We start from the raw sequence: 72089 nt of genomic DNA on the forward strand, positions 1-72089 counted from the left end.
AGTCCAGAGTGTTTCTTAAACTGAAGCATTGGGTGAGCACGCGGTCTGCAAAGTGCTGAGCAGTTGATTCGTGACAATATTTATCACCTTTATTCATTATTATTCATCTTTAGGTTTTGTTTCATATTTTGCTGGTTTTGTAGTTGTCTACTGTTGTAGTCAGAACTTTATCAGCCTCCCTGGTGGTCTAGTGGTTAGGATTCGGCGCTCTCACCGCCGCGGCCCGGGTTCGATTCCCGGTCAGGGAATTAAGATATTGCCTGTTTATTTAAAGTGTTTACTTTAAATTATTTTGTGTATTAACTTGCTTCCACAAGAACCCGATTCCTGTCTATGCTTAACCTGCATCCGCCTGATTCAGCACCATAAAACCACAAAATATAAGAGCAGAACATGGCATTGAGAAAAATATCGCAGGTGAAGTCTCAATAAAGCTGGAAATAACTGTGCGAGGTCTCACAGACAATACCCTGCAATCGATACAATGTAGAATTGATCTTCTTCACTCCTCACTGCAACTCAATCCACTCAGAGATGCTGTCTCTCTGTAGAAGAGGGTGACCATACATTTCCCATATTGGACTCTGGTCCTACTCACTCAGTTTGCCGACATCACCTTGACTCATCTGCCCGGGGTCATCACTGCTCAAATCTCAGTGAGTATTGTCAGGTCCAGTCGGGTTTATTGCCGTGTGCACAGGGACGGTGAGGGACAGGTACAATGAAACACTTGCAGCATCATTGCAGGCTCGAAAAGACAGACAGTACGCAAAACATATATTGCGTCATTAACAAAAGATGGATATCAATCTTGTGCCAGTTTCAGGCTTGGAAATGATTCCTCAGGCAAACTGATGCCATAGATTGCGAACTATTATATCCACGGGAGAGAATCCAGGCCCAAGAAAGGCTGTTTATTCCTTTTCTTTAAACAGACAGACAACAGAAAGAAGGGAAGTGTCTAGTCCTTTTCAGCCAGCCTTGGCATTCAATAAGATCTGGCTGGCCCAGACTTTTTTCTCAATCCTCCCTCCCCCCCATACAGCAGTTGCCGGTCAAAAGTCGGCCGGTCACCTCCACCAAATCTTCGACCGTCTCCCCAGGAGAGAGGAGATAAACTTCTGTCGCCGGCCTTTATTTCGACGCCCCGACAGCGCCCCCAGCTTCGATCAGAAGCCTATTGATATTAATGTTATATAATGGGACATTGTATTGAGCTTTGCTCGGTATTGACGGGGCTTTAGGGAGGCAGAAGCAGTCAGAGTCTGTGGGAGGGAACAGCTCTTGGGTGAAACCCTTTCCGCAACTGGATAACACGTTGGATTGACATCTGCATACACGAATGGGAGCTAGGTAGGTTGCACGTCATTTGACGAGATTTGTTGATGTCGGACAATTACACCGCTCACTGACGATTGGCGCGGGTGATTTTGACGGAAGGTCAGCGAACCGATTTGTCTATGGCAATAGGCGGGGTCGCTCGCTGGACAAAAGAGCAATGGGGACTCTGTACAATGAGGGATATGCAACCGGCGAAAGCTTTTCACGTTCAGAGACCGTGCTGCCCACTTCAGTGAAAGAATGAAGTCCACTTCTTTACACTGACGCTGAAATATCCGTTCTCTGCATTTGATTCTTTTAGTTTTACAAGTCGGTAAAGCAGCAAACTACAAAGCGTTTAAGCTGCCCAGAGGGGGATTGATCAGAGTCGTAAGAGAAATGAAATTTGCACAATGAGTGTAAAAATCTATAAATCTGCCTGCTGGTACGTAGTCAGGGTGTTAGACTTTCACTGGCATTGAGGTTTTTATTCCCTTGCGCTGATGTTTGAGCGCTGCAAACAGGATTCGAACCTGCGTGGTGAATCCCCTTTGGATTTCAAGTCCAACGCCTTAACCACTCGGCCATCGCAACTCCATCAATGTTTATTGATGAACATTGTAGCACTACAACTGAAGTGATGGTTGTACTTGATTTATTTTCGGTAACGGAAAAGGTGATTCATCATTCTAATACAAATAGTATAATTCGACAGCTTTGGAATTTGTTTCAACACAGTTACGTCAGAACGTGAGTGTGGAAGGATCACACTGCTGTTAGCATCGTAAATGAAGCAGATTTCCATTGTTGGGGATAAAGGTCAGGATCAGAATCAGGTTTATAACGACGGACATATGTCAACATTACATTGTTGTTATATATTCTACCCCTCCTGAACCGAATGTTAAAATTGCATTTGCCTTCCGTTACCGCTGACTAAGCCTGGAAGTAAACATTCAGGGAATATTGCACAAGTTCACTCTGCACCTCTGATTTCAGAAAACCTTCCCCGTTTAGAGAATTTTTTATCCTTTCTTCCAAGGTGCACGATGATTTATTTGACAAATCTCCGCCCTTTCTCCTCAACTGTCTTTGATCTTCAATGTGCTTCGAATCTTTGGAGTTATTTAACACATTGAAGTCAGGCTGCCTTTCTTTTATTCTCCTAACTTCCTTCTTTCAGAGTGGAGTGACAGTCATAATTTTCCAGTCATCGGGATCTATTCTCGAATATCAAGTCGTCACTTTTATTGTCATTTCGACCATAACTGCTGGTACAGTACATAGTAAAAATGAGACAACTTTTTCTGGACCATGGTGGTACATAGCACAGTACAAAAAACTAGAGTGAACGACATAAAAAGCAACACAGAATTAAACTACACTAGACTACAGACCTACCCAGGCCTGCATGAAGTACACAAAACAGTACAGGCATTACAATAAATAATAAACAAGACAGTAAGGTCTCTGTCCAGGCTCTGTGTATTGGGGACTCTGATAGCTTGGGGGGAAGAAACTGTTACATCGTCTGGTCGTGAGAGCCCGATTGCTCCGGTATCTTTTTCCCAGACGGCAGGAGGGAGAAAAGTTTGTAGGAGCGGTGCTTGTGGTCCTTCATCATGCTGTTTCCTTTGCGGATGCAGCGTGTCGTGTAAATGTCCGTGATGGCGGGAAGAGAGACCCCGATAATCTTCTCAGCTGACCTCACTATCCGCTGCAGGGTCTTGCGATCATGAATGGTGCAGGTTCCGAACCAGGCAGTGATGCAGCTGCTCAGGATACTCTCAATACAACCCCTGTAGAATGCGATTAGATGCGGGTGTGGGAGATGGACTTTCCTCAGCCTTCGCAGAAAGTAGACACGTTGCTGGGCTTTCTTCGCTATGGAGCTGTTGTGTGCATATAATGATACGTGAAGGAGGGCCTACAGAATCTCGTCAGTTATCACTTCCAGAACCCTTGTGTGTAGTCCAACTGGTCCCGATGACATCTAACTTCAGTCCTTTCAGCTCCATAGGCACCTTCTCCAGGTGATAACATCCACTCTCACTGATACCCTCTGACACATGTTCCTCGGTGCCATTATGCTGGTGTCTTCCACAGAGCAGCCTGGCGCAAAATATTCATTCAGTTTGTCCCTTTACTTTTTCCCCCATTACTGCTTCTTCCGCGTCATTTTCCAGCTTTCGGATACTCACTCTCGCATCCCTTTTATTCTTCATGGTGTTTTCTCTATTATTAGCCATTTAGTTTATTCCTCTCATCAAATTTTATTTGCGTTCTTCTGTATTTTGAAAGCATCCCAAACCTCCGGCTTCCCACTAATGCTTGCTATATTATAAACCCACATTTTTGTCTTTATTCTGTCATTACTTTCCAGTATTAGCCATTGTTGCCTCATCCTCCCCATCGATTATTCATTATTGTTTGTGATGCATCTATTCTGCGCATTTCCAATTGCCCCTAGAACACCAGCCCTGCTGGATCTGCCGTTAACCCTGCTGGTTCCCCTTTCTAATCGACTTGACCAGCCCTAGACGGGACGCGAAGCCTAGCGGGACGACCCCGACCCTGGGAATGCACCCGGCGATGGCCTGTCCTTGCCGGTCTCCATCGCGTCTCAGGTTCTCCAATGGGGTCACACATCCCGGTTCACCTGCCACCCCGGGAGTGATCGGATCCTGGTAACAGACCCGGCGATCGCCTGTCCTTGCCGGTCTCCATCGGGACTCAGGTTCCCTAATGGGGTCACACATCCCGGTTCGCCTGTTACCCCGGGAGTGATCGGACCCTGGTAACGGACCCGGCGATCGCCTGTACGTGCCGGTCTCCGTCAGGCCTCAGGTTCTCCACTGGGGGCACACATCCCGGTTCACCTGCCACCCCGGGAGTGATCGGATCCTGGTAACGGACCCGGCGATCGCCTGTACGTGCCGGTCTCCGTCAGGCCTCAGGTTCTCCAAAGGGGGCACACATCCCGGTTCACCTGCCACCCCGGGAGTGATTGGACCCTGGTAACGGACCCGGCGATCGCCCGTACGTGCCCGTCTCTGTCAGGTCTCAGGTTCTCCAATGGGGTCACACATCCCGGTTCACCTGCCACCCCGGGAGTGATCGGATCCTGGTAACGGACCCGGCGATCGCCTGTACGTGCCGGTCTCCGTCAGGCCTCAGGTTCTCCAATGCGGGCACCCATCCCGGTTCGCCTGGCACCCCGGGAATGATCGGATCCTGGTAACGGACCCGGCGATCGCCTGTACGTGCCCGTCTCCGTCAGGCCTCAGGTTCTGCAATGGGGTCACACATCCCGGTTCACCTGCCACCCCGGGAGTGATCGGATCCTGGTAACGGACCCGGCGATCGCCTGTACGTGCCGGTCTCCGTCAGGCCTCAGGTTCTCCAATGGGGTCACACACCCGGTTCACCTGCCACCCCGGGAGTGATCTGACCCTGGTAACGGACCCGGCGATCGCCTGTACGTGCCCGTCTCCATCGGGTCTCAGGTTCTCCAATGGGGGCACACATCCCGGTGCACCTGCCACCCCGGGAGTGATCGGATCCTGGTAACGGACCCGGCGATCGCCTGTACGTGCCGGTCTCCGTCAGGTCTCAGGTTCTCCAATGGGGGCACACATCCCGGTTCACCTGCCACACCGGGAGTGATCGGGCCCTGGTAACAGACCAGGCGATCGCCTGTCCTTGCCGGTCTCCGTCAGGCCTCAGGTTCTGCAATGGGGTCACACATCCCGGTTCACCTGCCACCCCGGGAGTGATCGGACCCTGGTAACGGACCCGGCGATGGCTTGTCCTTGCCGGTCTCCATCAGGCCTCAGGTTCTCCACTGGGGGCACACATCCCGGTTCACCTGCTACCCCGGGAGTGATCGGACCCTGGTAACGGACCCGGCGATCGCCTGTCCTTGCCGGTCTCCGTCATTTCTCAGGTTCTCCAAAGGGGGCACACATCCCGGTTCACCTGCCACCCCGGGAGTGATCGGACCCTGGTAACGGATCCGGCGATCGCATGTACTTGCCGGTCTCCGTCAGGCCTCAGGTTCTCCACTGGGGGCACACACCCGGTTCACCTGCCACCCCGGGAGTGATCGGACCCTGGTTACGGACCCGGCGATCGCCTGTCCTTGCCGGTCTCCGTCAGGTCTCAGGTTCTCCAATGGGGGCACACATCCAGGTTCACCTACCACCCCGGGAGTGATCGGACCCTGGTAACGGACCCGTCGATCGCCTGTACGTGCCCGTCTCCGTCAGGTCTCAGGTTCTCCAATGGGGTCACACATCCCGGTTCACCTGCCACCCCGGGAGTGATCGGACCCTGGCAACGGACCCGGCGATCGCCTGTACGTGCCTGTCTCCGTCAGGCCTCAGGTTCTCCAATGGGGGCACACATCCCGGTTCACCTGCCACCCCGGGAGTGATCGGACCCTGGCTCTCCTGAGGAAGCACTTTTGGTGGCCGTCCACGGAGGCGGCACCCGTTCCTATGTCTCGGCTTGTTCCGTCTGTGCCCGAGGAAAGGACTCTCATCGACGACCTTCTTCTTCTTCGTCCTCTACCTGTTCCTGGTCGTCCCTGGTCACACATCGCCCTAGACCTCTTCACCGGTCGACCCCCCTCCCACGGAAACACAGCTGTCTTCATTGTGGTAGACCGATTCTCCAAGGCGGTGCGCTTTGTGGCCCTCCCTGAACTCCCTTCCCCTAAAGAAACCGTAGATCTTCTCGTCCGCCAAGTCTTCCGCCTCCACGAATCCCCGCGGACATCGTCTCCGATCGAGGTCCCCAGTTCATCTCGCAGCTATGGAAGGCCTTCTGTCAGGCCTTAGGTGCATTGGCCAGCCTGTCATCCGGCTTCCACCCCCAGACGAACGGGCAGACGGAAAGGATCAACCAAGATCTGGAGCGATCACCTCCCGTGGGTTGAGTACGCCCACAACTCTATGGTGAGCTCTGCCATTGGGAGGTTTTCGTTCCAGTGATCCCTTGGGTACCAACACCCGCTGTTCTCCGCGCAAGAAGAACAGATTGCGGTACCGTCGATTCGGGACCATATTGATCGGTGCCGTACGATTAGGGAGAAAACACGCGCGGCCCTACTCAGATCAACAAATCAAAATAAGAAAACAGCCAACCGACACCGGACTCCGGCACCGGAAGTACCAACCTGGGCAGAGGGTGTGGCTTTCCTGCAAGGGCATCCCGCTCAAAAGAGAACAGAGGAAATTCGCCCCCCGCTTCCTGGGACCATTCAAGGCTGAAAAGGTTATCAATCCCACAGCGGTCCGCCTGAAATTGCCAAGGTCCATGCGCATTCACCCAACTTTTCATGTGTCTCAGTGAAAGCCAGTCTCCGTCAGCCCCATGTGTCCCCCGGCTGAGACTCCTCCACCTGTCCGTCTCATCGACAACAATCCGGCATACACTGAACGACGACTACTGATGTGCGCCGTCGGGGCAGGTGTCTCCAATACCTGGTGGACTTGGAAAGGTACGGTCCTGAAGAGAGCTCCTGGTTCCCCCGCTCCTTTCCCCGAGACACTTCCCTCATCCAGGACTCTAATCGGAACCATCCAGACAGGCCTGGAGGATCGCCGGGAGGCTCCTGTTGGCGGGGGGTGGGGGGGTTCTGTCTAGATCTCTTCTGGCAATCGCCTACCTGGCTATGTTCCTCAGGAATTGTGGCTCAATCACCTCGTTTAGTTCCCAATCATTCCCAGGTTCCAATAACTACCAACACCGGCTTTCCATGATTTCCTTCTGGCAATCGCCTACCTGGCTATGTTCCTCAGGAATTGTGGCTCAATCACCTCGTTTCGTTCCCAATCATTCCCAGGTTCCAATAACTACTAACACCGGCTTTCCATGATTTCCTTCTGGCAATCGCCTATCTGGCTATTGTCCTCAGGAATTGCGGCTCAATCACCTAGTTTCGTTCCCAATCATTCCCAGGTTCCAATAACTACCAACACCTGCTTTCCATCAGCTAATGCAGTGTAAAAATCCTGTGACCACAACAAGGAGCTGCCAGATCGTTGGTTGACTCGTGTTTGAGTAATCTCACCCCATGGTTCTTAGGACGATCAGTTCTAAGTCGAGCATCGTTTCTGAATTCTGTACTGAAACCAAGACCCCGGGTAAACACTGCCTTGTCACCCATTCCACGCCCGTGTTCAGCACTTGGGTTCGTTCCACAGCCACGTCTTTGTAACACTCTACCTATACCCATATTCTAGGGAATAAAGTCCTAAACTATTTAATACGTGTTACTGAGAACGGAAAGTAACAGTGGGCAATGTTTTGTTCTTATTGCTGTACTTCAGAGCAGGGCGGGGAGGGGGTGCCTCGGGTCATTGCTCAAGAGCGCAAAGCACTGAGCGCTTTGCACGGTTTCTGTGGTGTAGTGGTTATCACGTTCGCTTCACACGCGAAAGGTCCCCAGTTCAATCCTGGGCAGAAACATTGTTTGGGTTTCAGTGCTTCAAATGAACTTGAGATCAACTTTTCAGTTTGTGTTCAAGTTTACTGTCATGGGCATGGAGGTGTAAATATAATGAACTTTCGCTTTTCTAGCAGTAGCTCATTGTATTTCAAACCTGGCAAAGGTAACTTAAAGAAAGAAGAATTAATAGAAATTATATATAATTTCCAGGAGAACATAAACGGATTTAAACCTAAGGAGGTTCGTGAATAACGTACACTGCATAATGGGAGAATTAGCCTTCAAACCTATTGTCATGTATTGTCGCATGAGGATGCATTGAGGTTTCAACGGAGCTCACATCTCAAATGTTGTCATTGAGACTAACATCAGGAAGAATAACCGTGTGCTGCTAAATTTTAAACCTACTTTAACATGTTCAATTGCTTTCTTTTTCCAACCCCCTGTATTCCACCCCTTCCAAGTCCCACCATACAGACTCTCTGTTCAAATTCTCTGCCACAAGTCTTCTAGGTTCCACCTTTTCCGTCTGCATCACCTCTCTCTCTCTCTCTCTCTCTCTCTCTCTCTCTCTCTCTCTCTCTCTCTCTCTCTCTCTCTCTCTCTCTCTCTATCTCTCACTCACCCACACACACACACACACACACACACACACACACACACACACACGCATTCAATCTCTCTGTTTTTCTTTGTTTTCTCTGTCGCGAGCAGCACCACAACCACCCCACGTCAGCCGCGCAAATATTTGTGCTTCTTACAGTTTAAGCCGCGGTGAAAACAGTTGGTAACATCAACACCCAAATTATTCAGGACTCGAATCTGCGAGCGCCCGGTATTTACGGCATTATATTAATCTTCGGTTACCTTCTCGCCTTTATCAATACCGCAGAGATTTGGATTCTAATATAAACTTCGCGATGATTTTCCTGTTACTCCTCTAATTTTACCCCACTTTCTTGTGCCGATAACATCAGTCATGGAGAAGTAACAATGTAAAAACAAGGCCGTGCCGGAAGTATTCAGACTGCCTACTCTGATTAACATGCACCGGGAACAACTCTACTATCCATGTACCTATCCGAAATTTTCAAACGTTGAGATCGAGCACGTATACACCACTTGTGCCGGCAGCTCATTCCACACCCTCGCGATCCTCTGAGTGAAGAACATCCCCCACTTCTTCCCACTTGAACTTCTTATCTTTCAAATTTACCCCATCACATCTGTTTGTAGTTCCCACGAACCACAGTGGAGAAAACTTATTTTTGTATTTGCCGCATCTGTGCCCTCATGATTTTCAATACCTCTGCCAAATCTCCTCTCTAACTTCTACTTTGCAAAGAATGCAGTCCTAACCGATTGAAACTTTCCCTATAATCAATAATTCCATGCGAGTCAATATCTTTGTGAAATGTTGTTGTACTTATTGAACCTCGTGTATACCTTTCCTGTAGAAAAATAACCGAATCTGCGCACGATACTCAAATTAGGCCTCACCAAATCTTATATAACGTCAGCCCTGAGACCGTTTTGCCCAGCAACCAACCTATTAACCAACCTATTAACCCTGGCCTAACCACTGGGACATTTAGAATTATCAATGAACCTAATAAGAGGAAAGTCTTTTTATTGTGAGAGAAAATCAGAGACTCCCGAGGATCCCGTGCCGAATAGGAAGGAACATATAATCTTTCTCACGGAGGAAGCCGGAATTAAACTCCGACGTCCCGAATTTTACTATCGTTATGCGAAGCGAACTGCCTCTGTACCCTTGCCTCGATATATCATGAGTCCACGTCGCCCATCTCTAGTCACTAGTCATAAGATTGTCTCTCATTCGCCGGTTTGGTCTCTTTTTTCCGATTAGGACTGCACCAGCCCTGATGAATCACACTGTTCTCCAGCCTTGTTTTGCATTGGCTTCCCTTTTCCATTCCCTTCAGCATGTCTGGTGCGGTGTTTTGTATCAATAGTTTCATGCGCGCTGATCTCGGAACTGGGTCAAGGGAAACGAGAATCCCAAACGGGGAAGGATAAATAAGTAAATGCAGAACACAATCCAGAATATTTAACAAAATGGTTCAAGGGATTCCGGTTAAATATCAGAGAATGTCTACAGTATACAATCGGAAAATCTTACTGTCCGTTGACATCCACGAAAAACAGACGAGGGCACCGAGGAATGAGAGACATAAATTACCTGTGAAATTTCCTCCTACAAACCTCAATGCATGCACACTGGTAATAGTCATTTCAAACCTGTCGGACTGATACTGACTCTCTGGTCTAATCATGACTCTGAATCTCATAAATCTATAAATCCACTCGGGTATACAAAAAAACGAAACCTAATTTTGTCCAAAATCGCCGAAAGCGCATGTTTTTAATGCAGGCATCATCTGGAAAACATCACCGGCGCCGTTATCAGACTCTCCATATCCTGACTGAAATACAGAGGCCAGACCTCAATGCAATATTTCACATGTAGCCTAATGATAATTTTATAATGAATCGTCAGAAATTTGTCGATTCCCTAATAGTCAATTCATCGACTGATAAATGCAATCATCCCACAGCGCCTTCTCTACCACCCTACCAACATGTGTAGCCGTTTTCAATGCGGTGTGAACTTGGATCCCGAGAACCGTCTCCTCATGAATATTGTTGTAAATCTCAATACTACGAGCAAACTGTTTATTTAGATGTAATGGCCTAAGATACAAAAAAACACAACAGGACACCCAATCATTAGCAGGATGTAGAGATAGATGTATATATGGAGGTAAGGGGAGGATACATTAAAAATAATAGGGTGTAATACTTGATGAATTTAATCTCCGAAATACTGCGCGGGACTGCCCAAGCGTCAACAACTTCGATTGGCTGAAGTGCGTTCATTGCTCCCAGGAATGCTTTGTGAGTTTAAATAAAAATGATACTAAAAGTCAAATGGATGAATTCGATCACCGTTGAAGGAATGAGTTTGTTCGATTGGCTGATGTGTTAGCGTGGAAGTTGCTTGGGACCGATGGCCATCACTCTGCTGGTTTACAGTTGTTTAGACAGAACAGATAGAACTGACTGCAGACATTGAAGTCTAAGACCTTAAATGCGCGGACCATAGTTTAGGTGGCATGGGGTAGGAAATCGCAAATGACGCCGGAAAAGTGTGCAGCCTTTAGGAAAACAGTGGAAGTATGTTCGTGTTCGAGTCAAGGGCAGTGACGACAAAATTAGGGCAGTTCATTTGGCAATGGTCATGGAAGAAATAAAGATATGTCCAGAAGTCCAGATGGATCAAAATAGGTCCTTGTGACGTAAAAGGGTCATGGCAGCACTTTAGCAGATCCATGAATATTCCTTTTTTTAAAATTATAAAAGAGAACCGTGAAATACTGCCTTTAAAATACTGTACAAAATTCTTGAGCATATGCACATAGGGTGCCACCGACTTTTGCACCGTACTGTAGTAATTTTATATTCGCACTGTACTGCTGCCGAAAATAAATCATGGCATATGTGTGTGATGATAAACCTGTTTCATACGTTGATTTCAATTGTAGTCTGAGAGTGGGGAGGGGGGCAGGGTGAGAGGGGATTCCAGGGAAAAGCGGATGGGCGTGGGGAAGGAGCGGAAGCACCGGACTGATATTCTGTAATAAACAATAAAGAAATTGTTTGGAATCAATTCTCCTTGCCGGGTATTTCAGGGATTTGTGTGCCCTGGTATAACATTCCTGCCATCTATCCCACAAACCTCCCGTGGAGGTCCATCCTTGTCCAATCCTTATCAGAACCTAATGTATTGAAAGTGCGGGAGACAGCTAATGTTGTGTCCTTATATAAGGGAAGCAAGATACAAGCCAGGGAACGACTGGTTGGACAGCTTTACAGCAGTAGAGAGTCGGCGAATGGATGGGGTTCAGACTGGCAGGATTTACCTGCAGAGAGAAGTAGTATCGCTGACATGCAGTGAGCTTGACAGAGTGAGCAAAGTGCAGGTGGAATTCAGTGTATGGAGGTGTGAGGGATACACTTCGGAACGAAAGGTTAATGTGTCGAAACGTTTCTAACTGAAGAAAATTCAGAAGTGATAAATACATAAGGAATTTTGGATCTTTGTTCTAGATTCGCTGAAGGCTAATTTACAGGGTATTTCGGAGTTATGAAGGCAAATGCAATGCGGGAACTCATTTCCAGAGGACTCGAATTTGCTGCCTCGGAAGGTGTGGAGAACAGGTCACTGAGTCTAGTGAAGAAAAGGGTTTAAATATTTTGATTGGAGAGGGTGCTAATGGCTTATGGGAGGAAGGAGATCGAGGTTGAGGAACAGATCACCCACTAAAGGATAGGTGAAATAATTCGATGGAACGAATGGCCTACTTCTATTCCGATATCCTGTGGATTAATTGTTTTATCCCATGTCAATAGATTGTCTGAATCAACCATCGGGCCTTCACACACAGCCTTACCAAATTGCCTATCGGTGGCTTCTGCTACATTGCGGTCATTACACCTCTTTGTTATTGATTAAAATACACCCAGGGAAACAAAGAAGACAGGTTCCTTCCTCATAAATTCAGGCAATAACCTTTAGAAATTGACTCGCTTCAGATGATAATTCGACTTTGAGCAGAATATTGTCTGTAGAACACATCTAAAATTTCATACCATCGCACTGAACACAGGTAAACTCGACAGTTGAAGTTAGGATATCGGTAGACGTGGATATTGCCAGCGGACTGAGAACTGAGAGACGTGCGGATGTTGGATACCATCAGCTAACTCTCTCTGCGGTGCTGCCTGAGCAATCTGAGCAATCCGAGGCGGTCCCGATCTGATCTCCGGTCGCTCAGTGAATCCCGCCCTATCTCCGGATGACGGCAGTATTTCCGCTCGGAGACTCGTTTCCTTTCCGTCGCCGAGATGCAACGGTTTTGTACGTCAGATGAGCGTTGCGTATTTACGTTGTGATGAGGGATACATTATTAAAAGAAGGATGGCTGTAAGGAGAGCGGGAACATGGGGAAAAATAAAGGTAAGAAATTTAATGAGATTAATAACTGGTAGGGGGTCGGCGTCGCCGGCTGCGGGTCTTTTCCCGTGCTGTGTCTCTCGGGCACGAAACCAGTTTTATGCTCCCTGCAACCCCACTCTCCTGTGACAGCCCGTTCTACAGTGTGCAGATGGACAGCACTGCGATTGCCTCTAAGAAGAACTTAAATAGCTTGTTTATTAATTAGTTGAATAATTGACATGAGCGGATGCTTCGCAGCGCTGATGAACTGCTCTCTAAACTTGTTCTGAGTTATTCCATAAATAAAAGTGTTTGTGCAGCAACTGAACACCAGCAGTATGTGTCCAGAGTGTTCAAATATGTATTCCGAATCATTGTAATTATTCTGATCCAATCCGGCGATGGTGTAATAAAGGAATTCGGCAACATTCACCGACCACAGGATGATGAAGCTCCCGGAGATGGTGAGAAGTAAGATCACAGACCTCCTCCTGCTCTCCATCTCCGGGTCACTGCGGTTCTCTGTCTTGTTCTGACCCCTCAGCTGCTTACGGACGCGACTCGTTACTAAAATGTGTCTGACTGTCAGCGCGTTGAACAATAGTATTAACACGAATGGGAGTAACGGCGTCAGAACGATAGAAAAGCATCTAAATCCCACCCACCCGGGGTCCGTATAGTAGCCCGGCTTTGTAATACAGTCCCAGGGTATATTGTCGATCACTTTCAAAGGACGATATCGAAAGAAGTAGGGCACATCCTTTAAACAGAGCAGAACGCCGGTTGTTGTCAGAACCACAGCGGCAGTTTTCCCGGTGCAATATTTTGCTTTCTGATTCTGACAACAGATGGCGACAAACCGATCAAACGTGAAGCTGACGGTGAACCAGACAGAACAGTCGGTGGCTGCCTCTCCCAAGGCGGAGATCACACTGCACACGGGGGTGATGTCCAGGAAAGTCCCGGGGAAGTAATAATAACTGACTCGCCAAAATATGACCTCAAAGATTATGGTTAGTAGATCCGCCGTCGCCATGGCTACCAGGTAGCGCGTGGTGCAGGTAGAGATGCCACACTTTCCCCGGGACAGGATCACAATCGCCACTAAATTCACTGAGGGAACAGCAAAAAGAAAGAGTGAATTACTGTGTGTCCGTTCCGTAGGTCTCAGGGCAGAGACAAGCTGGAACTTTGGACTCTATTCTTTTCTGGAGGTTTAAAGGTTGCAAAGCGGGAGACGCAGATGCCACACACGCGTGCCTGCTGGGTGAAAGGTAACAGTTTTCTGTACTGGATAAAGAGCTAAGTTTGGGAAGGATGCATTGTCAACTGATCGCTGAGTGTGCGTTGGAGAAATAAATATAAATCTCCTGCCATCAGTTTTTCGACTGATGTGTAAAGGCTGGATACCTCGGCAACTTTCTCAGGGGTTGTGTTCAGATCTCCCTTTCCTGACACATTCTCCATACGGCGGAGTCCCTCTCCCTCCGCCTCGGACGATTTACAAAATTCAAAGCGTTGATTTCACCTGTTCGCATGTCTTCGTCTCCTCCTCGACTCTCCTTTCTCCCCCACCCACAGGCTCGCTTCTTTTAAATTCTACAACTGCTCTTATCCGCGGTTCCTTCTCATTGTATCAGAAAATTCCCAGTTTCGTTTTTTAAATATTCTGGACTTTTTAGATATCTTTCATTTGGTGGTTAAAGCATCTAATTTCTGAAGCAACGCCAATGTAGATGCTTCGCAGCAGTTTCTCCTTTGGAATTTGCCTCAAAACACTGCAGATTATTCTAAATTATTTTAGTTTCTGAGCCGAGTATCACATGTAACACAGGCCGTCTGACCTTTAACAAACACCGCTGGTTTGGCTCTTAACTCCCACCCCACTACACGAAAAATAGAATATGCAAACTAACCCTGTTACAGTAAAACACCCACAGACCCTGATTTGAATTTTCTATGCTCCCGATAGTTCGGAGTTTGAATCACAAACGATGTTTATCCGTTTGCTCTGAATCTCGCTGGGGATTTGCTCTACCCGTTCCATTCAAACTTGCAGCAATTCCTTTAAAACAGCGCAATACATTTAAAATTGAATTTGAAGCACATTGCTTGATCAATATGAAATAACACCAAGGAGGCCGTAAAGGTACAGGTCACGATGGACTATCGGAGTTTACTTTGCCAGCGAATTTCCATTGATAAATCAAAACTGTCTTGCATGAATCCACTTCCCAAATCTACCGCTCTACATCTCTTTAAGCTACCGGTTTATTTTCAGCCGAGAGCACTGCAAGGGGACTGCTGAACGAACACGCAGTTTGGCCGCAGTGTCTGCACCGCACTCACTGATACACCGGCATCACAACGCTTTCGGTAATTGACCGAGTCCAAGTACTGTGCACACAAATCTGCAAATGTTAGTTCGCCTCTGTCCTTACCAGGAACACCGATAACGGAAACGATCAAGTAATATATCTTTCTCACACGGTAAAATGTTTCAAGCATGTTGTGTGAGATTCAGCCTGTCTTCCAGCAGCCCGCGATCTCGCTGAAGAAACTCCGAGCTGATGAATCTCAACGGTCATTCATTTATACTCGCTCCAGCACCCTGAATATTCAATACTGCACAAGGCTGACGTTTTATTTCCCAACCGATAGGGTAAAAATAAACATGAAGTCATTCAAGTGAAATCCCAATTGTGATGAGGTGTGGGTAGCTTGACACAAAATTGCAAAATCTCAAAGACGAATCGAGAAGTCAGTGAACGTTGTTGGGAAAAGCTCTCCGGCTCATCTCTCAGTTTTATTAACGTTGCTCATCTGGTCCATTCCAAGGCTTTGCCGTCCATCGATTTCGTCATCATAGGTGTAACGTCATGGTCTGCTCTGTTTCACTCCAGCAATTGCCTCGGTTACAGGCGACAACAATAGAAATATGGCGTTTGTTTGTTGCTGTTAATGCAATAACCAACATAATCTCTCTTTCCTCTGTATGAGCAAACAAAGAAATAGCGGACGAATTTAATAACTCCTGTCATTTCCCACCGTGACAGACGCCAGCCGTATGCCAGTCGAACGAGACTATCAAGCCATAGAAGTTGCTATTACTGAGGCGAAGGTGCCTCGGAGGCTGACAGGTGTGGAGTTAAATTTGTCATCTAGACCAGACGGAAGAGGCTTTAGTATACTGAAACAGGGATCTGACAGACTGTGGAAGCATTAGCGGCGAACTTTCAATACCAATTGGATTTTGAAATAGTCCACATCACTAGAATATAGGAAATGTCATTCCACATAACTTGTTACGAAGAGAGATAGTCAATAGACAGAACATTATACGGCAGGTAGCCTGACCTCAGAAGTTGAAAAGACGAACCTTTATGAAGGATGAGGTCTCGGTTACATGGAGACACGTAATAAAATCGGCCGAATTACGGGAAGTCCGGCCTGAAAGCTGTTGGAATTCTTTGTCAACAATAAAAGGCAGATGAGATAAACGGAGATCAATGGATGTTGTTTCATTGGATTTTCAGAAAGCCTTTTACAAGATGCCACACACGAGAGTGCTAAAGAAGGTAGAACGCCATAGGTATTACTGAAAGATGCTATGGTGCATAGAAGTTTGGCTGAATGACAGGAAGCAAGGATAAGAAATAAACAGGACTAATTCCCGTCGGCGTCAGACCTGAAACCCCAAGAACGGGTCCCATTCCTCGAAGAACCGAAGTCAGCGTGTAACTCCAGGATAGGGTCTTCAAAAATCTTGAAAGGGAAAGAAAAAAGATATTAAAAATGGAAATAGAACTGTTTCCGATGATGCAAGCAAATGATTCGCCGTTTAGAGCGACCTTAACTTCGCTACGTACTCTCGATTTACTCTAGAGCACAGCATACTCTAGATGTTCTGCGACTCCGGCTCTCGTAACCTTGCATGATCGCAGATGTATGTCAGTTTATCGATGCCTGACTTCAGTGCGTCCAAACAGCGGCTTTCTTACCTCCTGCGGTGTCCAGCAGTACCTCGACGCTTAAATTCACATATCGCCATGGATTTCCTAATGGGTTTACCGCCTTCCGATCGGACCACGTGATCATGAGAGTGGTCGATCAGTTGTCCTAAGCGGCCATTTAATTTCCCTACCAAGGCGTCCTACACCGCAATGGGTATGTCACCCTTTGATGTCTTCATGGTTACCAACCTCCGCTGTTCCCTGCGGAGGAGCCAGCGGTGAGCGTTCTGTTGGCCAGAGCACTGGTTCTCCGCTACCTCAGTACTTCGATGAGGAAATGGAGGACCATCCTAACTGTCAACTACGCCAACTGCCTCCATGCTAATTGCCCTGCAGCTCAACCAGACTTAACAGGCTTGAGGAATTAATTGGCTGCTGTCCACTAGATATCCACCCCTGCACAACTACTTTCTCTCTCTGGTTTGAAGGTAATGCAACGCATCATCCCAGTCACTTACCATCTCCAGCTGGCACCGTCCCTCAAGATCACACCTAACAACCACAAGGTCTACCCCAAGCCGGCTGATTGTTGATCACTCAACCTACCCGATTCTGCACCTCCGGAACCTCGGACGGTTAAATGTGCTCCAGTGTACACGACTCACAGGTTGTTGGATGATCGAATAGAAGGGATGCTGTTTATCGGGTGCCATTGTTGCATCTTGGATCCTTCGCTCAACGGTGAGTTCCATCGAATCGATCCGATCTATAGGGACCGGCCGTCGTTGCGGGGATCCTATCAGGTCTGCTCCCGCTGACAACTCCTAGCCTGAACATGCAGGCATATCCGTGTATCTACCCGGCTAGTAGGGTTACCCTGTCACTCCCGAATACTGATCATTCGCCGCCTATTTAACACCAGTTCTCAACCACCGTCACTGTTCTATCATCGAAACAGCCGTCCGCAACCGGTCGTCCCTTACTTTCACCCTGCCTACATAAAGTATACCTGGCTGCCCGTTGTGTTATTTGCATTTCACTCTTGTTTCGAGGCCCCTCGTAGTTTTTTTTTTATTTTGCCGACAATTATTAACATGTCTTATCCATTTCGAAGCGAGATCAGTTTCATTCTAACAAATTGGAATCTACTTGCATTGGGATCGCGACTTGGTTACACATGGAATGTGAAAGCCGATGTAGGGGAAAGACAGTGATCCTCCATTAGTAGCTGGCGGTGCAACTGCAGGACATCTGGTCTAACCTTTACTCAAGCTGTTATTTGCGCTATCGCTTGGGGCAGTAGTGCCAATGCGAATGCCGCGATGTAATGCCGTCGAAGACAACAACTAAAAACAGAATTGCACAAAATACAGGATTGCAGTTACTTGATCTCTTTGATCTCGCTCTTGGGCGATCAGCTGACTGACTGCAACGATCGTTCAATTATTTGTATAAGTCACCAGCTGAATGTTCTACAGAGAGGATAAACTTAAAATATGGATTCTTAGGAGTGCATTTCAGTGAATGACCAGCGAACGCTGTGACGTCATCACTGGTCAGGACTGAGCAGGAGGAAACAACATTATCACAATGGTCATCAATGAGCCTGGATTGGTAACGACGCTGTCAGCGTTGCCAGAAATGATATCATCATCTCTGGTTAGTGGCGGCTGAAAAGCAGAGATAACATCATAGTGGCACGTGTTAATGAAAGCGCGCTGCAGACCATTCAACATATGTAACGGAAGTATCTATATTACCAATAAACCAGACCCGTCATCATTCAAACAGTTCAATATTACAGTCAGGGTGTCCGCTTTATGTCAGCTGTCGTGCAATCCCAGTCCAGGTTGAGACACTCCAGAAGACCAGACAGATGAGGGTGAGGGAAAGCGGACAGAAAAAAACGGACAAAAAAGATCAGTCAGTAAACGCCCAGTGAAGGAGTTGAGATTTGAGGCTTTGACTCCAGAGGCTTCGACGAGAAGAGATGGAGGACGAGCTTATTCCCAGTTAGTCTTTACAATGCCCCCTGAGACGGTGATGTGCCTCTCCTCTGAGATGTGGCAGTCTTGGGGGATCTCCCCTCTCCCGCAGAGTCAAATCTGCCAGAAATGCATGCGGCTGGGTAATATGGAAGACCGTGTGATGAATCTGGAGGAACAGATGGATAACCTTCGACTCATAAGGGAGAATGTGGCTGTCATAGATGAGAGCTACAGGGAGGTAGTCAGACCTAGGCTGCCGGAAGCAGGTCGTTGGGTGACAGTCAGAGGAGGGAAAGCGAAGGAGAGTAGACAGGTAGCGCAGAGCATCCCTGTATCCACTCCACTGAATAATAAACTTACCGTCCTGGATACTGTTGGCGAGGACGACCGACCAGGTGTGAGCCACGGTGGCATGGCCTCTGGCAGTGAGTCTGACCCTGTGGTGCAGAAGGGTGGGATGGAGAAGAGGAGAGCTGTCGTTATTGGAGACTATATAGTCAGGGGAGCAGACAGGAGATTTTGTGGACGTGTTAAGGACACCCGCGTGGTTTTTTGCCTCCCGGGTGCCAGGGTCCGGGATGTCTCTGAAGAGGTGCATGACATCCTGGTACGAGAGGGAAAGCAACCAGAAGTGGTGATACATGTTGGTACCAACGACATAAGCAAGAAGAGGGATGAGGTCCTGAAGTGTGAGTTTCGGGAACTTGGCAGAAGGCTAAAGAGCAGGACCTCAAGGGTGGCGTTCACAGGATTGCTGCCAGTACTACGTGACAGTGATGGTAAGAATTGGAGGAGATGGCAATTGAATGAGTGGCTGAGGAGTTGGTGCAGGGGGTAGGGTTTTAGATTTTTGGACAATTGGGATAACTTCTGGGGAAGGTGGGACATGTACAGATTGGACGGGTTGCAGCTGAGCTCGATGGGGAGCAATATCCTTGCTGGTAGGTTTGCTAACATGGTTTGGAAGGGTTTAAAATAATGTGTAAGGGGGGTGAGACACGGAGCTCTAGAGCAGTGACAGATTTACATGGAGTAAAGCCAGATCTAACATATAGAGAGGCTTTGAGGAAAGAGAAGCAGAATAAAGGGTGTAATGGTAGTAAGGTAGAAGGGCTAGAAGCATCAGGAACAATGGTGATGAACTGAGAGCTTGGATACATACATGGAATTATGATATACTGGCCATTACGAAGACTTGGCTGGCACCAGGGCAGTAATGGATTCTCAATATTCCTGGATTTCAGTGCTTTAAAAGGGATAGAAATGGGTAGAAAGGGGAGGAGGGGTGGCATTACTGGTCAGGGATGCCATTGCAGCTACAGAAGGGGTGGGTAATGTAGCAGGATCCTCTTTTGAGTCAGTATGGGTGGAAATCAGGAACAGGAAGGGAGCAGTTACTCTGCTGCGGGTATTCTATAGGCCCCTTGGTAGATTTTGGAAAGGTGAAAAATAACAGGGTTGTTATCATGGGTGACTTTAACTTCCATAATATTGCTTGGCACTTGAATAGTTCCAAGGGTTTAGATGGGGCACAGTTTGTTAATTGTGTCCTGGGCGGATTCCTGTCACAGTATGTTGACAGGCCGACTAGAGGGAATACCATACTAGATCTAGTATTGTGTAACGAACCGGGTCAGGTCACAGATCTCTCAGTGGGTGAGAATCTAGGGGACAGTGATAAACGCTTCCTGGCCTTTAGCATTATCATGGAAAAGGGTAGAATCAGAGAGGACATGACATTTTTTAATTGGGGAAGGACAACTTATGACGCTATTAGGGTAGAACTTGCGGGTGTGAATTGGGAAGATGTTTTTGCAGGGAAATGTACTATGGACATGTGGTCGATGTTCAAAGATCTCTTGCACGATGTTAGGGATAAATTTGTCCCCGTGAGGAAGATAAAGAAAGGTAAGTTGAAGGAACTTTGGGTGACATGTGTGGTGGAAAATCTTGTCAGGTGGAAGAAGGCAGCATGCATGAGGTTTAGAAAGCAAGGATCAGATGGGTCTATTGAGGAATATAGGGTAGCATGAAAGGAGCTTAAGAAGGGGCTGAGAATAGCAAGAACGGGGCATAAGAAAGCCTTGGTGAGCAGGGTAAAGGAAAACCCCAAGGCATTCTTCAATTATGTAAAGAACAAAATGATGACAGGAGTCTTAGGTAGGGCCGATTATAGATAAATGTGGGAAGATGTGCCTGGAGGCTGTGGAAGTGTGCGAGGTCCTCAATGAATACTTCTCTTTGGTATTCACCAATAAGATGGAACTTGATGACGGTGAGGAAAATATGAGTGAGGCTGATGTTCTGGAGCAGATTGATATTAAGAGAAAGGAGTGTTGGAGTTGTTAAAATACATTAGGACAGATAAATTCCCGGGGCCTGACGGAATATTCCCCAGGCTGCTCCATGCGACGAGGGAAGGGATTGCTGAGCCTCTGGTTAGGATTTTTATGTCCTTGTTGTCCACGGGAATGGTAGCGGAGGATTGGAGGGAGGCAAATGTCCCCTTATTCAAATTAGGGATACTCCGGATACTTATAGACCTGTGACTCTTACGTCTGGGGTGGGAAAGCTGCTGGAAGAGACTCTTAGAGATAGGAGCTATGGACATTTAGAGAATCATAGCCTGCTCAGGGACAGCCAACATAGCTTTGTGAAGGGTAGGTCGTGTCTAACAAGCTTGATAGACTTATTTGAGAAACTGACCAGGCATATGGATGAGGGTAGTGCAGTGGATGTAACCTACATGGATTTTAGTAAGGCATTTGAGAAGGTTCCACATGGTAGACTTATTCAGAAAGTCAGAAGGCATGGTGCCCAGGGAAGTTTAGCCAGGTGGATTCAGATTTGGATTGCCTGCAGAAGGCAGAGGGTCATGGTGGAGGGAGTACATTCGGATTGGGGGGTTGTGACTAGCGGTGTCCCACAAGGGTTTGTTCTGGGACCTCTATTTTTCGTGATTTTTATCAAAGACCTGGATGTGGGAGTAGAAGAGTGGTTTGGCAGGCCTGAAGACGACACAAAGGTTGGTGGTGTTATAGATAGCGTAGAGGATTGTCGAAAATTGCAGAGAGATATTGACAGGATGCAGTAGTGGGCTGAGCAGTGGCAGAAGGAGTTCAAACCGGAAAAGTGTGAGGTGGTTCACTTTGGAAGGACAAACTCCAAGGCAGAGTACAAAGTAAATGGCAGGATATTTGCTAGCGTGGAGGAGCAGAGGGATCTGGGGGTGCATGTCCATAGATCCCTAAGAGTTGCCTCACAGGTAGATCGGGTAGTTAAGAAAGCTTATGGGGTGTTAGGTTTCATAAGTCGAGGGATAGTGTTTAAGAGTCGCGATTTAATGATGCAGTTCTATAAAACTCTGGTTAGGCCACACTTGCAGTATTGTGTCCAGTTCTGATCGCCTCACAATAGGAAGGATGTGGAAGAAATGGAAAGGGTACAGCGGAGATTTACCAGGATGCTGCCTGGTTTAGAGAGTATGGATCATGATCAGAGATTAAGGGAGCTAGGGCTTTACTCTTTGGAGAGAAGGAGGATGAGAGCATCGCATCACTAGCTGTTCGCAGACTGTCATGCCAAGCCCGAGCTCCAGACCCCCTGGCGATCCCCATGCAGCGGCCGTGTCAGTCTGCTCCATTGACATCCCTCCATTTCTAAAGCCAAAGGTTTTTGCCTTTTATACCGACAGACAGAGAAGGAGGATGAGAGGAGACATGATAGAGGTGTACAAGATATTAAGAGGAAAAGATAGAGTGTATAGCCAGCGCTTCTCCTCCAGGGCACCAATGCACAGTACAAGAAGACATGGCTTTTAGGAAAGGGGAGGGAAGTTCAAGGGAGATATTAGACGAAGAGATTTTACTCAGAGAGTGGTTGGCGCGTGGAATGCACTGCCTGAGTCAGTAGTGGAGACAGATACAATAGTGAAGTTAAGAGACTACTAGACAGGTGTATGGAGGAAGGTAAAGTGGGGGGGGGGGGTATGGGAGGCAGGTTCTGCGGGCCTCTCTTCTCTGAACTGCCTTGGTGATCTCCGTTGTGAGTGGACTGCTCTCCTGAGAAACACGGGCCTCTCTTCTCTGAACTGCCTTCGTGATTTCCGTTGTGAGTGGACTGCTCTCCTGAGAAACACGGGCCTCTCTTCTCTGAACTGCCTTGGTGATCTCGTTGTGAGTGGACTGCTCTCCTGAGAAACACGGGCCTCTCTTCTCTGAACTGCCTTGGTGATTTCCGTTGTGAGTGGACTGCTCTCCTGAGAAACACGGGCCTCTCTTCTCTGAACCGCCTTGGTGATTTCAGTTGAGAGTGGACTGCTCTCCCGAGAAACACGGGCCTCTCTTCTCTGAAGTGTCTTGCTGATCTCGTTGTGAGTGGACTGCTCTCCTGAGAAACACGGGCCTCTCTTCTCTGAACCGCCTTGGTGATTTCCGTTGTGAGTGGACTGCTCTCCTGAGAAACACGGGCCTCTCTTCTCTGAACTGCCTTGGTGATCTCCGTTGTGAGTGGACTGTTCTCCTGAGAAACACGGGCTTCTCTTCTATGAACCGCCTTGGTGATTTCCGTTGTGAGTGGACTGTTCTCCTGAGAAACACGGGCTTCTCTTCTATGAACCGCCTTGGTGATTTCCGTTGTGAGTGGATTGCTCTCCTGAGAAACACGGGCCTGTCTTCTCTGAACTGCCTTGGTGATTTCCGTTGTGAGTGGACTGCTCCCCTGAGAAACACGGGCCTCTCTTCTCTGAACTGCCATGGTGATCTCCGTTGTGAGTGGACTGTTCTCCTGAGAAACACGGGCCTCTGTTCTCTGAACCGCCTTGGTGATCTCCGTTGTGAGTGGACTGCTCTCCTGAGAAACACGGGCCTCTCTTCTCTGAACTGCCTTCGTGATTTCCGTTGTGAGTGGACTGCTCTCCTGTGAAACACGGGCCTCTCTTCTCTGAACTGCCTTGGTGATCTCGTTGTGAGTGGACTGCTCTCCTGAGAAACACGGGCCTCTCTTCTCTAAACTGCCTTGGTGATTTCCATTGTGAGTGGACTGCTCTCCTGAGAAACACGGGCCTCTCTTCTCTGAACCGCCTTGGTGATTTCCGTTGAGAGTGGACTGCTCTCCCGAGAAACACGGGCCTCTCTTCTCTGAAGTGTCTTGCTGATCTCGTTGTGAGTGGACTGCTCTCCTGAGAAACACGGGCCTCTCTTCTCTGAACCGCCTTGGTGATTTCCGTTGAGAGTGGACTGCTCTCCCGAGAAACACGGGCCTCTCTTCTCTGAAGTGTCTTGCTGATCTCGTTGTGAGTGGACTGCTCTCCTGAGAAACACGGGCCTCTGTTCTCTGAACTGCCTTGGTGATTTCCGTTGTGAGTGGACTGCTCTCCTGAGAAACACGGGCCTGTCTTCTCTGAACCGCCTTGGTGATTTCCGTTGTGAGTGGACTGCTCTCCTGAGAAACACGGGCCTCTCTTCTCTGAACTGCCTTGGTGTTTTCCGTTGTGAGTGAACTGCTCTCCTGAGAAACACGGGCCTCTCTTCTCTGAACCGCCTTGGTGATTTCCGTTGTGAGTGGACTGCTCTCCTGAGAAACACGGGCCTCTCTTCTCTGAACTGCCTTGGTGATCTCGTCGTGAGTGGACTGCTCTCCTGAGAAACACGGGCCTCTCTTCTCTGAACTGCCTTGGTGATTTCCGTTGTGGGTGGACTTCTCTCCTGAGAAACACGGGCCTCTCTTCTCTGAAGTGTCTTGCTGATCTCGTTGTGAGTGGACTGTTCTCCTGAGAAACACGGGCCTCTGTTCTCTGAACCGCCTTGGTGATTTCCGTTGTGAGTGCACAGTTCTCCTGAGAAACACGGGCCTCTGTTCTCTGAACTGCCTTGGTGATTTCCGTTGTGAGTGGACTGCTCTCCTGAGAAACATGGGCCACTCTTCTCTGAACTGCCTTGGTGATTTCCGTTGTGAGTGGACTGCTCTCCTGAGAAACACGGGCCTCTCTTCTCTGAACTACCTTGGTGATTTCCGTTGTGAGTGGACTGCTCTCCTGAGAAACACGGGCCTCTCTTCTCTGAACTGCCTTGGTGATTTCCGTTGTGAGTGGACTGCTCTCCTGAGAAACACGGGCTTCTCTTCTCTGAACTGCCTTGGTGATTTCCGCTGTGAGTGGACTGCTCTCCTGAGAAACACAGGCCTCTCTTCTCTGAACTGCCTTAGTGATTTCCGTTGTGAGTGGACTGTTCTCCTGAGAAACACGGGCCTCTCTTCTCTGAACCGCCTTGGTGATTTCCGTTGTGAGTGGACTGCTCTCCTGAGAAACACGGGCCTCTCTTCTCTGAAGTGTCTTGGTGATTTCCGTTGTGAGTGGACTGCTCTCCTGAGAAACACGGGCTTCTCTTCTCTGAACTGCCTTGGTGATTTCCGCTGTGAGTGGACTGCTCTCCTAAGAAACACGGGCCTCTCTTCTCTGAACTGCCTTGGTGATTTCCGTTGTGAGTGGACTGCTCTCCTGAGAAACACGGGCTTCTCTTCTCTGAACTGCCTTGGTGATTTCCGTTGTGAGTGGACTGCTCTCCTGAGAAACACGGGCCTTTCTTCTCTGAACTGCCTTGGTGATTTCCGTTGTGAGTGGACTGCTCTCCTGAGAAACACGGGCTTCTCTTCTCTGAACTGCCTTGGTGATTTCCGTTGTGAGTGGACTGCTCTCCTGAGAAACACGGGCTTCTCTTCTCTGAACTGCCTTGGTGATTTCCGCTGTGAGTGGACTGCTCTCCTAAGAAACACGGGAACAGCCGCAGCCTTTGGTCTCAGAATACTTTGTATCCTGACAGGATCTTTTTAGTTCAGGTTTCCCAGCGCCTGCCGCCTATTCAGCATCGCATCACTAGCGGTTCGCTGACTGTCATGCCCAGCCCGAGCTCCAGACACCCCCTGGCGATCCCCAGGCAGCGGCCGTGTCAGTCTGCTCCATTGACATCCCTCCATTTCTAAAGCCAAACTGTATTGTCTTTTATACCGACAGACGGAATTTAGTTTCAGCCACCCCGAACATGGAGAACAGACGCTGACCGGAGCACCGCCTAATCTGAGAACAGACGTGTCTGGGTTTGCTTCCGGACTGGGGGAAGGTAGGGGAGGTGGAGGAGTTCCGGGCCGGATTTACCCCAGTGGGTATTTTCTCCCCGGACCCTATGCCCCTGAATCCGGACCTCACTGCAGAGCTGGAAACCGAGCCCCGGCTCTTCACCTGTCCTCAGACTCGATGCGGCTGAGAGGCTCACCGTCCGAAGACTGCCTCCGGCTGCCGTTCCCAGTCTTTGCCACTTCGGCTGTTTATTCGTCTGTGTGTGTAGTTCTGTTTTTTCTTATTGATTCTGTTATAATTCTTTGTATCTACTTTGAGTGGCCGGAAGATAATGAATCGGAGACTCATATTGCGGTGATATACACGTACTTTGATGGAGAATTGATTCTGAATTTTGAAGTCTGAACAGGATTTCCCTTTAGTCTTCGCCTCACTCGGCAGATCAAGCGGACACCCTCCCGCATACAGATACCCTACCCGTGAACTCCGGTTCGTCCAAATGACGAGCACAATCCATCCTCCGTCGCTTCAGGCTCCCCCTTGAATCTTCGTGTTGGTGGAAAACCGAATCCATCTAAACAAGCGAATGCCTGACCACTCCACCTCATCATTCCCAGTCATTTATTCCTTTATCTTTCCCGTCAGTCTGTGCGACTCAGTGACCACACGCAGGGGAACGGGTTATTGGTCGGACAATGAGAAGGATGGGATAGACCTATGGGGGCGGGCAGAAAGCCGGTGGGGGAAATGCCCACATCTGTGCGGTAACAATCCGTGGATTTGAAAGAAAGCAGTCCAGCTCGGAGTGTCTGCGCACAATGCAGACGGGAGCCGGCATGGACCAAACAGGACAGTGGGACCAGCAATGACAGAGAATTCCTATGAGAGAGAGAAAAAGAATGACTTTGGACTATAGACTACTTTTTCTTTAAGGTATCAATTTTGCCGATTTGAGTGTCATTGCACAGGCCTGTAAATATTCCGCTTAACCATGCACGATTCCGTAGCACTAAAGGATCAGCGAGTCGGACAGCAGGAAAGGCTCAGTGTTAGCCACGGCCGATACGGCAGGCGTCGTATCCATGGTGACAGACATTGTAAGCTGGTGTCAGATAAAATGAGCGAAGATGAACCTCCGTCAGGGGCAGCGGATGGAGCGTCGCCTCCACCGGGAACAAATGATTGAGGATCAAATCTACTGGGAAAAGTGTATGGAGGTTCAGTCCGCCGGGAAAATGGATGGAGGGGGAACTTCCAACGGGAACAATAGATCGCTAGTCCCCCAGCGGGATTAGTGATGTAGAGCAATTGGACGGATGGTCAGCCCGGCGAGATCAATAGATTGCGGGTCACTCACACAAAGAATATGGGATAGAGGGTCAACGATACACGGGTCAATGGCTGAGGCTTCACTACCACCGGGAACAATGAATGGAGGGTCAACACCACACGGGTCAAAGGCTGAGGCTTCACTACCACCGGGAACAAAGAATGGAGGGTCAACACCACACGGGTCAATTCCCACTCTCTGTTTCCTGCCAATCAACCAAACCTCTATCCACGTATGTAACTTTCCTGTAATTCCATGGGCTTTTAAATTCCATGGGCTCTGAACTCAATTATCATTATTTTCCCGTTTGTTTCCTGAACGCCACCTCTGTGTGCACTGTTCTCCGTGTCCTGCCCCGCATTGCCGTGAACTGTTCCGTCTGGTTCACCGTCACTTTCACCTTCGATCGGTTTGTCGCCATTTGCTGTCGGAAACTGAAAACAAAGTACTGCACGGGGAGAACGGCGGCCGTGGTTCTCGCACCATCTAGCGGTCAGGTCCGGCTGAAAAACGGCCCACTCTACTTCACTTACAGAGAGAACATTAACAATGTACCATGGTTCTGTTATCCGAAGCCAAGTTACTTCACTGAAGGCGTGGGTGGCGTATGACTGGTGTGACATCGTTTTGACTCCGTTCCTCCCATTCGGCGTAATTCTGCTGCTCAACGCTCTGACCAGGGGCTGGTCACCCCTACCATAGATGGAGGGTCAACCATCGGGTAAAAGAGATGGTTGCTCATACCTAACGGGATGAATGGATGCAGGGCCACCATCATCAGACATTAGGGAATCGCAGTAATTAGTATCCTTGCTTCGTAATGATTGAAAATTGTGGGCGCAGAGTAAGCGTATCTGGGGACTGAGGAGTAAGTGGAATTTCCCCATTGTCACTGAGAGGACGGGGTCTGCGACAGAGGGCATTGTGGGGGGAGGGTCACTGTTTCCGGAGATTGCAGGATGATGTCACTCACCCGACACATTGACCTGGGGAATGACAATTCCGTCATCGATGGGAGATGGATATCCAGCGTCACGTTCCCAGACGTGCAATCGAAGGAGAGTGAAAACACTGACTGTATGGACACCATAGCTGTACGGTCTGTCGATATTCAGCCAGCTGCGCCACCTTAGGGAAGTCGGGAGCCGCGGGTCTGACTGTGAGCAGGTTTATGTTTCGTTTGGGGGTTGCTCTGTTAGTGAACCGGAGTACTGAAATGAACGGATATCTCACCGCGCTTTTCACCTGCTCTCGGAATCTGCACTGAGTGGCGGCGTAAATGAACGTGTTCGTGCAGCAGCTGAAATTCCTCAGCAAATATCCGGCGTAGGCGGAAATGATTTCCGAGTCATTCCCCTGTGTTCCTATCCCGGTGATGTGATAGTAGATAAATTCTGCATCATTCGTCAGCCACAGGAGGATGAAGCTGCCGGAGAGTGTAAAGACCAAAACCACAGACCCTCTTCCGGCTCTCCATCTCTGGGTCACTGCTGTTTCCCCCCCCCCCCCCTTGCTCTGACCCCTCAGCCCCCTACGGACCCGACTGGCCACTAAAATGTGCCGGACTGTCAGAGCGTTGAGGAGCAGAATTACGCCGAATGGGAGGAACGGAGTTAAAACGATGTCAAACCAGTCATACGCCACCCACGCCGGTTCAGTGAAGTAACTTGGCTTCGGATAACAGAACCATGGTACATTGTTAATGATCTCTCTGTTAGTGAAGTAGAGTGGGCCGTTTTTCAGACAGAACGGACCGCCAGATGGCGCTAGAGCCACGGCCGCCGTTCTCCCCGTGCAGGACTTTGTTTTCAGTTTCTGACAGCAAATGGCGACAAACCGATCGTAGGTGAAAGTGACGGTGAACCAGACGGAACAGTTCACGGCAATGCGGGACGGGACACGGAGAACAGTGCACACAGAGGGGACGTTCAGGAAACAAACGGGAAAATAATGATAAGTGAGTTAAGAGCCCGTGGAATTTAAAAGCCCATGGAATTACAGGAAAGTTACATTTGTGGATAGAGGTTTGTTTGATTTGCAGGAAACAGAGAGTGGGAATAAAGGGATCCCATTCTGGCTGGCTGCCGGTTACCAGTGGTGTTCCGCAGGCATCTGTGTTGGAGCCGCTTCTTTTTACATTGTATATCAACGATTTGGATTATGGAATAGATGGCTTTGTGGCCAAGATTGCTGACGATACACAGATGGGTGGAGGGGCCGGTAGTGCTACCGAAACAAACAGTCTGCAGAGAGACTTGGATAGACTGGGGGAATGGGCAAAGAAGTGGCAAATGAATTACAATGTCGGAATGTTGAGTCCAGGTTGAGTTGGTGTTGAAGAAGGCGAATGCAATGTTGGCGTTCATTTCTGGAGGAATAGAGTATAGGAGCAGGATGTGATATTGAGGCTTTATAAGACACTGGTAAGACCTCACTTGGAATACTATGTGCAGTTTTATGCTCCTTATTTAAGAACGCATGTGCTGACGTTGGAGAGGGTTCAGAGAAGATTCACTAGAACGATTCTGGAGATGAGAGGGTTAACATATGAGGACCGTTTGACCACTCTTGGACTGTACTCATTGGAGTTTAGAAGAATGAGGGGGTAGCTCATAGATACATTTCGAATGTTGAAAGGCATGGACAGAGTGGATGTGGTAAAGTTGTTGCCCCTGGTGGGGGAGTCTAGTACGAGAGGACATGACTTGAGGATTGCAGGGCGCCCATTCAGAACGGAGATGCGAAAATATTATTTTAGCTAGAGGATGATGAATCTGTGGAATTTGTTACCACGGACGGCAGTGGAGGTCGGGTCATTGGGTGTATTTAAGGCAGAGATTGATAGGTATCTGTGTAGTCGGGGCATCGAAGGTTATGGTGAGAAGGCGGGGGAATGGGACTAAAGTGGAGATTGGATCAGCTCATGATGAAATGACGAAGCAGATTCGATTGGCCGAACGGCCGACCTGTGCTCCTTTGTCCTTTGGTCCTATGGTCCTATGGAGTTGATGTAAAACGACCTCAGTGACAATGACCAGTAGATCCGCCGTTGCCATGGCCACCAGGTATCGAGTGGTGCAGGAGGAGAGGCCGCACTTTCCCTGGGACAGGATGACAACCGCCACTAAATTCACTGGAGAAAGAGAATGGAATAACATAAAAGATATGATTTTCAATCAGGGACCCCAGGCTTAATCGCCGTCCACCATCCATCAAGGGTAAGGTTGAGTTACTGTTAACCTCAGATTCACTGCTATCGGATTCCAATGATTCACCAATCACGAGCGGTAATGAATTTCATCTGATATCCGTCGTGAGCAGACTATTCATTCTTCTGAAATTTTGCCTCCTAGGCCTCGACGGCACGGTACAGGATACATATTCCCTGCACCCAGACTGTCAATCATAGAGTCATAGAAATCTACAGCGCATTACAGGCCCTTCGGCCCACAATGTTGTGCCGACCATGTAATCTCAGACAGAGATTATCTGCAATATTTGCCAATCATTCATCTTTCTCAGTGTGAGTGGATGCACAGGTCATTGTTTGAATGAGGCAGCTTCGTGACGGAGCGTCCAGTCCACGTAATCCAATCCCCGTCACGGTACAGCTACGTCATAAACCAAGATGGTGAACATTCCGCTATTGCGTGTCAGTATTTCTTAAGCAAGGAGCACAGGCTGCACGCGATACAACAGATTTTGCCTCATAACGTCGAGACGGTTGGAGTAGGGAAACATGACTCTGACAGGGGGATAAAGTTACTTGCTGAGAATATCAACTGACCATCTCTGAATCTGACTGGTTGCCCTGTTTACACGTGAACAGAACAGTGTTCCAGGCGACCTGAGAATTGGCACACGAGATATTTTCAATATATTATGCAAAACGCTATTTTGGTAGCACTTCGCTTTTATTTTCCACCATATATTACATTTATCCAGGTTACTTTTATTTGAATTGCCATAGATTTTCGCACACATCGAGATTCACTAAATGGCACTGGATCATCCCGGCGTCCTCATAATTCCCCACATCGCCTAAATTCACCTCGCCAGGAACGCCATTAAAAATACAACCCGTCCTCATAATTCTCACATCACCCAATTTTGCCTCGCGGGAACAATAAATCCCATCGTCATAATTCCCCACATCTCCCAATTTCACCTCGCCGGGAACAATAAAACCCGTCCTCATAATTCCCCACATCGCCCAATTTCACCTCACCGGGAACAATAAAACCCGTCCTCATAATTCTCACATCTCCCAATTTCACCTCGCCGGGAACAATAAAACCCGTCCTCATAATTCCCCACATCGCCCAATTTCACCTCGCCGGGAACAATAAAACCCGTCCTCATAATTCCCATCATCGCCCAATTTCACCTCGCCGGGAACAATAAAACCCGTCCTCATAATTCTCACATCTCCCAATTTCACCTCGCCGGGAACAATAAAACCCGTCCTCATAATTCCCCACATCGCCCAATTTCACCTCGCCGGGAACAATAAAACCCGTCCTCATAATTCCCATCATCGCCCAATTTCACCTCGCCGGGAACAATAAAACCCGTCCTCATAATTCTCACATCGCCCAATTTCACCTCGCCGGGAACAATAAAACCCGTCCTCATAATTCCCCACATCGCCCAATTTCACCTCGCCGGGAACAATAAAACCCGTCCTCATAATTCTCACATCTCCCAATTTCACCTCGCCGGGAACAATAAAACCCGTCCTCATAATTCCCCACATCGCCCAATTTCACCTCGCCGGGAACAATAAAACCCGTCCTCATAATTCTCACATCGCCAAATTTCACCTCGCCGGGAACAATAAAACCCGTCCTCATAATTCTCACATCGCCCAATTTCACCTCGCCGGGAACAATAAAACCCGTCCTCATAATTCTCACATCGTCCAATATCACCTCGCCGGGAACAATAAAACCCGTCCTCATAATTCCCCACATCGCCCAATTTCACCTCGCCGGGAACAATAAAACCCGTCCTCATAATTCCCATCATCGCCCAATTTCACCTCGCCGGGAACAATAAAACCCGTCCTCATAATTCTCACATCGCCCAATTTCACCTCGCCGGGAACAATAAAACCCGTCCTCATAATTCCCCACATCGCCCAATTTCACCTCGCCGGGAACAATAAAACCCGTCCTCATAATTCTCACATCTCCCAATTTCACCTCGCCGGGAACAATAAAACCCGTCCTCATAATTCCCCACATCGCCCAATTTCACCTCGCCGGGAACAATAAAACCCGTCCTCATAATTCTCACATCGCCAAATTTCACCTCGCCGGGAACAATAAAACCCGTCCTCATAATTCTCACATCGCCCAATTTCACCTCGCCGGGAACAATAAAACCCGTCCTCATAATTCTCACATCGTCCAATTTCACCTCGCCGGGAACAATAAAACCTGTCCTCATAATTCCCCACATCGCCCAATTTCACCTCGCCGGGAACAATAAAACCCGTCCTCATAATTCTCACATCGCCCAATTTCACCTCGCCGGGAACAATAAAACCCGTCCTCATAATTCTCCCGTCGCCCAATTTCACCTCGCCGGGAACAATAAAACCCGTCCTCATAATTCCCCACATCGCCCAATTTCACCTCGCCGGGAACAATAAAACCCGTCCTCATAATTCTCACATCGCCCAATTTCACCTCGCCGGGAACAATAAAACCCGTCCTCATATTTCCCCACATCGCCCAATTTCACCTCGCCCGGAACAATAAAACCCGACCTCATAATTCCCACATCGCCCAATTTCACCTCGCCGGGAACAATAAAACCCGTCCTCATAATTCCCCACATCGCCCAATTTCACCTCACCGGGAACAATAAAACCCGTACTCATAATTCCCCACATCGCCCAATTTCACCTCACGGGAACAATAAAACCCGTCCTCATAATTCCCCACATCGCCCAATTTCACCTCGCCGGGAACAATAAAACCCGTCCTCATAATTCCCCACATCGCACAATTTCACCTCGCCGGGAACAATAAAACCCGTCCTCATAATTCTCACATCGCCCAATTTCACCTCGCCGGGAACAATAAAACCCGTCCTCATAATTCTCACATCGCCCAATTTCACCTCGCCGGGAACAATAAAACCCGTCCTCATAATTCCCCACATCGCCCAATTTCACCTCGCCGGGAACAATAAAACCCGTCCTCATAATTCTCACATCGCCCAATTTCACCTCGCCGGGAACAATAAAACCCGTCCTTATAATTCCCCACATCGCCCAATTTCACCTCGCCGGGAACAATAAAACCCGTCCTCATAATTCCCCACATCGCCCAATTTCACCTCGCCGGGAACAATAAAACCCGTCCTCATAATTCTCACATCGCCCAATTTCACCTCGCCGGGAACAATAAAACCCGTCCTCATAATTCCCCACATCGCCCAATTTCACCTCGCCGGGAACAATAAAACCCGTCCTCATAATTCCCCACATCGCACAATTTCACCTCGCCGGGAACAATAAAACCCGACCTCATAATTCCCACATCGCCCAATTTCACCTCGCCGGGAACAATAAAACCCGTCCTCATAATTCTCACATCGCCCAATTTCACCTCGCCGGGAACAATAAAACCCGTCCTCATAATTCCCCACATCGCCCAATTTCACCTCGCCGGGAACAATAAAACCCGTCCTCATAATTCTCACATCGCCCAATTTCACCTCGCCGGGAACAATAAAACCCGTCCTCATAATTCCCCACATCGCCCAATTTCACCTCGCCGGGAACAATAAAACCCGTCCTCATAATTCCCCACATCGCACAATTTCACCTCGCCGGGAACAATAAAACCCGTCCTCATAATTCCCCACATCGCCCAATTTCACCTCGCCGGGAACAATAAAACCCGTCCTCATAATTCCCCACATCGCCCAATTTCACCTCACCGGGAACAATAAAACCCGTCCTCATAATTCTCACATCTCCCAATTTCACCTCACCGGGAACGGCAGAAAAGAATAAAACGCCCGGTCCCGATCTAATCGACATAATCGATAGTCTATATCGTGACTGACGGGTTCCATTCTGTGTGATACCGCACAGATGATTGCCTGCTACCCTAAAAAGGAATATTTTGTTGCCAACATCTGCATTTTTCGTCTGACAACGATTGTTCAAATGCAAACTCGCAGGTCACTGTCTTTTTCACGAATTTATCCGAGATAATACTTATAATTTCATATTTTATAGGGAATTAGAGAATCGTTCCTGTTATTGCTGATGAACTACATAGTTCAGAGAGATGGGGTAGAAAAAGAATAAAAGGTTGGGGAGATGAGTGGAGAGAGGAGGATAGGGTGGGGAGAGGTGTGGATTGAGGATGATAGGGTGGGGTGAGGGGTGGAGGATAGGGTGGGGAAGGGGGTGGAGAGCGGATAGGTGGGGAGAGAGGTGGAGACAGGAGGATAGGGTGGCGAGAGGAGTGGAGAGAGGAGGATAGGGTGGGGAGAGAGAGGTGGGGGAAGAGATGGGGAGAGAAGTGGGGACAGGGAGAGAGGGGACTGAGAGAGAGGCTGAGGGAGTGGGTAGTGGCTCTCGTCTCCTCTCCTCCTCTTTCTCCCCTCCCCTCCTCAATGTGACCCCTCCCTCTCTCCCCCTCCCCCGCAGAAAATGGTGGTGATCCGCGCCAACCAGCCCGCATCGCCAGACCTCGCCTCCATTTTCTCCGGCAAGCCAGCGCCCACTCCTGCCTTTGACGGGCCCCAGTGACGACTCGTCCCCCTACTCCACCGGACAGACTGAAGGATTCAGGCCGAGCGACCTGAGGCTCAGCCTGAAAGAGGAATCAAGGGCGGCTTTTTGAGACGGAGGGAGGAAGGAGGGGTAACGGTGCTAGCCACATTCCTCCCTGCAGGAACCCCCCAGTTCCGGCTCCCTTGTTACAAGTCGCCCTCTCCCACCCTCGGCATATTCCTGAAACACTCCGCTCGCTGTCCCCTCGGTCTCCGCTCTATCACCGCCCATCTCACCCTGATTGGTGGCCATTTTGTGATGGTTCCCATTGACAACAGCTCTCCCACCATTGTAGAATGGGGCAAACCCTTTTCCTCAACTACTCACTTCCCCTCCTGTTTATTCAACCTCAACTTCTCATCCCTCCTCTCCTTGGTGCCCACTCTCACATCTCTCCATTTAACCTTATGCCGATAACCATATTGTGACGGGGTCTGATCCTCCCTCCAGCACGAAGTGTCACTTCCTCACACACACAATCTTGTCACCCTCCTTCCCATACCATCACTTGCAAACTCCTTCCCTCCCTCCCCTAGCTGTCCTCTCCCCACCACCTCGATGCTCTGCATCGTATGCTGGTTGGCTGCCATTTTGCGATGCCAATATTTGCCTGTCCTCATCGCCCTCTCTCTCTCTGTTACCCAGTGAGTCACTCCCCTACTCACCCCTTCACTCCTGACACCCTTATATTTTCTCATGGGAAATTTCGCTCCCCCACCCGTACCCTTCCCTCCGTCGTTGAGTGAGTCACTCCCCTCTTCCTCCGTTGAGACACTCAACTTTCCATCTCATCAGACCTGACTGGTCCCGACCCCTCCTCCACTTTTCCCCCGATCACGCCCCCTTCTTGCAGCTCGTCTTATTTGCGAAGGAAACGTTCCCACTCATCCTTCCTCCACTATTGAAAAGTCACCCCCACACTCCCCATCCTTTTGCTCCCCACTCTCACCCGTCCTGTTACATCCCCTCCGTTCCCATCACATTCCCCTCCCTCCACGTCCCATTACTTCCCCCCACTCCCCGTCCCATCACTCCCCCTGCCTTCCTGTCTTTTCACACCTCCTCACCCCGTCTTTATCTTCTCCATGTCGGGCACCAGTTTGTGACAGGGAATTTCGCCCCTTTGCCTCCGTCCCCTATTGAGTCAGTGACTTCGCCACGCTCACTGTCTCATCAGTCCACTCCTCGTCCCATCACTCCTCTTCCTCCCAAACCCCTCACCCCTCCTCCCCAAAACCCACATGTATGTGTGAATATCCCACATGTATGTACATACGCGTATGTGTGAATATCTGAGATATATACATTAGTTTATTCAATGACAAAATTATTAGAATTAAAACATCTATACAATACAATACAACAATCTATGCAATACGCAAGAGTATATCAAACACAAATTAAAATACTGTTATTACAATCAATAACACAGTCGATCCCGGGATTGCATCCACGGGCACCGCATGTTCCTTCACCATAGATTCTGTGTGTGACAGTGGCCATTGTAAGTCAGTGTCGCATCCCCTCCATTCCCGCCGCTCACTTTAAACAAGGAATCACTAACCCTAAACTGCCCCGTCAAACATTTTAAGCGAAGCAGCGGACATTTTATGTCAGAGCGTCATTCTCTCCCAGCAGATCATTTTAATCGACCCATTACGCCCTCTCCCTTCACAATGTGCCATTGTCTCCGTTTCGGCCATTTTACCCGGTGCGTCTCACCCTCCCATTTGGCCATTTTACGTCTGTCCATCGCTCTCTCCTTGTCAGCCATTGTGACAAAGGAATCAGGGACTATTTCAGATCGGGCCGCCACGCCCTCTGATTTATAAGTGGGTTACTCCAGTCCTGGGGTCCATTTTCTCTCAGTAAATCCTTAGGTCCCTGGAGACCATTTTCGGTGTGCGCGTCACTCCCTCCACGGTGACAATGTTATGTCGGTGCGTCACTCTCTCCCTGGTGACAATTTTTTATTCTGGCTTTAATCCAGAATCCTATTTTTAATCTTCACAGAACTCCCTCCCTGGTGTTAATTTTCAATCAGTTCACAATCCCCACCCTGTCGGTCATCTTAATTCTGCCAGTCACTCCCAATCCCTTGTCAATGTGCCGCTCCCTCCTTGCCGACCATGAGAAACAAGGTGAGCGTCCATCGCCCCCTCCATGGCGCCCATTGTCACTCAGCCCTTCACTTTGTCCCCGGAGACCATTTTGAGTCCTGAGTAACGTCAGTGTTACAATGCCGTCAACGTCCACACGACCCTCGACTTTCAGTATAACTAATCAACCCGTCGGCGTTCTCGTCAAATTCCGTAAACACCGCCCTGAGTTCTGACAAACAGGGAATTCAGACGTCGCGACCAATTTCCAGGATCCCGGTCCCGTTAGAAATGAACAGGAGGAGTTCCAATGGGAGACAGACAGTGGGAGTGAATGGGAAGTGGTGCGTCCCGTTAAGAATGCCGATGGTGAGGATTGATGGGAAAGGGGGGCGTTTGATTCGGAAAAGGACGGCTTCCCATTTTCACAAAAGTTTCCTCATCTTCGATTTCATCCTGGGCTACTTCTCGAACCCAGAAATCAATAGTGTTTATTAATTGATAAGGTTCTAATATCCACCTGAACTTGGCTACCCGTTTACGCCCCCTCCCGCCCTCCATGCACCCTGCATCGCTCCCCGCCGTTCCACTTACTTCTCTCCGTCGCTTTCACCATCATCTACTGTGTGTGTGTGTCTGTGTGTGTGTGTGTGTGTGGTGTGCGCGTGGACCTCGAGAGTGTGTGATGGGACGGTGCGGAGGGAGATTCACAAAGTGTCTGACCCCGGGAGTGTGTGATGGGACGGTGTGGAGGGAGCTTCACTCTGTGTCTGACCCTGGGAGTGTGTGATGGGACGGTGCGGAGGGAGCTGGGACATCAGTGGACGCAAGTCTGATACAATTGTCCATTATAACTGGTTGCAGGGGACAGGAGGAGGTCAGTTAGTTAGTTAGCCAGCCAGGAAGGGGGTTGGTTGGAGATGAGATCCTGGACACCCAGACTCCGCCAGTCCGACCTCCCTCAGCCTGGAGCTGAGACGCTACTGTGTCAGTGTGAGGAGCTCCGACCCTCTGTTGCAGTGCACAGGGTGTGAGGGCAGCAGAAAAGCTCAAATAAAGCTCGAGTCTGGCACCAGGACAGGAAGTTACAGAGGTTTATTGATTTCTGTGACAAATGTAAATTAAACAATGTGTGAGCTGCTGACGTGCGGGAATAAATAAGCTGCTCCCGACTCACTCACAGTTAGACACAATTAACTGTCCGGCGACAACGATAACAGTTTGAATAATCAGTCCCGTTTCTCACCGTCACTCTGCATCGGGGAACCGATGATTATAAATTCACACTTCAGGGCCGTGTCCGAGATCGCTGCAGATCCAGGGTCACTGCCGAGGGATTTGTCAATTTAACATCATTATATCGGCCAGGCTGCCGAATGCACCGTCCTCAGCAAAGGGGGCAAAAGGATTCTCTCCCGGGATCATCCCCCCCCACCCCGGGACACCGGTGTCCCAGACTGAGCCCCGGACCCCGGGCTCTTCCTGTCCGGGTAATTCCCCGGGGTGTCACGTGGGAGTGTCTCGAACACGCACTTCCGGCGGAAGCTGCCACGCCGGACAACAGTCGGAAACAAGTCACTGCGGGACCGTTCCGAGCGACGCACACAACGCGAGGCCCGAGCTGGTTCCGTTAAAACCGTTGGGAATCAGCCCCGGCACGCGGCCGTTAAAGGTAAGGGCGGGAGTTAAGGGGGAGGGCGGGGAGTCGGCCAAATGTCCCCATACCGCGGGCGGGGATGTTCACACTCAGTCCGGGTCTGGGTTCCTCCAGAGATCTCAATTCCTTCCTCCCGGTCTCACTGATCCGATTCCCCTCGGGCGGGAATGTTCACACATTCAGATGTTCACAGGATCACTCTCAGTCCGGGTCTGATTTCCTCCAGAGACTCCAGTTCCTTCCTCCCGGTCTCACTGAACCGATTCCCCCACAGCCTGAAACAGATGGGAGAATAAAGATGAAATAAACAGATCACACAACAGTGTCAGTAACGGGACCGGGGTTAATGTTTCAACAACACTCACAGACAAATATCACCAGAAAACCCGCGGATCCGCTGATATTTTATCACATTGAACATTAACACAAACACTCACCAGATCCACTCCAGACTCGGGAGGGTCAGTATGAGGCGGCGGAGACCGGGGACAGATAGGTCTATCAGCGAGTTTTCACCCAGGCCCAGCCAAGTCAGTGATGGGTTTGTACTGAGAGCGGAGGCGAGATCCTCGGCCCCAGAATCTGTGAGACCGACATTGTTCAGCCTGGAGATGAGAGAGAGTGAGGGTGAAGGACACAGAGAGACAGGAGATGGTACAAATCCCCAGTGTTTATCAGTAACACAATTACTGATCACATTAATGTTCAGTGTCAGACACCCAGTGACTGTAAACACAATCTCCCACAGTCTGGTACTTACCCCAGTTTCTGTATTTTACACTCTGGGATCCTCAGAGCCTCAGACACCAGTTTCACTCCTGAATCTCCCAGTTTATTATTACTCAGGTACAGCTCCGTCAGTGATGGGTTTGTACTGAGAGCGGAGACGAGATCCTCGGCACCAGAATCTGTGAGACCGACACGGTTCAGCCTGGAGATGAGAGAGAGTGAGGGTGAAGGACACAGAGAGACAGGAGATGGTACAAATCCCCAGTGTTTATCAGTAACACAATTACTGATCACATTAATGTTCAGTGTCAGACACCCAGTGACTGTAAACACAATCTCCCACAGTCTGGTACTTACCCCAGTTTCTGTATTTTACACTCTGGGATCCTCAGAGCCTCAGACACCAGTTTCACTCCTGAATCTCCCAGTTTATTATTACTCAGGTACAGCTCCGTCAGTGATGGGTTTGTACTGAGAGCGGAGACGAGATCCTCGGCACCAGAATCTGTGAGACCGACACGGTTGAGCCTGGAGATGAGAGAGAGTCAGTGAGGGTGAAGGACACAGAGAGACAGGAGACGGTACAAATCCCCAGTGTTTATCAGTAACACAATTACTGATTTTTTTCTTCAGCACGACTGCGCAAGTCGGCCAGTGAGAACAGCGAGAAGAGTTTAAAAGAAAGACAGATTTACAGAGTGAGCGTCAGAGGAGCGGGAGACAGAGTAGGAAGGCTTTGGCTCAACGGGGCTTCGGTGATAAAGGGTCGAGGCGAGGTAGGTTATCTGTTTACAATACAGACAGAGAGTATGTGTGTGAGGCTGGGTTTCTGTGCTCGCTGTCAGATGTGGGAGATCCTGGAGACTCTCAGCCTCCTGGACGGCAACATCTGCACCGGGTGTGTAGAGCTGCAGCTCCTTAGGGACCGAGTTAGGGAACTGGAGATGCAGCTCGATGACCTTCGTCTGGTCAGGGAGGGTGAGGAGGTGATAGAGAGGAGTTACAGGCAGGTGGTCACACCGGGGCCACGGGAGACTGAGGAACTGGGTCACAGTCAGGAGGGAAGGGCAAGAAGCAGGTACTAGAGAGTACCCCTGTGGTTGTACCCCTTGACAATAAGTACTCCTTTTCGAGTACTGCCGGAGTGGGTGGCCTAGGGGTTGGGGAACATCAGTGTCAGTGTCTCTGGCACAGAGTCTGGCCCTGTGGCTCAGAAGGGTGAGGAAAGGAAGAGGGAGGCAGCAGAGATAGGGGACTATAGTTAGGGGGTCAGACAGACGATCCTGTGGACACAGCAAAGAAACTCGGATGGTAGTTTGCCTCCCAGGTGCCAGGGTCCGGGATGTTCCTGATCATGTCCAAGATATCGTGCAGTGGGTGGGAGAACAGCCAGAGATCATGGTACATATTGGTACCAGTGACATAGGTAGGAAAAGGGAAGAGGTCCTGAAAACAGATTACAGGGAGTTAGGAAGGAAGTTGAGAAGCAGGACCTGAAAGGTAGTGATCTCGGAATTACTGCCTGTGCCACGTGACAGTGAGAATAAGATTGAGATGAGGTGGAGAATAAACGCGTGACTGGGGAATTGGGCGGGGGCAGGGATTCTGGATCATTGGGACCTCTTTTGGAGCAGGTGTGACCTGCACAAAAATGATGGGTTGCACTTGAATCCCGGGGGACCAATATCCTGGCCGCAAGGTTTGCTAAGGCTACTGGAGAGAGTTTAAACTAGAATTGCTGGGGGGAGGGAACCAAATTGATGTGATGGAGGAGAGGAAGGTCGGCTCACAAATAGAGAGAATTTGGAGACAGTGCGAAAGGGAGGATACGCAGGTGATAGAGAAGGGAGACACTCAGTCCGATGGTTTGAGATGTGTCTATTTTAATGCAAGGAGTATGATGAATAAAATAAATGATTGTCTGTGTCTGAGTGAGTCTCTGTGGGTGGAAGTTAGGACCAGGAAGGGGTCAATAACTCTACTGGGTGTTTTGTATCGACCATCCAACAGTAACAGGGACATCGAGGAGCAGATAGGGAGACAGATTCTGGAAAGGAGTAACAATAACAGGGTTGTTGAGATGTGAGATTTTAATTTCCCAGTTATTGATTGGCATCTCCCTAGACTGAGGGGTGTAGATGGGGTGGAGTTTGTTGTTGACACAATATGTAGATAAGCCTACCAGAGGGGAGGCTGTACTTGATCTGGTTTTGGGAAATGAAACTGGCCAGGTGTCAGGTCTCTCAGTGGGAGAGCATCTTGGAGATTCGGGGATGGGGAAGAGAGATCCCACAGGAGGAAGGGGGATGGGGAAGAGAGATCCCACAGGAGGAAGGGGAATGGGGAGAAGAGATCCCACAGGAGGACGGGGGATGGGGAAGAGAGATCCCACAGGAGGAAGGGGGATGGGTAGGAGATTCCACAGGAGGAAGGGGGATGGGGAAGAGAGATCCCACAGGAGGAAGGGGGATGGGGAGAAGAGATCCCACAGGAGGAAGGGGGATGGGGAAGAGAGATCCCACAGGAGGAACGGGGATGGGGAAGAGAGATCCCACAGGAGGAAGAGGGATGGGGAAGAGAGATCCCAGAGGAGGAAGGGGGATGGGGAAGAGAGATCCCAGAGGAGGAAGGGGGATGGGGAAGAAAGATCCCACAGGAGGAAGGGGGATGGGGAGAAGAGATCCCACAGGAGGAAGGGGGATGGGGAAGAGAGATCCCACAGGAGGAAGGGGGATGGGTAGGAGATTCCACAGGAGGAAAAGGGATGGGGAAGAGAGATCCCACAGGAGGAAGGGGGATGGGGAAGAGAGATCCCACAGGAGGAAGGGGGATGGGAAGGAGAGATCCCACAGGAAGAAGGGGGATGGGAAGGAGAGATCCCACAGGAGGAAGGGGGATGGTGAGGAGATCCCACAGGAGGAAGGGGGATGCGGAAGAGAGATCCCACAGGAGGAAGGGGACATAGAAGAGAGATCCCACAGGAGGAAGGGGGATGGGGAAGAGAGATCCCACAGGAGGAAGGGGGATGGGGAGGAGAGATCCCACAGGAGGAAGGGGATGGGGAAGAGAGATCCCGCAGGAAGAAGGGGATGGGGAGGAGAGATCCCGTAGGAGGAAGGGGATGGGGAGGAGAGATCCCACAGGAGGATGGGGGATTGGGGGTGAGATCCCGCAGGAGGATGGGGGATGGGGGAGAGATCCCACAGGAGGAAGGGGGATGGGGAGGAGAGATCCCACAGGAGGAAGGGGGATGGGGAGGAGATCCCACAGGAGGAAGGGGGATTGGGAAGAGAGATCCCACAGGAGGAAGGGGGATAGGGAAGAGAGATCCCACAGGAGGAAGGATGATGTGTAAGAGAGATCCCACAGGAGGAAGGGGGTTGGGGAAGAGAGATCCCACAGGAGGAAGGGGGATGGGGAAGAGAGATACCACAGGAGGAAGGGAATTGGGGAAGAGAGATACCACAGGAGGAAGGGGGTTGTGGAAGAGAGATCCCTCAGGAGGAAGGGGGATGGGGAAGAGAGATCCCAGAGAGGAATAGGGTGGTGAGATCCCAAAGGAGGAATGGGATGAGGAAGAGAGATCCCACAGGAGGAAGGGGGATGGGGAAGAGAAATCCCATGGAAGGAAGGGGGATGGGGAGGAGAGATGAGAAAGACGGAGGTCACAGGAATAGGGGAATTGGAGCAGGGACCCAAAAGCAGAAAGTGAGATGTGCAAATCTGGGCTGAGAAGTGGCAGATGGAATTCAATCCAGATAAGCGTGAAATAGTTCATTTTGGTAAGTCTAATATGATGGCAGAATATAGTATTAATGGTAAGACTTAGCTGTTTGAAGGATCAGAGAATTTTTGGGGTCCGAGTACATAGGACACTCAATGCTGCTATGCCGTTTGACTCTGTAGTTAAGAAGGCGTACGATGAATTGGCCTTCAGTCATGGGATTGAGTTTAAGAGTCGAGAGGTAATGTTTAAGAGTTGAGAGGTTATGACGGGGATAGATCGAGTTTACGTGGATAGGCTTTTTCCGTTGAGAGTAGAGGAGATTCAAACAAGCGGACATGAGTTGAGAGTTAGGGGGCAAAAGTTTAAGGATAACACGAGGGGGAATTTCTTTACTCAGAGAGTGGTAGCTGTGTGGAATGAGCTTCCAGTAGAAGCGATATAGGCAGGTTCGGTATTGTCATTTAAAGCAAAATTGGATAGGTAAGTGGACAGGAAAGTAATGGAGGGTTATGGGCTGAGTGCAGCACGGTGAGACTAGGTGAGAGTAAGCGTTCAGCACGGACTACAAGGGCCGAGATGTCCTGTTTCTGTGCTGTTATTGTTATATGGTTATATGTTGCAGCTATACAGGACCCTGATCAGACCTCACTTGGAGTACTGTGCTCAATTCTGGTTGCCTCACTATAGGAAGGACATGGAAAACATAGAAATGGTGCAGAGGAGATTTAGAAAGATTTTGCCTGGATTGGGGAGCATGCCTTATGAGAATAGGTTGAGTGAACTCGGCCTTTTCTCTTGGAGTGACGGAGGATGAGAGGTAATTTGATAGAGCTGTACAAGACAATGAGAGGCATTGATCATGTGGATAGTCAGAGGCTTTTCCTCTCGTGCTGAAATGGCTAGCATGAGAGGGCATAGCTTTAAGGTGCTTGGAAGTAGGTACAGAGGAGAGGTCAGGGGTAAGTTTTTTTACACAGAGAGTGGTGAGTGCGTGGAATGGGCTGCTGGCGGCGGTGGTGGAGGCGGAAACGATCGGATCTTTAAACTCCAGGATGGCTGCATGGAGCTCAGAAATATAGAGGGCTATGGGTAAAACCGAGGAAATTCTAAGGTAGTGACATGTTCGGCACAGCTTTGTGGACCGAAGGGCCTGTATTGTGCTGTAGGTTTTCTATGTTTCTTTATTTCTACTGATCATATTAATGTTCAGTGTCAGACACCCAGAGACTGTAAACACAATCTCCCACAGACTGGTACTTACCACAGTTTCTGTATTTTATACTCCGGGTTCCTCAGAGCCGCAGACACCAGTTTCACTCCTGTATCTCCCAGTTCATTCTGCCCAAGTCTAAACACAAACAGACAGATTGATGAACAAAGTGATTCAAACCGTGGGTCTGAGGGAATTTCTCTCACTCGGGTATTTCAGGAAACATTAAACTCTTCAGTAAAACTCTGATCGGAGTTCCCATCACTGTCAATGTCCCTCACTGCCCAGCTCCAGCATATTCACCGAATGTCGGTAATTTTGTCTGTCGGTGTGACCCTGTTAACTCCACATATTCTGTCCCATTCCCCAATGGAGAGAAAAGTGTTTCTGACCGAATTGCAGAAATGTCAATGGGACACAGCGAAATAGACCCACCCAAGCTAAAGGGATGGGAAAGAGAGATCCCACAGGAGGAAGGGGGATGGGGAAGAGATCCCACAGGAGGAAGGGGGATGGGGAAGAGAGATCCCATAGGAGGAAGGGGGTTGGGGAATAGATCCCACAGGAGGAAGAGGGATGGGGAAGAGAGATCCCACAGGAGGAAGGGGGTTGGGGAAGAGATCCCACAGGAGGAAGGAGGATGGGGAAGAGAGATCCCACAGGAGGAAGGGGGGTGGGGAGGAGAGATCCCAGAGGAGGAAGGGGGATGGGGAAGCGAGATCCCGCAGGAAGTAGTGGATGGAGAGAAGAGGTCCCATAGGAGGATGGGGGAGAGAGATCCCACAGGAGGATGGGGAAGAGATCCCACAGGAGGAAGGGGGATGAGGAGGAGAGATCCCACAGGAGGAAGGGGGTTGGGGAAGAGATCCCACAGGAGGAAGGGGGATGGGGAGGAGAGATCCTACAGGAGGAAGGAGGATGAGGAGGAGAGATCCCACAGGAGGAAGGGAATGGGAAAGTGAGATCCCACAGAAGGAAGGATGATGGGGAAGAGAGATCCCGCAGGAGGAAGGGGATTGGGGAGAAGAGATCCCATAGGATGATCAGGCATGGGGACGAGAGATGAGACAGGAGGAAGTGGGTGGGGAAGCGAGATCATACAGGAGGTTGGGGGATAAGTAGGAGAGATCCCATTGGAGGAAGGGGGATGCTGAGGAGAGATCCAACAGTTGGAAGGAAGTGGGGGTGGAAACAGAGAGCCCAGAGGATGAAAGGGGGATGGGAAAGTGAGATCTCACAGGAGGATTGCTACCCATGCCATGTGCTAGTGAGGCTAGAAATAGGAAGATAATGCAGCTAAATACGTGGCTGAGGGGATGGTGCATGAGGGAAGGGTTCATGTTTCTGGACAATTGGGATTTCTTCCAGGGTAGGTGGGGCCTGTTTGAATTGGACAGTTTGTACCTGAACTGGAGGGGACTAACATCCTTGTTGGTAGGTTAGCAAGTTCTGCTCCGGGGATTTTAAACAAGGTTGCAGGGGGAGGGGAACCAGAGTGTTAGAGCAGATAGTGAGGTGGAGGAGCATAAGGGTCAAGCGAGGACTTCTTGCATAAACAGATATCAAAGTTTTGTACGTGATAGAAATGTTCTCAGGTGCATCTATTTCAGTGCAAGGAGTATTGTAGGTAAGGCAGATGAGTTTAGGGCACACGATGATTTCGACATTATTGCTATTAGTAAGACTTGGTTTGCAGGAGGGGCAGGACTGGCAGTTTCATGTTCTGAGTTTCCATTGTTTCAGATGTGATAGGGGTAGGGATGAAACGGGGAGGAGTGGCATTACCAGTCAGGGAGAATATCACAGCTGTGCGTAGACGGGACAGCCCGGAGGGCTCGTCTATAGAGGCCATATGGGTGGAGCTGAGGAACGGGAAAGATGTGACCACAATAATAGGGATGTATTATAGACCGTCCAATAGTCAGAGAGAATTGGAGGAGCAAATCTGTAGAGAGTTAGCAGACCGATGTAAGAAACAGAAAGTTGTAATCGTAGGGGATTTTAACTTTCCACATATTGACGGGGACGCCCACTCTAAGAAAGGGTTAGATGGTGTGGAGTTTGTCAAATGTTTTCAGGAAAGTTTTCTAAATCAATATATTGAGGTACCAATGAGAGAGGGTGCAATACCTGATCTCCTATTGTGGAACCAAACAGGTCACGTGACAGAAGTATGTGTAGGTGAACAATTTGGGTCCAGTGACCATAATGTCATTAGTTTCAAGATAATTATGGATAAGGATAGGACTGGTCCGCCAGTAAATGTTCTGAATTGGAGAAGGGCCAATTTTGTGGAAATGAGAGAGGATCTGGGAAGAGTGGATTGGGATAAGTTGTTTTCTGGCAAGGATGTGTTCCGTAAGTGGAACGCCTTCAAGGGTGAAATTTTGAGAGTGCAGAGTTTGCATGTTCCTGCCAGGATTAAAGGCAAAGTTAACAGGCATAGCGAACCTTGGTTTTCAAGGGATATTGGTGATCTGGTTAAGTAGGTGTTTAGCAGGTATAGGCAACAAGGGACAAATGAGGTACTTGAAGAGTATAGAAAATGTAAGCGAATTCTAAAGAAGGAAATCAGGAAGGCAAAAAGACATGAGGTTGCTTTGGCAGATAATGTGAAGGTAAACCCGAAGGGTTTCTACAAGTATATTAAGAGTAAAAGGATAGTAAAGAACAAAATTGGTCCCCTAGAAGATCAGAGTGGTCGTCTATGTGTGGAGCCTCACAAGATGGGGGAGATCTTAAACAGTTTTTTTGCGTCAGTGTTTACTCAGGAAACTGGCATTGCAGATATGGAATTAAGGGAGACAAACAGTAGTGTCATGGGACATATAGAGATTAAAGAGGAGAAGCTGCTTGCTTCCTTACCGTGAATAAAGGTAGATTAATCACCCGGGCCTGACATGATATTTTCTCGGACCTTGAGACAGACTAGTGTAGAAATTGCAGGGGCCCTGGCAGAAATATTTAAAATGTCCTCAGCCAGGGGTGCGGTGCCGGAGGATTGGAGGGTAGCTCATGTAGTTCCGCTGTTTGAAAAGGGCTCCAAAAGTACACCAGGTAATTACAGGCCAGTGAGCCTGACATCAGTAGCAGGTAAATTATCAGAAGGTGTTCTGAGAGATCGGATACACAAGGATTTGGACAGACAAGGGCTGATAAAAGATAGTCAGCATGGCTTTGTGTGTGGTAGATCATGTTTAATGAATCCTGTAGTGTTTTTCGAGGAGGTTACCAAGAATGCATATGAAGGAAAGGCTGTGGATGTTGTCTACATTGACTTTTGTAAGGCCTCTGACAAGGTCCCACATGAGAGGTTAGTTCTAAAGGTCCAGACACTAGATATCCATGGAGAGGGTGTAAACTGGATTTGAATTGGCTGTGTGGGAGAAGACAGAGAGTGGTAGTGGATGATTGCTTCTCAGACTGGAGGCCTGTGACTAGTGGTGTGTATCAGGGATCTGTGCTGGGACCATTGTTGTTTGTTGTCTGTATCAATGATCTGGATGATAATGTGATAAATTGGATCAGCAGGTTTGTGGATAACACTAAAATAGAGGCGTTGTGGACAGCGAGGGAGGCTTTCAAAGCTTCCAGAGGGACCTGGACCAACTGGAAGAATGGGCCAGAAAATGGCAGATGGAATTTAATGCAGACAAGTGTGAGGTGTTCCATTTTGGAAGGACAAATCAAGGTACGACATACCCGATAAACAGTAGGGCATTGAAGAGAGCGGAGGAACAAAGGGAGTTGGGGGTTCAGATACATAATTCCCTGTAAGTGGCATCACAGGGAGACAGGGTTGTAAAGAAGGCTTTTGGCATCCTGGCATTCATAAATCAAAGTATTGAGTATAGGAGTTGGAATATTACGGTGAGATTGTATAAGACATTGGTGAAGTCCAATATGGAGTATTGTGTGCAGTTCTGGTCACTGAACTATAGGAAGGATATCAGTAAGATTGAAAGAGTGCAGAGAAGATTTACTAGGATGTTGCCGGGTCTTCAGGAGTTGAGTTACAGGGAAAGATTGAACAGGTTAGGACTTTATTCCCTGGAGCGCAGAAGAATGGGGGGAGATTTCAAAGATGTTTACAAAACTCTGAGGGGTATAGACAGGGTAAATGTGACTAGGCTCTTTCCACATAGATTATGAGAGATAAATTACAGGAGGACGGCTTCAGGGAGAAAGGGGAAATGTTTAGGTGGAAACTCTTCACTCAGAGGGTGGTGAGAGTGTGGAATGAGCTGCCATCTCATGTAGAAAATGTGGACTCACTCTTCAGCTTTAAGAATAAATTGGATAGATACATGGATGGGAGAGGACCGGAGGGTTATGGACTGGGTGCAGGTCAATGGGACTAGTGGAATAAGGTTTTGGTACAGACTAGAAGGACCGAATGGCTTGTTTTCTGTGCTGTAGTGTTCTATGATTTTATGATTCTATGTTGATGAGAGATCCCAAAGGAGGAAGGGGGATGGGGAAGAGAGATCCCACAGGATGAAAGGGAGATAGGGAAGAGAGCTCTCAGAGGAACGGGGGGGGGGGGGGGTTTGTGGAAAAGGCACCCCACAGGAGGATGAGTAAAGAGTAATAGAGAGCCCACGGGAGGAATGGGGATGGGGGCGAGATTCCAAAGAATGGAAGGGAGATTGGGATGAGAAGTCCCACAGGAGGATTCTAAGGGTAAATGATAATACTATAAGACGAGAGGATGCAGAAATTTTTTGTACTTGTGTGTTGGGTCAGAGGCCCTGAGGAGATGCGCCCTCGCTCTTTGCGTATCTGGAAGTGAGCAAAGTCACACACGGGGAAGGGCAGTGGGAGGACAATCTCACAATGGTATTTCTTTCCTTCTCACTGGGACAGTCTGCTGACGGTCTCTTGTCCCTCACCCGGAAGGGGGTGTGAATCTCTGACCCACCTGCTGCAGTCAGTGCTGGTCTGGGTGTCAGTCACAGTGAGAAGGAACATTGTCAATGGACGTGTCACAGGCAGCGAGAAACACGGCCATTCCTGTGATTTACTACCATTCAACCAATGGCCGTTGTTCACAGATCTGATGAAGTCTCCAACATCCCTTCACAAGGATCCACAGAACCCTCCCGTCCTTGGGGAATTACTGACCGATCCCCTGGGCATTTGTCACAATTCTTCACAATCTGATTTAGTACAGTTTAACCCAAATCCCTTTACATTGAAACAACACAATGGAACAGTTTCACACTTCAGAATGGGAGATAAATCAAGTTACCTCAACTCCTGGCACTTGTGCAGCCCGGGTCCCAGCCGTTGGATTCCTTCACACTGAATGTGGCAATTCTCCAGGTCGAGGTGTTTTATTGTATCACAGAGTCCGATGACATGAGACAGGACCGCGCAGTCAATCGGGGTCAGTGTCATTCCACTGAATGAAAGTGTTTCCGCAGATCCCAGTGCGGCCTGAGCCAGGCCACTATTCTGAGACTCAAACAGGTAGTGCAATGTGTTCAGGAGGCTCCTTTTACCAGCTTCACTATCTGTGTTTCCACTCCGGCGTTTAACCTCCTCCTTCACCCAGTCAATCACCTGGCAGGTTGTTTGATGAGGAAATGGACCAAGAAACTCCTCCAGGCCCCGAGTTGTCATTGGGGAGGAGAGACCAGCAACAAAACGGAGAAATACCTCAAACCGTCCATCCTTCACGCAGTGGGCTTCAGTGAGGAGTTTCATAATATCTCTGCCATCTGGCATCAGGAATTGTGCGACTGCAGCTACAAACTCTTGGATGGTGAGGTGTGGGAATGTGTACACCACGCTCCGGGCAGAATCCTCTCTCTCCAAAAGCTCCATCAGGAACCCGGACAGGAACTGGGAAGGCTGCAGATTGTAGTTGATCAAATCTCCACCTGTAAACACAATCTTCCTCTCGGACACTCCTCTGTAGGCCATCTGACCAACCCTGAGTAAAACTTCACGGGGGTTCTCAATCTCACGGCCGTGGTTTTTCAGGATATTGCAAATATAGTAGGAGTACAGTTGGGTGATGGTCTTGGGAACTCGCTGCTGGTCCCTGTCGATTTGTGTGAAGAAGGGGCCCAGTGCCAGAGCGAGGATCCAGCAGTAGGAGGGGTTGTAGCTCATGGTGTACAGGATCTCGTTCTCCTTCACGTGTTTGAAAACAGCTTCTGCCACCATCTGATCTTCGAAATGTCTGATAAAATATTCCTTCCGTTCCTCACCAGAAAATCCCAGGATTTCAGCTTCGGTACTGATCTCAGCCTTTTCCAATAAATGTAACGCAGCGGGACGGGTGGTCACCAGCACTGAACACCCTGGGAGCAGCTTGTGCTGGATTAAACCGTACACAATGTCAGACACCTTGCACTTGAATTCAGGATCTGTGCATGTGTACCGAGTTTCCGTGTCTCTCCAACTGTCAGAAAAATTAATTTGGTCATTGAATTCATCCAAACCATCAAATATAAACAGCGATCCCTCTGGGTTCTTCCAGACCTCTCTCAGGATATTCCCAAAGTAAGGATACTGACCCAGAATCAGTTCCTTCAGGTTTATTCGACAGTTAATGGAGTTTAAATCCCGGAATTTGAAACTGAAGACAAATTGGAACTGTTGGTATATTTTCCCCGTGGCCCAGTCATAAACAATCTTTTGTACCATTGTTGTTTTCCCGATCCCCGCGACTCCAGCCACTGCTGCAGAACTCCCAGATTTGGATTTACTCTGGGAAAAGCTGTTCTGGAACAACTGATCAGTCCGGACTTTTTCCAGCTCTCCGCAGAGATGTTTCTCTCTCCACTCCTCGTGGTCTCTGCCTCTTGCCAGCAGCTCATGTTCCACCAGTGTCCGATCTCGAACAGTAGAAATGACCGTGAGCTCAGCGTATCGATCAACCAGCTGGAAAACCTTCACCTTCTCCCTCATCAGGATCGTGTTCACTCTCAGTGTTTCAGTTTGTGCCCGCAGAGTCTCCTTGTGTTTCTGTTGAACATCTTCCATGGGAACAGATGCCTCAGCTCAGAACTCAGTATTTAAGCACACAAGAGTTAGCTCACAGCTATTGCATAATGGTTGTTCGTACAGTAAAGTAAATTAAATTAACAGACCGCTGACTGGACAGAGAGGCCTGGTCCAGATAAACACCAGATCATCACATTTCCACATTAACTGTGCTGTGAAGGTGAGTATTTCCCTGGTAGTTTACTGACCCCCCAACTGTCCCATACTGGACAACATCTCACTACTGCCACAGATATCATCGCTCCTAAGGAAGTATCTTTTAATCCCTTGTGTTGATGTGGCGTATGGAGATAGAGAAGAAGGTGGTGGGCATTCTGTCAAAGGAACAGATCGGGGAATCACAGCTCACCCTCCCCTCCCACCATCACTGAATCAAAATACAAAGCAGCAGATTTGCTGATCAGAACATGAACTGTGGGTGGGGTGCGTGGGATCTCAAACTGTGTTTGAAACCTGTCGGGGTGTGTGGGGTTATGCACTGTGTCCGGCCTCTGCCAGGGATGTATGGGGAGAGCACAGTGTGTCAGGAAAATGTCAGGTGTGTGGGGTCTCACAGTGTGTCAGGAACCTGCCAGGTTTGTGTGGGGTCTAACAGTGTGTCAGTATCCTGTCAGGGGCATATGGGGTCCCGCAGTGTATCAGGACACTGTCAAGGGCGTGTGGGGTCATAAAGGTTGTCTGTGCCCCAACCGGCATGTGTTGTGTCTCACAGTTTGTCAGGATCCTGCTAGGAGTGTGTGGTGTCTCACGGTTTGTCAATTGATATTCGACAATAGGTGCAGGAGTAGGCAATTGGACCCTTTGAGCCAGCACCGCCTTTCAATGTGATCATGGCTGATCATCCACAAACAGTACCCCGTTCCTGCCTTCTCCCCATATCCCTTGACTCCGCAATCTTTAAGTGCTCTATCTAACTCATTCCTGAATGTATCCAGAGAATTGGTCTCCACTGCCTTCTGAAGCAGAGCATTCCATAGATCCACAACTCCCTGGGTGTAAAGGTTTTTCCTGAATTCCGTTCTAAATGGCCTACCCCTTATTGTTAGCTGTGGCCTCTTGTTCTGGACTCCCCCAACATCAGGACCATGCTTCCTGCATCTAGTGTGTACAATCCCTTAAAAATCTTATATGTTTCAATCAGAACCCCTCGCATCCTTCTAAATTCCAGAGTATCAGGACCCTATCAGCTGTGTGTGGCATCTCATGGTGTATCACGAACCTGTCAGGGGAGTGTCGCGTCTGACAGTGTGCCAGGACCCTGTCAGGGGTGTGTGGGGTCTCACAGTGTGTCAGGACCCTGTCAGTGGTGTGTGGAGTCTCACAGTGTGTCAGGACCTTGTCAGGAGTGTGTGGGGTCTCACAGTGTGTCAGGAACCTGTCAGGTGCGTATGGGGTCTCACAGTGTGTCAGGACCCTGTCAGGGGTGTGTGGTGTCTCACAGTGTGTCAGGACCCTGTCAGGGGCGTGTGGTGTCTCAAAGTGTTTCAGGAGCCTCTCAGAGTTGTGTGTGGTCTCACTGTGTGTCAGGACCCTGCCAGCGTTGTGTGGTTTCTCACAGTGTGACAGGACGCTGTCAGGAGTGTGTGGGGTGACTATTCAATGTGTTGGGCTGTGATAGGGAGTGTAGGAAAACACTGATCCTGGACATATTCACTTTACAGAATGTGACAGTGGCAGAAAAGGTGTTCTTCAATAATCAGGGAGTGTATCAGTTTCATATTCAGAAATGGGTTTGGGAATTTCTCTGTCTTGTCTGTTCCCTCTGCAAACAGGATGAAGGACAATGATGATCAAGCTTTTAGCAATTTACTAAACCCGTTTTCAGGTTAACTGAGGGGTTTCATTGACCGAGTGTGGACTGGAGCAATATTTACAGAGGTCCCAGAAACGTGAGTAGTTTGTAAACTTCCTGATTCGTCTGTCTCTGCTCCCATATTTAAATTATCATCTTTGGGATTTGTTATTTTAAATTAGAGAGACGGAACCAGGGTTCTGGCCAAGATTCCTTGTATTTCTGGTAAGAGCTGCTCTGTGGTTGAACAGACCAGTTGTGATGTTACCTGCTTTTCTAATTAAAGTGATGCTATTATTACTATTCTGTGACTGGAACTTCAGTGGACACCCAACTCTAAGAAAAGATAATCTGCGGGAACTGGGGGAGTTCAGAAAATGGTTAAGGATGAGGCTGTTCAGGAGGGGGCAGTGCCTGGCAAGAGAAGGTTTTGACTTTTTGGTGTGAAGAAATATAAGATTATTTTTCCATTCTCCAGATCGCCCTTCTCCACTCAGACTCCGGTGGGGATCTGTAGTTGCCGGACTCAGAGCGGTGTGACCACTTTCCTCAAACTCGCCAGCTCTCTGCCTCTTTCCTCCAAATGTCTTGTGAAAACTCTCCCGCTAGCAAACACGTTTCCCTGTGTCTCACTGTGTTCTCTGTCACAGTGCCAACATTTACCTGGTCAGATCTTTTTGGCTCAACAACTGAACTGCCCGACGCAAATTACAACCGTTGGTGGAAACAGAGGTCAAGTTTCAACTTAATGAAATTTGCTTCAGCCTCATCTGGGCCACTGCATACCGTTCCGATCGCCCCACTACCGGAGGGATGTTGAAGCTTTAGAGAGGGAGCAGAAGAGATTTACCGGGATGCTGCCTGGTTTAGAAGGCATGTGCTATCATGAGAGGCTGGATGAAATTAGGTTGTTTGCTCTGGTTCATCGGAGGCTGAGAGGAGCTCTGACACAGGTTCACAAGATTACGAGAGGCTTAGATAGAGTGGACAGAGAGAATCAGTTTCCCACGGTTGAAATGTCTATTACCAGAGGGAATATATTGAGGGTGAGAGGGTGTAGAATGAAGGGGGATGTGAAGGATAGCTTATTTTTTAAATCAGACAATCGTGGCTGCCTGGAACGCACTGCCTGGTAAGATGGTCGAGGCAAATTATTAGAAGCTTTTAAAGGACTTTTGGACAGTCACGTGGATGTAAGGAAGATGGAGGCATGTGGACACGGTGAAGGAAGGAGAGATTAGTCTTCAGGTTTGTTTGATTTATTTCTTAGCTGTTTCAGCACAATATTATTTGCCTAATGGCCTGTTCCTGTGTTATACTCTTCAATGTTCAATGCATGTTCACTTACCTTTCAGCTCACTGAGAAGCTTTAGTAAATGTTGAGTGGAAATTGGTCGATGGGAAGGATCACAACCTGTTTGAATTTAAACAAATTGAGGAAATCATTATTGTAAAATTTTAAAGTGTGCTGTATTAAATCCAAATTTAAATTAATCTCTGATATTATCTCACCATATATCTGTATTTCCTTCAGTATTTTGTCCAAATTTGGGACGCCAATCCGCATTTTGGCAAAGGTTTCCCACATCACCCTCCGGGCGCGGGAGCCTTTCTCCATCACCAGGCTCAGGAGGAGTTTAGAACTGTCCGTCCGCTCTCCCTTATCAGCGAGATCAGAGATTTTCTGTGAAGAGTAACAGTGAACGTACTGGGGACTTACAGATTCACACAGAGAATGAGAAGTAAATGATGTGCTCTGTAACGGGATCACACTGAGCAGTCACCCGGACGGGTGCTGATCCTGTCTGGACATGGACTGTACATTCTGAGTGTAGAGCACACGGAGGGACATTCACCATGAACCTGGTCTACCAGTCAATGAGATCCTGGCTGGTCTGTGACCGCTTCGTTAATGTGGCTCCAAATCCAGAAATAATTCCTCACCAGATTTGACCGTGCAAAACAAAATCAGAAAATGACAATGACAGATGAGGAAAGAAGTCAGGAGGGTTTTTATAACAGTGAGCAGTCACAGGAGAAGTTGCAGAAAAGATAATGTTATTCATTTCCTCAGTCCACCAGTGCCCAACATGACAGCGGATTTCCGGCTGACACCTGATGCCTTTGCTTTGCCTTTTCCAGTGGAGGTTTATTCAGTGATTACACATTACAACATGGTAGTATTCCCCGATCCACACTGTTTGCAGTTACGGATTGTCACAGAATGATCTCCAGCCAGAACAGAACACACTCGAGCTCCTGTGGCATCCAGTAATAATGCCCCGGTTCTCACTGAATCCTGCCGTCACACTGTACACTCTTCTCGGAATAAAAATTTCTACCGTATTTCCATTTAAGCTCGTTTATTGCAACATCATTTAACTGTTGCCTACTCTCCTCACTCTGAACATTGAGCCACCAGCAGGAGTATTTACAACTTTTTCAATCATCGCTTGAGATTCACATTTTTAAGAATTATATATATTTATTTCTGATTTGTTTTAATGCTTTATTATCCAGTGAGTTCCGACACCCATCAGTCCTGTAATGTGTGAAAATTCAAACCCGTTCTCCCTCCCACTCACCCGATGTTCCTCTCCGCTGAACTGATTCTCGGCCGTTAACGCCAGGCTCACTCCGTGCACCCCACCTTCCATCATCTGCTCCAGCCTGTCCTGGTAGATATCCGTCAACTGCAGCAGCTGGAAATCGTTCCAGCTTGACAGGAGCTCGGTGATCACTGAGCTTGGACCTGTGAAGGAAAATTAGGAGCATTAAAGAAATTTCAACACCATACTGGGTGGTAACATTCTCTCTGGAACCTAAAGATCACAACAAAACACAGTCCGGGGGAGGGGGGGGGGAACACGTGATGACGTAGGATCGAGACGCGGGAAACCAGCTCTCCCATAAAAAATCAGTAAATTAATGTTTACGTGAAGAAAAGTTAGTAAATACTTTCTAAAAGTTACTTATAAACTACTCCGCATTGTTTCAAACTGTGTCTCACAAACAGAAGATAAAGCAAACTACTACCGTGAAGACAAGGCAAGTTGGAACAGAATCAAGGGCTGCTGCTGCCAGAGAACCACGGGCTCAGGTACATTTCACCTGCGGTGATACAGAACAGGAAACTAAGGCAACATCGACCATTTCCAAAGAAAAATACCAACAAGAACTGCGCAAACGCGAGCAACCTGAACTACAAATCCCTGTTACGATTGAAACCAGAAGTGAAAGTGAATCTGCGGCAGATTCAGATTCTCTGGATAAATCAGACGAAGATGGAGGTAAACGTTTTTCTGGAAATATAGAAAAAACGTTGATGCAAATAATGCGTGAATTAGAAAAAAATAAACGCATTAAAAGAAATCAAAAAAAGATAAATATGGAGATTATGTTTGATAAAATGATAAAAAAACAGTAAAAAATGGAAAGAGAATTATAGACTTGGAAGCCACAACAGAAGGCATGGTTGAAAGAATGAATAAAACGGAAGATAATATCTCTGCCTGGACATCAGAAAGAAAACAATTGTTGGAAAATGTGGATAAGCTAGAAAATTTTAGCAGACGAAACAATACTAAGATTGTTAGACTTAAAGAAGATATAGAAGGAGAAGATCCAATAAATTTTTTTGAAAAATGGATCCCTGAAAACTTGGAAATTGAAGAAGAAATTGAACTTGAAAGGGCTCATAGAGCCTTAAGTTCAAGACCTCAAGCTGATCAAAATCTGCGATCAATTTTGATAAAATGCTTAAGATACCAAGATAAAGAAAAGATCCTGAAGGTGACTGCCCGATGTGCCAGAAAGAGTAAAGGGACATTGGTGATAGAAGGGAAAGCAGTTCTTTTCTATCCTGATATAAGTTATAACCTTTTGAAGAGAAAGAAGGAATTTAACCCAGTGAAAAAAGCTTTATGGGAAAAGGGTTATAAATTCATAATGCGTCACCCAGCAACACTGATAATTTTGTTGGAGGATGGAAAAAGATTTTTTACTGATTATCGAGAAGCGGAGGAATTCGCACGAAAACTCCTCGTTATTCGCTAACTACACAGATATTTCCAAGCGTAAAGGATTAAACATGGATACAGAGACAGTGAATGGAATTGATGGACATTTAAGGATGATACAGGGGGCGAAAGGCAAAATTTAAGAAATATTAATTGCGAGTAGCATTTTTTCTTTTTTTTTCTTCTCATAAATATACTTTTCTATGTCGCGGGGGAGCTGGAGGAGCTTTGGATCGATTGCTACGGGATTCACGTGTGTAATCATGGCGATTGCCATGACCTGTACAACAGATAGGAGTAATGTTGTGTTCTTTTTTATCCAAAACATTAGTAGACGGGTATTTTGTTTTTTTTCTTTATAATCTATTTTTCTTCTATCTTTTTTTGCCTGGATTATCGGTGGGGCACACATAGCAACATGGAGAATGTTTAAAAAGATTCCCCAAGGTACCACGAAAGTTGAAAGATTAGGTATTATGATAGATTGGAGTATCCCAATTAAAAATAATGACTAATTTACTAAATTTTCAAAGTTTTAATGTTAATGGGCTTAATGGACCTGTGAACAGAAAAAGAATCTTAACACACATTAAAAAAATGAAAATAGATATACATTTTTTTACAAGAAACACACTTAATAGAGAAAGAACATCAGAAATTAAAAAGAGATTTGGTTGGAAATGTTATTGCAGCTTCATTTAACTCATAGGGGAGAAGAGTTGCAATTTTGGTTAATAAAAATTTACCAATTAAAATACAAAATGTATTAATTGATTCAGCGGGGAGATATTTAATTATACATTGTCAATTTTTTTCAGATCTATGGACTCTTATGAATATTTATGCACCACATGAAAATGATGTAAAATTTATACGTCTGTTTGAATTTGGTTAATGCATGACAAAATATTAATAGGTGGAGATTTTAACTTTTGTCTAGATCCAGTTTTAGATAGATCAACAAAGGTTGTCGCAAAATTAACTTTATCATTGATGAAAGATTGATATATGGAGAATTAACAGAAAAGTAAGAGATTATTCATTTTATTCAAATAGACATCCTATTAACGAATATTCAAGATAGAGTGAAAAACATGGAATATAAAGCAAGAATATTGTCAGATCATTGATAATGACAATGATAATGATAGAGGAATCAATTTATAGATGGAGATTTAATTCTATATTACTAAAACATCAAGATTTTTGTGATTTTATGAAAAAGCAGATTCAGTTTTTTTTAGATACAAATTCACATTCAGTTGATGATAAATTTATATTGTGGGAAGCAATGAAGGCATATTTGAGAGGTCAGATAATAACATACTAATAAAATTAAGAAGGAATATATGATAGAAATAGATCAATTGGAAAAAGAGTTTACAAAATTAGAAAAAGAATCTCAAAGATATATGACAGAAGAAAAACGAAGACAACTTGTTAATAAGAAGTTACAATATAATACGCTTCAGATATATCGAACAGAAAAAGCAATTATGAGAAGTAAACAGAGATATTATGAACTAGGTGAAAGATCACATAAGGTTCTTGCTTGGCAGTGAAAAACACACCAGACTTCTAAAACGATAAATGCAATTCGAACAAGAGTAAATAAAATTACTTATAAACCTTTGGAAATTAATGAAACTTTTAATAACTCTTCCAAAATTGAATTCGGAAGAACAGAAGGGATTAGATATACCTTTTACATTAAAAGAGGTCGAAGAAGCTCAATGATCATTTCAAAGTAATAAATCCCCAGGAGAAGATGGTTTTCCACCTGAATTTTATAAAAAGTTTAAAGATTTATTAATTCCTCCTTTTATGGAGATAATACACCAAGCGGAAAGAATGCGTAAACTTCCAGAATCTTTTTCGACAGCTATTTTAATAGTATTGCCAAAAAAAGATAGAGATCTTTTAAAGCCATCATCATATAGACCTATTTCTTTGTTAAAGACTGACTATAAAATAATAGCAAAGATCTTATCTAACAGATTATCTAAATACTTACCAAAATTAATACACAATGATCAAACAGGATTTATTAAAAATAGACAATCAGCAGATAACGTAACTCAGTTATTTAGCGTAATTCATTTGGCTCAAAGGAGGGAGGAAATGAGTGTGGCAGTTGCTTTAGATGCAGAAAAAGCATTTGATAGATTGGAATGGGATTTTTTATTTAAGGTATTGGAAAAAATATGGATTAGGAGTATCCCTTATAAAATGGATTAAAACCTTAAATACTAATCCCAAAGCTAAAGTAGTGACAAATGGTCAAATTTCAACACCATTTCAGTTAACAAGGTCAACTAGGCAAGGTTGTCCATTATCACCTGCTTTATTTGTGTTGGAGATAGAACCATTAGCTGAATTAACTAGAATGGACCCAGAAGGGTTTCAGAGTTAACCAGGAGGAATACAAGATTAACTTATTTGCTGATGATGTTCTGTTTTAACAAACCCATTGTACTCGTTGCATCAATTATCCTCTAGATTCAAGAGTATGGGAAAATATCAGGCCACAAACTGAATTGGGATAAAAGTGAAATTTTACCTCTTACTAAAGGAGATTATAGTCAATGTCGATTAATAACTCAATTTAGTTGGCCGATAAATGGTATAAAATATTTAGGTATAAGAGTTGATAATGATATAAAGAACTTATATAAATTAAATTATTTACCATTATTGAAAAAAATTCAAGAAGATCTTGATAAATGGATGATATTACCAATAACATTAGTAGGTACAGTAAATACCATAAAAATGAATCTATTCACTAGATTACAATACTCATTCTAATCACTGCCAATACAATTACCCTAGAAGTTTTTTCAAGAGTTAAATAAATATGTGAGGAAGTTCCTTTGGAAAGGTACGATGTCAAGAATATCGTTGGAAAAATTGACGTGGAAATTTGATCTAGGAGGGTTACAACTTCCAAATTTTTAGAATTATTATAAAGCAAATCAATTTAGATATATTGCATCTTTTTTTGAGAAAGATAGACCGGCATGGATTAGAATAGAACTAGATAAAATAGGAGAAAATACACAAGAAGATTTTATATATAAATGGGAATCTAAATGCATACAGGAAAAGAAAGAATCTCCTGTATTAAAACCTTTGATTGATTTCTGGAATAAGATAAATGTTGATGATGAGATAAAGAACTCTTTATTAGCAAAGAGATCTTTAATTCAAAATAGACTTATTCCTTTTACAATGGATAATCAACTTTTATATAATTGGTTTCAGAAAGGGATTAGATATATAGGAGATTGTTTTGAAGGAGGTATATTAATGTCATTTGATCAATTAAAGAATAAATATAAAATATCAATCAACACTTTTGTTAGTTCCAATTAAGGGCTTATTTAAGAGAAAAATTTGGTCAAACAATGTTATTGCCAAAATATAATGAAATAGAAACTTTAATTCAAAAAGGAAAAACTAAACAAATTATTTCTTGTATGTATAGTTTGATTCAAAAACAGGCAATTAAACAAGGAATTCATAAGTCAAGACAAAAATGGGAAATTGAATTGAATATTAAAAATTAAGAAACAAATTGGTCAAGACTATGACTTGATAGTATGACAAATACAATAAATGTCTGGTTAAGATTAGTGCAATATAATTTTTACATCAATTATATATTACACCACAAAAAATAAATAAATTAAAACCAAATTTATCTGATCAGTGTTTCCGATGTAACCAAGAAATTGGTACTTTTTTACATTCTACTTAGTCTTGTTCTAAAATTCAACCTTTTTGGACAAATTTCAGAGTTTAACTGGAACAAATTATTGGAGCACAACTTCCACATAACCCGATATTATTTTTATTCGGCGATATTGAAGGGATAAAACCGAAACCCAAATTGAATAAATATCAGAAAGAATTCATAAAAATTGCACTGGCAGTAGCCAAAAAGTCTATTGTAGTTACTTGGAAATCAGATTCATACTTAAGTATAGATCGTTGGAAGAATGAAATTTCCAGCTGTATTCCACTTGAAAAAATTACTTATAATTTAAGAGATAAATATGAAACATTTTTGAAAATTTGGCGCCCTTATTTACAAAAGACAGGATTAAATATATAGGTGCTCCGAAGATAAAATAATTGGTTATTTGGGGAAAGAAATAAATATATATACTAAAGTTATTATGAATTCCATGGAGCATGTGGGGATCTTCCGATATACAGGCATTCTTTCTTTCTTTCTTTCTTTCTTTCTTTCTTTCTTTCTTTCTTTCTTTCTTTCTTTCTTTCTTTCTTTCTTTCTTTCTTTCTTTCTTTCTTTCTTTCTTTCTTTCTTTCTTTCTTTCTTTCTTTCTTTCTTTCTTTCTTTCTTTCTTTCTTTCTTTCTTTCTTTCTTTCTTTCTTTCTTTTTTCTTCTTCTTCTTTTTATTTTCTTCTATAGGGATGTTAGGGGGAGGGATTAAGCGGAGGGGGAAGGGTAGATATTTTTTTTCTTTCTGTAATCATTTGAAAACTCAATAAAAATAAAAAAAAAACAGAACAGTCCGAAATATATATGTGGGAGAACGGGTTTGAGCTGGAGGGTAGGGGTCGACGGGGGTGTAGGAGGTGGTATAATTCCATCTGTTGAAGTCTGCTGTTTCATGTCCCCAGGAATATACCTCTCTGTTTGGAAAGGACTCTGCTTATTGCTGAGAATACAGTAACCCATCACCATCACTCTCCTGGTACTGCCCATCACCACCGCTTTGCTTTGGGTTACCAAATTTACCTGGTCAGATCCTGTTGGCTCAACAACTGAACCGCCCAAAGCAAATTACAACCGTTGGGGGAAACAGAGGTCAAGTTTCAACTTAATGAAATTTGCTTCAGCCTCAACTGGGTCATTGTGTACCGTTCCGATCACCCCACTACCGGAGGGATGTTGAGGCTTTAGAGAGGGGGCAGAAGAGATTTACTGGGATGCTGCCTGGTTTAGAAGGCATGTGCTATCATGAGAGGCTGGATGAAATTAGCTTGTTTGCTCTGGTTCATCAGAGGCTGAGAGGAGCTTTGACACAGGTTCACAAGATTACGAGAGGCTTGGATAGAGTGGACAGAGAGAATCAGTTTCCCGCGGTTGAAATGTCTATTACCAGAGGGAACATATTGAAGGTGAGAGGGTGTAGAATGAAGGGGGTTGTGAGGGATAGCTTATTTTTTTAAATTAGACAATCGTGGCTGCCTGGAATGCACTGCCTGGTAAGGTGGTCGAGGCAAATTATTAGAAGCTTTTAAAGGACTTTTGGACAGTCACATGGATGTAAGGAAGATGGAAGCATGTGGACATGGTGAAGGAAGGAGAGATTAGTCTTCAGGTTTGTTTGATTTATTTCTTAGCTGTTTCAGCACAATATTATTTGCCTAATGGCCTGTTCCTGTGTTATACTCTTCAGTGTTCAATGCACGTTCACTTACCTTTCAGCTCACTGAGAACCTTTAGTAAAAGTTGAGCGGAAATTGGTCGATGGGAAGGATCACAACCTGTTTAAATATCAACAAATTGAGGGAAATCATTTTTGTAACATTTTAAAGTGTGCTGTATTCAATACAAATTTAAATTAATCTCTGATATTATCTCACCATATATCTGTAATTCCTTCAGTATTCTGTCCAGCTTTGGGACAGCAATCCGCATTTTCACAAAGGTTTCCCACATTACCCTCCGGGCGGGGGAGCCTTTCTCCATCACCAGGCTCAGGAGGAGTTTAGAACTGTCCGCCCGCTCTCCCTTATCAGCGAGATCAGAGATTTTCTGTGAAGAGTAACAGTGAACATATTGGGGACTGACAGATTCACACAGAGAATGAGAAGTAAATGATGTGCTCTGTAACGGGATTACACTGAGCAGTCACCCGGACGGGTGCTGATCCTGTCTGGACATGGACTGTACATTCTGAGTGCAGAGCACACGGACGGACATTCACCGTGAACCTGGTCCACCAGTCAATGAGATCCTGGCTGGCCTGTGACCACTTCATTGACATGGCTCCAAATCCATAAATATTTCCTCACCGGATTTGACCGTGTAAAACAAAATCAGAAAATGACGATCACAGATGAAGAAAGAAGTCAGGAGGGTTTTTGTATCAGCGTGAACAGTCTCTGGGAAGTTGTAGAAAAGATGATGTGATTCATCTCCTCAGTCCGCCAGTGCCCAACATGACAGCGGATTACCGGCTGACACCTGATGCCTTTCCTTTGCCTTTTCCAGTGGAGGTTTATTCAGTGATTACACATTACAACATGGCAGTATTCCCCGATCCACACCGTTTGCAGTTACAGATTGTCACAGAATGATCTCCACCCAGAACAGAACACACTCGAGCTCCTGTGGCATCCAGTCGTAATGCCCTGGTTCTCACTGAATCCTGCCGTCACACTGTACACTCTTCCCAAAATAAAGATTTCTAGCGTATTTCCATTTAAGCTCATTTATTGCAACATCATAGAGCTGTTGCCTACTCCCCTCGCTCTGAACATTGAGCCACCAGCAGGGGTATTTACAACTTTTTCAATCATCGCTTGAGATTCACATTTTTAGGAATTATATATATTTATTTCTGATTTGTTTTTATGCTCTATTATCCAATGAGTGAGAGTCCCGACACCCATCAGTCCTGTGATGTGTGAAAATTCAAACCCATTCTCCCTCCCACTCACCCGATGTTCCTCTCCGCTGAACTGATTCTCGGCCGTTAACGCCAGGCTCACTCCGTGCACCCCTCCTTCGATCACCTGCTCCAGCCTGTCCCGGTACAAGTCCGTCAACTGCAGCAGCTGGGAATCGTCCCAGCTTGCCAGGAGCTCGGTGATCACTGAGCTCGGACCTGTGGGGAAAATGGGGAGCATTAAAGAAATTTCAACACCATACTGGGTAGTAACTTTCTCTCTGGAACATAAAGACATAAAGATCACAACAAAACACAGTCCGGGGGAGGGGGGACACGTGATGACGTAGGATCGAGACGCGGGAAACCAGCTCTCCCGTGAAGAATCAGTAAATTAATGTTTACGTGAAGAAAAGTTAGTAAATACTTTCTAAAAGTTACTTATAAACTACTCCGGATTGTTTCAAACTGTGTCTCACAAACAGAAGATGAAGAAAACTACTACCGTGAAGACAACACAAGTTGGAACAGAAGGCCCGCTGCTGCCAGAGAACCGGGGCTCAGGTACATTTCACCTGCGGTGATACAGAACAGGAAACTGCGGCAACATCGACCATTTCAAAGAACAAGACCAACAAGAACTGCTCAAACGCGAAGGAAGGAGCATGAGCAAACGCGAACAACCTGAACTACAAATCCCAGTTACGATTGAAACCGGAAGTGAAAGTGAATCTGCGGCAGATTCAGATTCTCTGGATAAATCAGACGAAGATGGAGGTGAAAGTTTTTCTGGAAATATAGAAAAAACTTTGATGCAAATAATGCGTAAATTAGAAAATATTAAACGCATTTAAAGAAATAAAAAAAAAGATAAATATGGAGATTATGTTTGATAAAATGATAAAAAGACAGGAAGAAATGGAAAAGAGAATTATAGACTTGGAAGCCACAACGGAAGACATGGTTGAAAGAATGAATAAAATGGAAGATAATATCTGTGCCTGGACATTAGAAAGAAAACAATTGTTGGAAAAAGTGGATAAGCTAGAAAATTTTAGCAAACGAAACAATATTAAGATTGTTAGACTTAAAGAAGATATAGAAGGAGAAGATCCAATATTTTTTTTTTGAAAAATGGATTCCTGAAAACTTGGAAATTGAAGAAGAAACTCTAATTGAAATTGAAAGGGCTCATGGAGCCTTAAGATCAAGACATCAAACTGATCAAAATCCACAATCAATTTTGATAAAATGCTTAAGGTACCAAGATAAAGAAAAGATCCTGAAGGTGGCTGCCCAATGTGCCAGAAAGAGTAAAGGGACATTGGTGATAGAAGGGAAAGCAGTTCTTTTCTATCCTGATATAAGTTATAACCTTTTGAAGAGAAAGAAGGAATTTAACCCAGTGAAAAAAGCTTTTTGGGAAAAGGGTTATAAATTCATAATGCATCACCCAGCAACACTGATAATTTTTTTGGAGGATGGAAAAAGATTTTTTACCGATTATCGAGAAGCGGAGGAATTCGCACGAAAACTCCTCGTTATTCGCTAACTACACATAGAGATTTCCAAGCGTAATGGATTAAAGATGGAGACAGAGACAGTGAATGGAATTGATGGACATTTAAGGATGATACAGGGGGCGAAAGGCAAAATTTGAGAAATATTAATTGTGAGTAGTATTTTTTTCTTTTTTTCTTCTCATATATATACTTTTTTTTGTCATGGGGGAGCTGGAGGAGTTTTGGATGGATTGCTACGGGATTCACGTGTGTAATCATGGTGATTGTCATGACCCGTACAACAGATAGGGGTAATGTTGTGTTCTTTTTTATCCACAACATTTGTAGGGGGGTATTTTGTTTTTTTCTTTATAATCTATTTTTCTTCTATCTTTTTTTGCCTGGATGATCGGTGGGGACACACATAGCAACATGGAGAATGTTTAAAAAGATTCCCCAAGGTACCACGAAAGTTGAAAGATTATGTATTATTATAGATTGGAGTAACCCAATTAAAAATAATGACTAAGTTACTAAATTTTCAAAGTTTTAATGTTAATGGGCTTAATGGACCGGTGAAAAGAAAAAGAATCTTAACACACATTAAAAAATGAAAATAGATATACTTTTTTTACAAGAAACACACTTAATAGAGAAAGAACATCAGAAATTAAAAAGAGATTGGGTTGAAAATGTTATTGCAGCTTCATTTAACTCATAGGGGAGAAGAGTTGCAATTTTGGTTAATAAAAATACAAAATGTATTAATTGATCCAGCGGGGAGATATTTAATTATACATTGTCAATTTTTTTCAGAACTATGGACTCTTATCAATATTTATGCACCACATGAAAATGATGTAAAATTTATACGACGTCTGTTTGAATTTGATTAACACTCATGACAAAATATTAATAGGTGGAGATTTTAACTTTTGTCTAGATCCAGTTTTAGATAGATCAACAAAGGTTGTCACAAAATCAAAAGTAGCAAAATTAACTTTATCATTGATGAAACATTGATATATGGAGAAGAATTAACACAAAAGTAAGAGATTCATTTTATTCAAATAGACATCCTATTAACAAATATTCAAGACAGTGAAAAATATGGAATATAAAGCAAGAATATTGTCAGATCATTGATAATGACAATGATAATGATAGATGAAGAGGAATCAATTTATAGATAGAGATTTAATTCTATATTACTAAAACATCAAGATTTTTGTGATTTTATGAAAAAGCAGATTCAGTTTTTTTTAGATACAAATTCACATTCAGTTGATGATAAATTTATATTGTGGGAAGCAATGAAGGCATATTTGAGAGGTCAGATAATAACATACTAATAAAATTAAGAAGGAATATATGATAGAAATAGATCAATTGGAAAAAGAGATTACAAAATTAGAAAAATAATCTCAAAGATATATGACAGAAGAAAAACGAAGACAACTTGTTAATAAGAAGTTACAATATAATACGTTTCAGATATATCGAACAGAAAAAACAATTATGAGAAGTAAACAGAGATATTATGAATTAGGTGAAAGATCACATAAGGTTCTTGCTTGGCAGTTAAAAACAGACCAGACTTCTAAAACAATAAATGCAATTCGAACAAGAGTAAATAAAATTACTTATAAACCTTTGGAAATTAATGAAACTTTCAATAACTCTTCCAAAATTGAATTTGTAAGAACAGAAGAGATTAGATATGCCTTTTACATTAAAAGAGGTCGAAGAAGCTCTATGATCATTTCAAAGTAATAAATCCCCAGGAGAAAATGGTTTTCCACCTGAATTTTATAAAAAGTTTAAAGATTTATTAATTCCTCCTTTTATGGAGTTAATACACCAAGCGGAAAGAATGCGTAAAGGTCCAAAATCTTTTTCGACAGCTACTTTAATTGTATTGCCAAAAAAAGATAGAGATCTTTTAAAGCCAACATCATAGAGACCTATTTCTTTGTTAAACACTGACTATAAAATAATAGCAAAAATCTTATCTAACAGATTATCTAAATACTTACCAAAATTAATACACATGGATCAAACAGGATTTATTAAAAATAGACAATCAGCAGATAACGTAACTCAGTTATTTAGCATAATTCATTTGGCTCAAAAGAGGGAGGAAATGAGTGTGGCAGTTGCTTTAGATGCAGAAAAAGCATTTGTTAGATTTGAATGGGATTTTTTATTTAAGGTATTGGAAAGATATGGATTAGGAGTATCCTTTATAAAATGGATTAAAACCTTAAATAATAATCCCAAAGCTGAGGTAGTGACAAATGGTCAAATTTCAAGACCATTTCAGTTAACAAGGTCAACTAGGCAAGGTTGTCCATTATCACCTGCTTTATTTGTGTTGGGGATAGAACCATTAGCTGAATTAATTAGAATGGACCCAGAAGGGTTTCAGAGGTAGCCAGGAGGAATACAAGATTAACTTATTTGCTGATGATGTTCTGTTTTATTTAACAAACCCATTGTACTCGTTGCATCAATTATCCTCTAGATTAGAAGAGTATGGGAAAATATCAGGCTACAAACTAAATTGTGATAAAAGTGAAATTTTACCTCTTACTAAAGGAGATTATAGTCAATGTCGATTAATAACTCAATTTAGTTGGCCGATAAATGGTATAAAATATTTAGGTATAAGAGTTGATAATGATATAAAGAACTTATATAAATTAAATTATTTACCATTATTGAAAAAAATTCAAGAAGATCTTGATAAATGGATGATATTACCAATAACATTAGTAGGTACAGTAAATACCATAAAAATGAACCTATTCACTAGATTACAATACTCATTCCAATCACTACCAATACAACTACCCCAGAAGTTTTTTCAAGAGTTAAATAAATATGTGTGGAAGTTCCTTTGGAAAGGTACGATGTCAAGAATATCAAGAATTGACGTGGAAATTTGATCTAGGAGGGTTACAACTTCCAAATTTTTAGGATTATTATAAAGCAAATCAACTTAGATTTATTGCATCTTTTTGAGAAAGATAGACTGGCATGGATTAGGATAGAACTAGATAAAATAGGAGAAAATACACCAGAAGATTTTATATATAAATGGGAATCTAAATGGATACGGGAAAAGAAAGAATATCCTGTATTAAAACTTTTGATTGATTTCTGGAATAAGATAAATGTTGATGATGAGATAAAGAAATCTTTATTAGCAAAGAGATCTTTAATTCAAAATAGACTTATTCCTTTTACAATGGTAATCAACTTTTATATAATTGGTTTCAGAAAGGGATTAGATATATAGGAGATTGCTTTGAAGGAGGTATATTAACGTCATTTGATCAATTAAAGAATAAATATAAAATATCAATCAACACGTTTTTGCTAGTTCCAATTAAGGGCTTATTTAAGAGAAAAAATGGGTGAAACAATGTTATTGCCAAAATCTAATGAAATAGAAACTTAATTCAAAAAGGAAAAACTAAAAAAAATATTTCTTGTATGTATAGTTTGATTCAAAAACAGGCAATTAAACAAGGAATCCATAAATCAAGACAAAAATGGGAAATTGACTTGAATATTAAAAATGAAGAAACAAATTGGTCAAGACTATGTCTTAATAGCATGACAAATACAATAAATGTCTGGTTAAGATTAGTGCAATATAATTTTTACATCAATTATATATTACACCACAAAAAATAAATAAATTAAAACCAAATTTATCTGATCATTGTTTCCGATGTAACCAAGCAATTGGTACTTTTTTACATTCTACTTAGTCTTGTTCTAAAATTCAATCTTTTTGGACAAATTTAAGAGAACAAATTATTGGAACACAACTTCCACATAACCCGATATTATTTTTATTCGGCGATATTGAAGGGATAAAACCGAAACCCAAATTGAATAAATATCAGAAAGAATTTATAAAAATTGCACTGGCAGTAGCCAAAAAGGCTATTGTAGTTACTTGGAAATCAGATTCATACTTAAGTATAGATCGTTGGAAGAATGAAATTTCCAGCTGTATTCCACTTGAAAAAAAATACTTATAATTTAAGAGATAAATATGAAACATTTTTGAAAATTTGGCGCACTTGTTTACAAAAGACAGGATTGAATATATAGGTGCTCCGAAGATAAAATAATTGGTTATTTGGGGAAAGAAATAAATATATATACTAAAGTTATTATGAATTCCATGGAGCATGTGGGGATCTTCCGATATACAGGCATTCTTTCTTTCTTTTTTCCTCTTTTTCTTTTTATTTTCTTCTATAGGGATGTTAGGGGAGGGGGGAAGGTTAGATATTTTTTTTTCTTTCTGTAATCATTTGAAAACTCAATAAAAATTTAAAAACAAAACAAAACAGTCCGAAATATATATGTGGGAGACCGGGTTTGGGCCGGAGGGTAGGGGTTGACGGGGGTGTAGGAGGTGGTATAGTTCCATCTGCTGAAGTCTGCTCTTTCGTGTCCCCAGGAATATACCTCCCTGTTTTGAAAGGACTCTGCTTATTGCTGAGAATATAGTAACCCATCACCATCACTCTCCTGGTACTGCCCATCACCACCGCTTTGCTCTGGGTTACTGTCTGCCTGCCTGGTCAAACCCTTCCTCAGCAAATCTCTGGCAAATCTCACAAAATACTGGAGGTACTCAGCAGGTCAGGCAACATCTATGGAGGAGAATAACAATCAATGTTTCAGGCCAAGGCCCTTCATCGGACTGGAAATGAGGGGACAGAAATTCTAGATATTGTTACATTACTTTCTGTTCCCCGTGGTCCTGATCTGAAATGTTGACTGTTTATTCCTGTCCATGGATGCTGCCTGACCTGCTGAATTCTGCCAATATTTTGTGTGTCTTTTTGTTGCACAAAACTTTCAGCATCTGTAGAATGTCTTGTCTTCTGGAGTAACTCGCTATTTTAATGTGCATCACAATCTGTTAGAGGAGCATGAGCAGATGGTAACTGTACTCCTTCCACATGTGACTGTGTTTCCCCCAGAGATGTTAACTCTCTCTCTAATCACTCTGGTCAGTTTTCACAAATATTTGGAGAATTGCCATTATTGAATTAAACCCAGGCGGAGAATCCGCAGAGTATTTATAAATTAAAATACTTCGCCAACATACCCGTGTCATTTCCTGATGTTGACGTCACTGGAGCTCCTCCACTGCTCGAACCTTGATCCATTTTGTGGACAGGAGTTTTCAGTTTTTGCTGCTCTGTAACAAAAAACAAATAACAGTAGGGTCAAACATTAATTGTGTTTAAAGCAAAACACTGTTTTGTTTTTAAACTGAGGTGAGCACTTCCAAACATCTTGGGCCCATCCACTGAACACGTGACATGGCCGGATCCACCTGCACCCACCCACCCACAGTCACACAATGTCCATCTCCACTCTACATGGATTGTACACTGGGCCAGGATTCTCCAGGGTATCTACTCGCTGTATTGCAGGCAATTCCCTTTTAGGAACCAGTCTTGTGTCCTGGACCGGGAGTGATGAGTCTCCGGAATGGCAAGCCAGGTTGAGCAGACAGCGCCCACTGCTTTGGTCCGCCTACCGCTGGTGGCGCTGTGGTGAGTAATGGCCAACTGTTCCAGCAGTGTGGGCTGAAACATTTCTGCTGCCGATGAGACTTCTATTCCTCTCGTCACTGGATTATACAGATTTCTCAGTCACAACTGATTCCCACCGTCTCCTTTCAGGTTAACATCGCCTGGCATTGACACCAATGGCAATATATGATTTGTGTCTATACAGAAACACACTGACAACCTGAACAATGCAATCTCACACATAGCACCATGACATCTTGTCCTGAACCACTATAGTTTTTCCGGCAGGACTTTAAAACTATTATTAGCACCAAAACTTGGTTAAGATTTCTTTGAGCATATCACCTGGCTATTATCAGATAGTTAGTTATATGACACCTTGTTAAACACAATGTTGACATGCCATACATCCAAAACAGTCAGTTCGGAAAAATTGTCAATATAATTAAAACAGAATGATGGAATTATTCAACAAGACGAGAGTATGTTAATATTTCATGTGGAGGACCCTGTATCAGAGCTGAGCGTGTGTGCAGGAGCCATGTGTCTGTTCTCTATCAGCATTGTATTCTGCGTTGTGTATTTATGATGCTTTTTTATGGTAACAAGTCGCATCAGTGGGGGTGTGATAAATGCAAAGGGAATCAGTTACATAGTTTGCTTTTTTTCCATGCAGTACACAGGTGGGGACTGACCGATGTCATGTATTTTGTTACTATTAACTCAAATACGATGAATTTATGTTTGGGTACAGATCAGTTTCATCGCTTCAAGATTGTATGTTTACTGATTGCTAATAAAGGATGGAATACATATCACCGACTTTTGTAACAATCATTATTGGAGTTGAGGGTGCATCATGCAAGTACAACAAATCCACGGGGGGTCGCTAGCAATGGCAAATTAGCTTGGTTAAATTTCACCGCTACGTTCTCAACAAATGTTTCTCAACCTGCCGATCATTGAAATATTCGGAGATACTGAGTATTTTGCTTCAGTTTTCACCAGTGAAAAGGACCTTGGCAATTGTGGGGATGACTTACCGCAGACTGAAACACATGAGTGTATGAACTATAAGAAAGAGCATGTGCTGGATCTTTTGCGACGTATTCAGTTATATAAGTCACCGGGACTGAACGAGACATACTCCATGCTACTGTAGGAATCGAGGGAGGAGAT

General features: G+C 45.7%; 1 long non-coding RNA gene and 2 other non-coding genes across 3 annotated transcripts; 2 read left to right on the forward strand and 1 right to left on the reverse strand.

Annotated features, from left to right (window-relative positions):
* The first annotated feature begins 176 nt into the window (after nucleotides 1-176).
* Nucleotides 177-248, forward strand: trnae-cuc (transfer RNA glutamic acid (anticodon CUC)). Its single transcript has one exon. It is a non-coding gene; the product is annotated as a tRNA-Glu (tRNA).
* A 7473-nt stretch (nucleotides 249-7721) lies between these two features.
* On the forward strand, nucleotides 7722-7794 carry trnav-cac (transfer RNA valine (anticodon CAC)). Its single transcript has one exon. It is a non-coding gene; the product is annotated as a tRNA-Val (tRNA).
* A 30908-nt stretch (nucleotides 7795-38702) lies between these two features.
* LOC132388844 (uncharacterized) lies at nucleotides 38703-39927 on the reverse strand. The gene is made up of 4 exons (XR_009510356.1): nucleotides 39781-39927; nucleotides 39455-39625; nucleotides 39132-39299; nucleotides 38703-38969 (listed from the first exon to the last, which is right to left on the reverse strand). It is a non-coding gene; the product is annotated as an uncharacterized LOC132388844 (long non-coding RNA).
* Nucleotides 39928-72089: the final 32162 nt, after the last annotated feature.

The sequence above is a fragment of the Hypanus sabinus genome, unplaced genomic scaffold (genome assembly GCF_030144855.1).
Source record: "Hypanus sabinus isolate sHypSab1 unplaced genomic scaffold, sHypSab1.hap1 scaffold_423, whole genome shotgun sequence".
Lineage (NCBI taxonomy): Eukaryota > Metazoa > Chordata > Chondrichthyes > Myliobatiformes > Dasyatidae > Hypanus > Hypanus sabinus.